Below are 62,885 nucleotides of genomic sequence, written 5' to 3'. Positions count from 1 at the left end.
TGATAGAAAAAGGAAAACTTAAGATGGATTAAAACTCAAAGATTATCAAGTTATGAGAGATTGAAAAAAGAGGTTTCAAATTGAAATCTTGGAAAAGAGTTAGTAATTGAAGTTGGAGGTTAAATTTGACTTGTCAAAGGGTTAATTAAGAAGTTAGAGGTGAATTGAATTAAGAACACATGGAAATTTGATGAAATTCTTTGATTCAAGAATTATAGTGAATTATGAGGGATAGTGAAGTGTTAATGTTATAAAGAAGGTTTATATGTATAAATAAGTTTTATGGTATAAGGAGAGGTTAATAAGTAGAATTTGAGGACAACGTAAGAATTTTTTGGGCTCAAATGTAATTTTTGGGTTGTGTGCATCGATGCATCTTCAATGTGTATCGATGCACTCTCAAATAAATGAACATCAAATGCAATTAGTGAATCGATGCATAAGGATGAATCGATGCACCCCCTTAAGATTAGAACATCGAAGGTGAATTGTGTACCGATGCATGGATAGTGCATCGATGCACATGTTAAAGAATGCATCGATACACTATAGAATGTACCGATGCACTTCAAGGGAAAATAGAATTATACCTTTCTTTTGGTCTAAGAAATGATAGATTATATATCATTGGATATTGATATGATCAATGTATGATTATATAGATATCGAGCATGAACAAGTTCTGAAACGATTATCAAGTTAAGATTCGATCGAAAGAGAGGAAATCATAAAAGGATTGGAACTTAGTGAGGCCAAGGTGAGTGCAATTTTAATTATACTTAATTATTGAACGAACATTGGCTTGCGATGAGCCAGTGACACAGTTACTATGGTAAGAAGTAACTTCTAAAATGTTATGTGATTATTATGTTGCATTAGTACATAAATGGATGTATGTTCTTATAGGCTACATAATATGACATGCGAGTTTACATGAACAAATGAGAATGATATAAGTCATATGAAACAATCTACATGAATACATACACTTGTGATATATGTGATATTAATAAGTAATTATAGGAATATGTAATATAAGTTTTATAGAAATGTGACTATGTGATATGAATATGATATGTGAACATAAGTGATTAATTGACATGACTATGTGACTATATGAAAACAAGACATGTGACATGAAATACATGATAAGAAGATATGATACTCTGTAAGGATATTACATGATATAAAATAAAAGTTATGAGCTATATGCATATGTGATATATGTTTACACATATATATGGTATGTGGACAGGAAAGAAAGAAATATGTGATCATATGAAATGTGATAGAGAGCTATGTGAAAGAACAAGTGATATGAAATGTATAAATGATAATGCCCATGTTATGTGATATGAGAGCTAGGGGTATAGTTTGGCATGCCAAGAGTCGAGGTTTACCTATGTTCTACGGAACATATGGACAGAATTACCTATGTCTTTCGAGACATATGGACATTATAATTATGTTCTATGAATATATGGACAGTTTACCTAGGTTCTTCGGACCTATGGACAGTTGCCGAGGTTCTTTATGACCTCTGGATAGGTCCTTCGGGACATTTATACGAGTTGTGGTGACAACATGTGCACAACCTCAATGAACTCACATACCTTAAGTTCTTAAAAGTATACATGGACTAATACATAGACTTTAAAGAGAGTAAATAAATCAATTAATATGATACGATGTTGTTCGGTTGTGAACTGATATATGTACCATGATGTGTATAGAAATGTTTAGTATATGTTTATACTATAAAAAGAATTAGTGACATGTGTACATGAGCTAATAAGAGATAACATTGAATACAATGTATGTGATATATATGTTTTGTGATATGAATTATATATGATATATGTGTGTTAGTGATTATTGTATATGTTATAAGATATATGATATGAACATAATGGATCATATAAACAAGAGAATAGAAATATGAATGATAATAATATGATAATGATAAGAAATAAGATAATTATATGCATGTGCGGATTTGATATATGAATGGATATATGTTTTGGGTATATGTGATAGCAATAATTGTTAATGTATGATTACAAGTTATAGTTTACATTATATGTTTATTGCCTCACTAAGTCATAGAGTTAGCGTGTGATTGTTTCACACGTAGGTTACAGAAACGAGAAGAAGAGTAAAGAGCAATATGGAGCAAGATAGGTCAGTTCTCCTTACTGAAGGTCAGATCAGAAGAGAGGTGAATAATATGTATTTTAATATATAAAGTTGTAGTTGGTATGTACTCAAAAGAATATAGTGTATAAGCTCTAAATAGTTTTGTAAACGTTTTGAATAAGTTATAGTTATACAAGTTTTAAATTACTCACTATTTATACAAGTAAATGTTTTAAAAAGTCAATGTGACACCTTAGACTCGGATCCGGGTCGGATACGGGTTGAGGGTGTTACAGGGTCAATCTTAATTGTCCGTCACGGACCCATTTGAGTCACGAAATGAAACGTTAGGCACCAAACTGGAACAAAATAAACTTTAGGCACTAAATTGGAAAAATAGGCATAGGTTGGGCACCTTTTGTATATTTAAGCCTTTTTATTTATTTCTAATTTATGTCTTGATTGTGCTATTTTATGTTTTTGTGTTTCATTAGTTACTAGGTTTATAAAAAGAGAAAATTATGTTTAGATCATCCAACCTTTATTTGTTTAGAAATTTGAAATCCTAGTTGTAATTTCTATTTTTTTGTTCTTCAAATTTACTAGGGTTAAAAAAGAAGAAATCGCCCTTTAGTACCCTTATTTAAGCATATTTGCACACTTAGTTCACAATTCCTTTGCTTTCTATGATGTTCGAACCTGTTATACCTATTTTTCAAATTTTCATCTTGTTTTTGTTCTTCTCACATTTTTTATTATTCGAATCTAATGTTCTTTGTTTATTTATCTTGTATTCGATCCAGATGCCTTGCTTGTCATTGTTTCGAATTTGGTCTAATATCTCTGATTATTTATAATCTAGTCATCATTTTTTATTATTTACTAATTTTGAAATATTTACATTTATATATTTAGTTCCTCTACTTTGTATATTGGTGCGTTATATTATATACCTATATGTATTTTCTATATAAAATGTTATTTATCAAAATGTAAGACAATGTTATTTTGTGTGAGAAATCTATGGAAAAGTTTCCCGACTACAAGGGAAGCGTATTTCCAGAGATTGTTCACACAAAAAGTACCTTTTTATTTGAATGTTTTTCTTAATATTTTAAATCTTATACTATCTTTAATATATATAATTTACGAAAATTAATTCAATGATCTTTTATATGGGGAATCTATGGAAATGAGCTTAAATAACAAGGAATGTGTTTATGAGGATTATTCATATAAAATAATACCCTTTTAAATCTTTCTAAAAGGATCATGGTTTAAATATACATTCAAATTTGAAAATTTCAACATTTAGATGACGTAAAATAGCTTAGGTACCAATTTTGGACGTTGTGGGGTGCTCGCCATTCCTCACGCATAACCGACTTCTGAACCCTTTCAAAATGAGTTTATGGTTAAATACATGCTAGTTTTATCTTTTAAAATGACTTTTTTCTTTAAAAATTATACTAAAAAGTCATTTTTAGGTATTCAACCTATCTAACCCAAAAGGTCGATGGCGGCTCAAATCAATTCGTTTTTCCAAACTCTAGTTTTAATTAAGTTGGTTCGATCCCCTCCTAGACTTAAAAAAATCTTAAGGATCGTTTTGACAACAATCAAAGATCAATTTAGAACTGTCCTTATATTGATGATAAATCTATTTGATCCAAAGATATTAGTTTATACATTAGTCCATATTTTAAAACCCCAAAATCCATGCATTTGAAGTTCACAAAAAATACCAAAATAACTCAAATACCACTTTTAGTTAAATTTCAAAATTAAAATCAATGCCTAAATGCATGAACCAAGTTACCTCAGTAGCTAAATGAATAATTATTATTCATATAAGGCTTAGGTTTAAGCACTAAAACTGTAGTGTATTTTAATGTTAATTTTCAAATGGTGAAAATCTTTAGAATAGACACCACCACTGAGAAACACCCAAGATTAATAAAAAAAATCAATGCCTAAATGTTTAATATTAATAGTCAATTTACAAGCTCAACAACAACAACAACAAAACCATATTCCCATATGCAATGGGGTAAGGGGGAGGTAGGTAGTAGGCTGCCCAACGCCAGGTTGAGAGTAGCTTCCGTGAAAGACCTTCGGCAGTCAGAAAATTTAAAATAAAGATAAATGCAATGCATGTATAAATAAATAAATACATAGTTGAACAATCTTCATATGTAGTCAATTTACAAGCTCATACATCTGAATCATCTTACAAGCGCGATTACCTCTAAACGACTAAACCCAATACCCTTTATATCTACCAACTAAACTTGAATGACCCTTTAACCAAATACTAAACCTAAACCCATTAGTTAACTAGTTTACCTAAGCCCACGAAGCCTATCAGTCCACTCACACCTATTTACAAGCAAACCCATATCGCTCTAATCGAGCCCATCAGATGAGTAACAACAAAATATTAGGGGGCATTTGGATCACGTTATGTGAGATTACCAGGAGAATGGAATGTGATTCCCCCGTTTGGATTGCAAAGATTCTCAACCCCAGTAATAAGTTATTCTCAACCCCGGCAATAAGTTATTCTCAACAGTGGTATTTTGGGAGCTTATTATCGGGAATGTGATTCCCCCATTCCCTTAGGTATTATTACATTTTTGACATTTTGGACTAAAATACCCTTAATTTTTTTCAAAAATATCCTTCTTCTGTCGTTGAATAAAAAAAATCTACGAAGGTTAAATTGCAAATTATCCTTAAACTATTTTAGATTTACAAAAAAGATTAGAATTTTATATGAAGTTCAGGGGTTAAAATAAAATTTTACCTTTTCATTAAACCTATTATCTTTTCAATTTTGTAAAAAAATTATATAAATTTTATGAATTTAAATTCTTTAAAGAAAATATATAAATTAATTATAATAATATATAGTAATTCAACTTGTTATAAAAAACAAATATATAATAAGGACAATTTGGTAAATATACATTCCAATAATCTTTTATTCCTTTAACCAAACGTTGTAATCTTACATTCCTGCTAAACGAACCAAACACAACAATGCAACATTCCCAGTAATGAGTTAGGTAATGTTATATTCCGACAATCATATTCCCGTCGGTAATCTTACATTCCGTGAACCAAACGCATCCTTAGGGATTCTAAGAGTGTGTCAACCATAGTTGCTAGTAGACTATTCATCTCCTAGTTCACTATGTCGACAATCAAGGAAACAAATCATCTAATTAATCAATGTCAAACAACTACCACATTATCACCAATAGTGTTTGTCCCAACAACTGATAGCACAAATAACCACATCAGTAGTGGTCCATTCGCCCCCACCATAGCCTACAATAGTGGTATGGTATTCATACAGACATGTTCATGCCTAGACACAACCATACGAACTTAACCCTTATTTAGTTGATCGAATTTGCAAACTTAACCCTAAAAATCAATGAATAGAATTTACAATCATTGAATCTAAAATAATTAAAACTTGTTATTTGATCGATTTGGTTGTATATTGTGGTAAGTCTGACAGTACGTCAGATTTATGGGACTCGCTATTGTTGGTTGAAAAAACCAGGTACATCAAGGGGATATTGGGAAGATGATGAAAAGCTTGTTGGTTATCATGCTCTTGGAGGTTTATCTTGATTGATTCTTTTCGGTTAGAAAGTATTATACGCTCACCACATCAATTGTTGATATAAGAAATGGGATTATGATAGCTTTAGGCTATTCACCCTTTTAGTCTAAATAAAGAGCCACGACCGATAATTTTGTGAAGGAGGTAGGGAATAAATGTGTAACCCCATAGACCTAGCCTAGAAGTTACAACCGAATTAGAGTGACTACGTAGATCCCAAAAAAGGTCAACGAATGAAATTTGTTTAATAAGTCATTTAAAAAAATATTTATCAATATATATCAGAAATAAACGCATGCCGCATTTAAATGAGATTGAAAATAGATATTAAACCTCATACAATAGACAATCAATACTATACATTCGATAACCAAACTAGTCCCAAAACTGAATAATGTAAAAAGGTAAGACGGAAACAGAGTGAGCTACAAAGCTCAGTGTGTCCACTAACGTAAAACAAATATGTCTTAATGATGCAATATAAAATCAGACAATAGTAAGCAAATTTACCATAACCAAAAAGATATAATAGAGAATCCACACAACTTTACCTTTCATCGCGGATAATATGATGGATCCGATGAGGATCCCAATCAGAAATAAAAGTTAAAATAGGGATTAAGCCTTTCAAAGAGATCCCAAACATAAACAGGACGAAAATATAATCCCATGCAGATCCAGAATAGAGATATAACCTCATGCAAAATCAGGACGGGATATAATCCCATATAGAATCAGGACGGGAATATAATCGCATGTAGAATCAGGATGGGGATATAATCTCATGCAGAATCAGGACAGGGATATAATTTCATTCAGAATCAAAACGATGATATAATCCCATGTAAAATCAGAATTGCATGCAACATTAATTAGAAATCATTCATAACCTAGATAAATGTAACCTAAACACTTACATGAGTATATATAACATCATACAACATAATAACATATAATATTGGAAGTATCAAACAGGTTAAAGGGACACACCTATAGTAGTTAATAGATGACGGCTAAGCTCTACGCTTCCCACAATCTGTAGTACTAGATTCTGTAACTTATAGACCTAATAATGACACACTACTATATAAGTATGGAAATCATTTATCCAAGCAGAAATAAACTATTAAACCACTAAATAACACTTATGTGTATCTCAAGATGAACGAGCAAGATCGAACTGAGCTAAGTAAGAAAGGTCAAAACCTATCGGCGAGCAGTGCGAAGATACGTGAGCACTTTCAGAAAATAACACCAAAAGGTGAGCTCAAAATCTCACAATTTAATTATCATAATTAAGACTTTAAATAAAAAATAGGCAAAATAGGGTTCCATGTCAGAATTTGGCAAAATGAGCTCAGAACGTTAAAAAATTAAAGATTGAGGTCTTTGAAAAAAAGTCAATGGTCAAAATCAACTATCAATGATATGGTTCGATCAAACTAATTTATGGGTCAAATCAGTTCAGGGGTCAAATCGGTTCAAGGTGGATTCAATTAAATCGGTTCACTGTTTGAACCACCAGGATAAAGCCCACTCACACACGGCAGTGCGTGGTGCACGTGAAGCCTCCTTTAGCGACCAAAAAATTATAGAAAATTCACAAAATTGTTTAAAGACCCAGAGAGCCACTTACAAATGTTGGTTTTTCGAGAGAAAAATCAACGAAGATGAGGTTTTAACGACGATGACAAACGACAATCCAAAAACACCAAACGAATGGGATCGACGAGACAAACACAATGATATTAGAGGTGTCGAACACCACCTCATGGTTAACAAAAAAATCAATGAAAAACAAAAACGGATAGTAAAGAAAGAGAAAATGTGCGAGAGAAAGTATGAGAGACAACTTTCTTTTCAAATAAGAAACTGGAAACTGACGTGAGGGGTATGGGTATCTTTACCCTAACTTTTGGGTTAATTAAAACCTAGGTCCCAAGCTTTAAAAAATTCGCAACAAGACTCACAAATTTATAAACACATCAATTTAACCTAATTTTGGAGTGTTACAAAATGAGATCAAGAAGATAATAAAATAGTACTAGATATAGAGAACGTGCCCCAATTCTCAGTCTTGCATAGTGACTTATATAATAACCCTTGGTGTTAGTGTCAGGTCTAGGGTCATGATTGTTATTTGCAAGTTGAGAGAGTAAATATATATGACTTTTAGATAATATATTAGACTAATAGATCGCGTGGGCATGTTAGTGGTCATGTTAAGGGAATGTTATTGATCAGAGGATATGAGATTCCAGAGGCTTATAGGAACTCCGAAAGCCTTGATAAGCGGAGAATTGACAACAATGGTGCGGCTCGTGAAGAAGGTCCATACGAGGTATGAAAATTTTAATTGAGTTTTTATAAACCTTTAAATGTGAAAATTGTTTTGATCATTTTGAATCTAAACTTAATTTAATTATAAAAACTCAATAATCTAAATTTATCCAATTCAATTTTAAAATTGATTCAAATAAAGAATTAACTTAAATTTGAAACAACTGAAATATGAAATGATCAAATTCAAAAATTTAATCCTCAAAGTTAGATGAATGAAATCTAGAATATCTGAATGTGAAATAACTAAAACTTAAAACAACCTAAATTAAAAATGGACTCAAATAAAAATTACTTGAATTGAACTAAAAATAATGTAGGTCACAAATTAAATCAAATATAAAATTAGTTCAAATTACAAATATAAACTCAAACCAAAATAATTAAAAATATTTTAAAATTGAAATTAATACGATCCAAATAAACCTGGTAACTTAACCTAAAAATAATATAATTAATAAGTCCAATTAAATATAGAGAAAATCGCCTCAGTGTCCAAAAATGCCTTATAATATACGATTTTAACCAACCTTTTTTTGGATTTGCCAAAATAACCAACAAAATCGTAATGCGAAATAAAAATCACAACGCGATCTCCATAATCGCAAATCAGTTCCCAGAATCGCAACGCGATTATGAAGAATCGCAATGCAATAGTACAAATTCGCATTGCGATTTTCCAGAATCGCAACGAGAATATGAAAATCGCAACGCGAACATATAAATCGCAACGCGATTCTGACTATCGCAACGAGTATCCGTAAAATCGCAACGCGTATCCGTAAATCGCAACGACAATACGTAAAATCGCAACGCGTATCAGTAAATCGCAACGAGAATACGTAAATCGCAACGCGTATCTGTAAATCATAACGAGAATACGTAAATCGCAATGCGTATCCGTAAATCGCAACGATTACGTAAATCGCAATGATTACCTAAATCGCAACTCATTCCATCTCTATCTATCACTCTCTCCGGCGACATCTGTTCCTATATCCAACGATATCCTTCCTCATCCGGCAACAGGTTTTAGTTTCGTAGCTCGTTTGTTTAGTAAATTAATTTACAATAATGAAATCATCTAATGTTGATCATGTTTGGATAGATTTGCGTTTTGGAGGGTCATGGGAGAATGTTCATGGTGTTTTACAATATATGCCTTTACCCATGAATCTTCAACTAAAATTGTCAATAAAAAAGTTAACTTATGAAACTCTAATGTTACGTGTTGCAAATAAATTGAATTTAGAGCCCCTAAGTGGATTTAGGTTATCTTATCAGAGAAATGGTAAAGTTTATTTGTTAACCGACAATGAAGATGTTGAACGATTCATTGCTTACATTAGTGTTTCAAGTGATGATGTTACATTGTATGTTGTTGAACCTAGAAGTAGTGAAGTTGGGTCAGTAGCGGGTAGTAATCAACTAAGTTTTTCAACCCCAGTTTATGGTGCTCAAAATTTAATGGTTCCACCACAATTTCATAACCAAGCAAATATTGTTTCACCACATTTCCAATACCAAACACAATCTCAAAACCCACAACCTTTCCCTAATCCAAATCCCAATCAAAATTGACTATCGAACGCGGAAATGACTATCGCAACAAGAGAATCGCAATGCGAAATAAAAATCGTAATGCGAAATGAAAATCGCAACAAGTGAATCGCAACGCGAAATTAGTTTCGCATTGCGATTTTCATTTTCGCATTGCGATTCACTCGTTGCGATTTTCATTTCGCATTGCGATTCTCTCGTTGCGATTTTCATTTCGCATTGCGATTCTCTCGTTGCGATAGTCATTTCGTATTGCGATTCTCTCGTTGCGATTTTCATTTCGCATTGCGATTTTCATTTCACATTGCGATTCTCTCGTTGCAATAGTCATTTCCACGTTGCGATAGTCAATTTTGCATTCAACATAATGCATATTGAAATCAACAAATCAACTATTACATTTCAATCAATTAAACAAGCACAAATATTATGTACACATCAATTAAACAAATCAACATTTACAAATCATCTTTTACAAATCAATTAAACAATCAAAAAATAATAATGAAATCAACTTTTGCACCCATACATCCATTTCACGCAGCTCACTTCAGGATTAACTTGCAGAAACCAAACATTGAATCAACAACACTTTCTACACATCTATAACCTACAAACAGCAAATTATTGAATTCTAGCTACTTAACCAAACATTTTCAAACCAAAAAGAGTAAATATGTTTAACAACACTTGCATTTGACTTACAGATTGTTTATGGACACTTTCATAACGCGGATGCAGGTAGGCAGCGTCTCGCATATATCGCTCTAGCCATAAAATGCCGAAACCACAAGCCTACTGCACCTCTATCTCTATCGGTGGGAGGTAGAAAATGTGTACTTCCTGTCATCAAACGCTCCAAGCACATGCATACGAGAGGACCACAATCCCCTCTGGCTTCCTTCGTTTGTTGTGGCGCGGTCTCGTCTCTGATAACTGTAACATTGAACTTCTTTGGCTTCTTGTTTCCAGACTTAGTCCAATAATCAATTGCATCCAAGAATTTAGCCAAATGAGAGCTCCATCCCTTAATCATATCTCTCAAATCAGACAATGATATGTAATTTATCATGCTGTCATATACTATTGTCTTTAGGGATGAGAGCTGAAGCTCAACGAGAAGCCAATGAGTACGGTCCAAAACAGGGATAAACACCTGCATCGAAATGTAATAATTCAAATTGCGCACTTATTTATGAACACCTTTAAAATATTTAAACAAATATACTAACCTTATCGACCTCCCACCATGCAGGATAAAGTTTAGCTTGTCCATTAGCCAACACATATGATTCCTGTCGTTGATTCTTCAAGTGAACTACGTGAAAAGACGTCGGCATAATTGTATATCATGTTTTTTTAATATTTTTCTTCAATTTCCTTACAATTAGAAGACGTGTCACCCATGCATCAATATGTTGTTTTACAAAAAAAGACATATATTAGTGAATTACATAAATTTTAAAATATTAATCAAACTGAAATATAAGAAATATAAGCCTTACCCCCTATCGAAATAGTCGTTGTCTTCAACCTCTAATAATACACCCCACCAAGACCGTTCAATCAACAAATGCATATCATCGTTGAGTTTGTATATGTCAGCGTAACACCCTTGGCTCCGTTCATGTAGATAAAAATCAACTACGGTCTTAGCCCAAAGGGTATTATCCAGAATTATTTCCGGTAGTTGTTTCCTCTCCACTTCATCTGCCGGAATGGTACTGGCCGGTAACTTATACGAAAGCCAACAGTCATCCATCATGTCCGGCACGTGAGGGGGCTTCTCAATAATTCGATATATTACGCCGTGTGAATTGGGCTCTAGAATGTTGGGAGGGACCTCTTCAACGATGACAGTGGCCTCTTGAACGGTGAGAGGGGACTCTTGAGGGATTATAGGGGCCTCTTGAATGATAGGGGAGGCCTCTTGAACGATGACAGGTGAGTCGGGCTTTTTCTTACGGATTCTTCGCAGTATTAGGGTGAACGGAGACGTAATGGCACGTGCACGTCGTCTGATGCGTGAACTCTGTCTTGCAAGAAAATCCGACTTAGAGCCTCCACCTTAGCGGGCCGCTAAAAATAAATTAATACATAAATCAGTAAATAAACAAACATGATATTAAACAGTGAGAACAAAGACAAATATATTTCAAACTTGCACGGTATTCACCCAAGTCATTATTATATCATTGTTCACAAAATGCATCAGATAATATTCCAGAAGTAAGCACTTATATAAACATTTAAAAGGACAACATATAGGTTTAGTGCAGGTTCAATGACAACACAGTTTAGCAGAATTGGCAGCAACCGAACAAATTTACTTTCAACCAAAAGACAAAACAAAGACAAATACTAACTTCACAGTGTTAAAGAATACACAGTTTAGCAGAATTGGCAGCAACCAAACAAATTTACTTTCAACCAAAAGACAAAACAAAGACAAATACTAACTTCACAGTGTTAAAGAATACACAGTTTAGCAGAATTGGCAGCAACCGAATAAATTTACTTCAACCAAAAGACAAAACAAAAGACAAATACTAACTTCACAGTGTTAAAGAATAAACAGTTTAGCAGTATTGGCAGCAACCGAATAAATTTACTAAGCAATCTAAGTGAAATGGTTAATCTAAGTGAAATTACGAGTAAATTTATCATCAAGTTAAATATGGAAAATCTTAAACTTACCTCGTTGCGTAGAGTATGAACCTCATTCTGCAACGATACTACCATCTCACGTAGAGCGGTAACCTCACCACGTAAAGTAGACACCTCCACACACCATGCACCATCGTTATCGCGTAGAGTACCGATCTCCTCAAGCAAGGCATTGACCTCATCACGTAACTCCCTTGACTCATCCCGTGGAGGTGGAGGTGGAGAACAGGGAGATAGAAGTCATGGCATCTTTGCCGGTCGCCTATCATGAGGTGATGGTGGAGAAGAGGCTCGATGATGTGACGGGATAGGTGATGGCTCTCGTTGTAGAGGTGTATAGTCGGGTCGATCAGGTGATGGCTCTGGGTGAGGTGATGGCTCTCGAAGTGGAGGAAGTGGAAGCTGCTCATCATTCGTGCCATCAAAAAAACGCTGACTAGCTTGCCACCAATCAATGGCAAGCTCAGCCTCCGTGGGTGTCAATCTCTGTAATGGAGTGTTGGCCTCCTAAAAATATAAAAACTCAAACAAAGTTAAACGTCTACTATTAATAACTTGTTATATATGATAGTATTTGTGTTAACTTACATTATTTATTGTCGCATATGGTATTAAGTCTTCCCAATCCAACAGACGTTTCCTCTTCCAGGAAATAGCCCTAGGAATATCATTTGAAGTTTTTAATGCATATGTCTGCATGCTGGGGAAAGCCTCGAATATCCAAATCTACAAACAATATAATAACAAACATTAGTAATTGTTAAATAATTAATTATAATTTTGAAAACATTATATATAAATTCTTACCTTGAAGACCCAAACAAAGCCTGGCAAAGTGTATTTCGACCCATCGCCATGCAAACTTTTGCGGTCATCAAAGGCAGACGACAACTTAGTCCAGGTAGCTTTCCATATATACACGAACCCCACGGAAACAGATTCCATGCATTTAGGTCCTCTACCAATAATATTAGCTCCTGAGGAATAGGTTGTCTGGCCTCTCTGCCTAAAAAGCCGGCATACAAAAGTACTAGAAGGAATACTCGGACAACATCGACGTCATTCATCCGAGTAAAACCATCTTTCTTATTAAACAATTTCTTCAGGTCGTCGACGTGTAAGTTCGACTTCTCTATTAACTCATCAGGAAAAACCCGGGATAACTATGATGGGCGGGTGATATGACGAGTGTATCGGCCTACATCATCGTGTCCGAATCGTAGACCAGTGATTAAGCAGAACTCCTTCCGCCCAAAACAAGTATACGCCGGTGGAAAATGAAACCATATCTCTTCCTCACCACGTTGTATACTGTCGGGTAGATCGCTAGTCATGGTCTGAAGCCACAAATGGGTCAAATTAGCATCTCCACCTGGATGCTGTACTCTCAGCCATGGCCCGAAGCAGGTTTCCTCAAACAATTTTCTTTGTGCAGGTGAAAGCTTCGAAGCAATTGTAGTGGCTAGGCTAACTTTATTCCTTAATGTCAATGAAGCCGAAAAAAATTTCTACAAAAACAATAAACATACCAAGTTAGATATACCAAAAACTACACTGTGAAGATATACCAAAAACAATAAACATAAAGAGTAGTAGTTTATTCTTGAAACTAAAATTTGCAACACTGTTTTGTCTTTTGGTTGAAATGAAAATCGCAACGAGAGAATGACTATCGCAACGCGAAATGAAAATCGCAACGAGAAATAAAAATCGCAATGCGATTTTGGTTTCGCGTTGCGATTTTCGTTTCGCGTTGCGATTCTCTCGTTGCGATTTTCATTTCTCTCGTTGCGATAGTCATTTTCGTGTTGCGATTTTCATTTTCATGTTGCGATTTTTTAAGTTTAGAAACTATTCTTCTTCTGCAAATTGAAACTTTAATGGATTGCATTACTTCAACCAAAAGACAAAACAAAGACAAATACTAACTTTACAGGGTTAAAGACTAAACAGTTTAGCAGTATTGGCAGCAATAGAATGAATTTAATAAGAAATCTAAGTGAAATGGTTAATCTATTATTGAAATTACCAGTAAACTTATCATCAATTTCAATATGAAAAACCTAAAATAATGCAAAATTTTCAAAATAAAAATAATTAAAAAAACTAACCCTCAGAGGTTGATTTTCCATTTCTGAATGATCGTGAGGGATTTCTGACCGTGAATGGTTGTGAGGGATTTCGCCGGAGATGGGGACGGAAATCTTCGGAGATGGGGACGGATTTCGCCGTAGAGAGTGAGAGATGGAGATGAGACTGAGTTGTGATTTTAGGTTTTAGGTTATGAGTTGCGATTACGGGATATACTGTGGACGGTTCAGTGTTCCGATAATTAATATTCGTGTTTGGAATTTGAAAATAAAATACGCGTAGCGACTCTAATGGCGCTTTAAAAATCGCGTTGCGATTTACGGATACGCGTTACGATTTTACGTATTGTCGTTGCGATTTACGGATACGCATTGCGATTTACGTATTCTCGTTGCGATTTACAGATACGCGTTGCGATTTACGTATTCTCGTTGCGATTTTACGGATACTCGTTGTGATAATCGGAATCGCGTTGCGATTTATATGTTCGCGTTGCGATTTTCATATTCCCGTTGCGATTCTGGAAAATCGCAATGCGAATTTGTACTATCGCATTGCGATTCTTCATAATCGTGTTGCGATTCTGGAGATCGCGTTGCGATTTTTATTTCACATTGCGATTTTTTTGGTCATTTTGGCAAATCCAAAAAAAGATTGATTAAAATCGTATATTATAAGACATTTTTTGTCACTGAGACGATTTTCTCTTAAATATAATAGGAGCCCAAATGAAGCCCACAGTTGGAACCCTAAACTCAATCCATTATTTCTTTCCAGAAAAAAAGAGAGGCAATATTTATACCTTTCTAACTCTGTTCTTACTACGTTTTAGATTCTCCTTTTTTTTTGGTCAATTATTCAGTGAAGCTATTAAGATTCTTTCTTCAAACTAGAAGCTCTAAAACCCCCAAACCCTAATCGTTAGAAACTCTAGCCAGTTACTGGAGCAACTTTGAGAAGAAAACCTTGAAAATGGACCTGGATGATTTAGGAGAGCTCGACGGTTCAAGTCAGGTCAATACTCGAACCACCAAATTCGCGCCCAAATCTTCCAAATTCGCACCCAAGCTCAAACCGACGTCTAAGACGAAGCGCGAACCGTCTTCCAAACAGGAGCCTCAAGACTCCGAACCGAAACCCCAACCACAACCGCCGCCACCTGCGGAATCGGTTTCGAAAAAGAAAGAAAACGAGGATGAGGATTTAAAACCACCGGTGGTTGCTGAACTGAAAGCCGAACAACCGATATCAAACGGCGCGATGAAGATGGAGGTCGATGGGAAAACTAAAGATGATGAGATCTTGAGCGAAGCCAACAAAGTTGAAGATCAAGAAAAAGAAGATGACGAAGATATGGTTGTTCGCGAAATCGACGTCTTATTCACTCCTTCTATTGGCGCCGACGCTCAGGTAATTTCATTTTTATTTCTTTTGTTTTCATATTGTTTTGTTTTCAGTTTTGCTTATTTTGCTTCTTCTTTTTTGGGGGTGGGGGGAAATAAAATTGCAGTTATATGTTCTGCAATATCCTTTAAGACCTTGCTGGCGACCATACGAATTAGAAGAACGATGCGAGGAGGTTCCTCTCTCTCTATCTCTTCTCCTTATTTTGGAACCAATCTTATTCTTTAGTTATTTTGTAGGTAAGGGTGAAACCAGCTAGTGGGGAAGTTGAAATTGACATGTCTGTCGATCTTGATTCGGCCAATTATGATAGTGAAAGTGATAAAAAAATGAAGATGACAAAGCAGGTTTGGCTGTGATTTTACATTTAATCGAACTTCAATTTACGTGCTTTGTGTTGATCAATATTTTACATCTTGCATTTGTTTACATAAGTTGCATCACCGCATTAGTTTTTGGCATAATTAAACAAAATTCTAGTAGCTATGTTCCTTTGATTTGTTATAACCTTGTCTAGTGCTTTGAAATGTGTTTTCCAAATCACTTTCGTTTGATAACCTAATTTTGTATTGTGACTACATTTTAGACTTTATCTCCTTCATGGCTACCATCACGCTCAGCTGGTTATGCTGTTGGAGTTTTAATGGGTGATAAGGTATGTGCATCTGGTATCTCTTGGATGAGCTTGATTGATACTAGTTATATAATATTTGACATGTAACCGTCCAATCATTTTATTCAAGCAGATACAGTATTGATCTTCAGCTGTTCTTCTTTGATTTTTTTAAAATTGCATACTCATTGCTCAGCTTTGAGATGGGAATTAAGTGGTCATGGTTTTATTATATTATTTAATCTTTATTTATAGATATTGTAGTTCTAAGGTTATTTTATGGTGCAGTTGCACCTAAATCCTATCCAAGCAGTTGTTCAGCTCCGACCATCGCTGGAACATCTCAACTCCGGAGTTTCTAAAAGAAAGAGCACAGTGGCTGCCAATGCAGAAGTTACTGTTAAGTAGAAGAACAAAATGATGGAAAAGCAGTTGGTCCATCAACCAAGCAGGTTATTCCTGATTACCGGGATATAATTTTATGAAAATTTTAAATTTTTAAGGTTAAAAATGTGTCTCAAACAAACCTTGTTTTTGGATCTGTTTGCAATTTCTCATAGGAAATCTTTTTTTATGCCTGTGCACATTAATTCTATACATGAGTTTTTTCTCTGATGCAGAACAAGAAAATACAGTCCCCAGCTGAGCAAAGAGCAGAAGATAAAGAGGTATTGTTTCTACTTCCTTTTTATACAGCATCAGTATTTTCAGGCTAAATTTACATTGATATGTGAGCAATTGAAATGGCTTGTAATTTTAGGATACTGTTACTGCTTGCTAAATTTTCTACCAACTTTGTTGTCACTTGTTACTACTGGAATTTTATTCTATTTTATGGAAAATCATGAATTATTTAGATTTACTCTTTCTTTTTCATTTTTGGTTCTTTTCCTTCTCTTTCCAGTGTTGGGTTCCTCTCAAGTATCATAGCTCCAAGAGTGATTTCTCTGCCCAGTATCTGCATAGAATGATGGCAGAACAAAGCTGTCTAATTGAGTTTACCATGAGCCCGTATGTGTTTTCCTATTACCTGTTTGTTTGGCAGCCTTTATGCTAAGAATTTGGAGAGAAGTTCAAAGATACCGTATGGATACATTAATAAGCTGATTGTATATTCTTTCAATTGTTTTTCATTATCTCTAGGCATGATTATGTTGACTCCTTGTGTCCTTTACCAAGCAGCAGCACTAAATCACAAGGTCCATCCAGAAGGTATGATTACTCTTCTAGCTTATTTCTAGCTTCCATAGGAATATGACTCGGAAGATGCAGTTTGGTATATGTATTTAACTTGTTCATGACTTCACATGTTTGATATGTTCATAGCTTTAGGTGGTGGAAAATACATCATCAGCCTCTTCTTTATGTTTAATTATTTAAAGACCATGAGATCGTTTCTTTCAGGTTTTTGCTTTCAATTCCACTGGAAGAACGTTTGAAGACATTATTGACTAAGGTCTGTTTAACTAGAGCTTCCACTTTGTCTTTTCAGCGTGTATGGCTTGTCTGCATGGTTTGGCTACTGTCAGATATATAGTGCATAAAAGGATGAAGTTCTAAACCCCCAAAATTTAATACGGAAGGCTGTTTCTACCTTTAAACTTTTTCCATATCCATTCCCTAAGAACCTAAGCTTTTAGCTGACATGCATCTTTACATTAATGCTTTTGTTGCCTGAAGTTAGGATCATGATCTTATGTTGTATTTTATTTGATTAAGAATGCTATAGAATCTTGCATTTCTTTTCTCTTATTTAAATGTCTTGGAAAAGAAAGATTAAGGTTTTGACCGTTAAATTTTACCTTTTTTTACCAGCCTTGGTAGGGATTAAGAAAGCCATAAGATAATATATTATACCATGTAATTTTTCCAACTTTTCTTCTCTAAATAGGGACCATCTTTGCACCGATTCAGCGCTCTCAGATCCTATGCTGAAGATGTCCCAATTGAAGAATTCTTTGAAGTCCTTCAGAAGCATGCTCTATTAGTGCAGGGACTCTGGGTTCTGAAGAGTTCGTTATTGTTTCCAGAGGATCCGTCTAAATCTTTAGCCCGAGACTACATTCTTCTCTTATTTAGTAAGAACCCATTAATAAGTTCTTCAGAAATAGATGTCCTTTCCACAAGTCGCAAAGAAGAAGTGAAAGGCATTCTGAAAATTTTAGCCGTTGAAAGGAAGGCCTTCAAAGATTGGAAGTTAAAGTGGGATGTCGATGACAAATTCAGAAAACAATATCCAGATATTGTTAAGAAACAAGAAAATATTTGGAAATCTGGAGAACACAATGTAATTAGTCATATTTGTCGAGGTGCAAGAGGTGGCCCTAGTAGAACAAAGCCTGGCACAGTCATAAAGCAAGAAAAAGCAGTGAACTCTGATAAAGTTGCAAGAAAGGGTGCAGCTGGAGCACAAGCTGGGAGGACAATGTCTGATGAAACACGAGAAGCTATTCCAAAGGCGCTGAAAAAAGTGTTTCAAACTTACAAAGTTTGCAGGTAGATTGTTAGAGGCTTTAATCGTAGACATTTCAACCTGACAGTTTGCTTCATTCATTTCATCCTATGCTGAATATGTAAACCTTGATTTATTTATGCTGATGAAAGTTTATATAAATTGTGTTTCACTACCTGTTTGTTTTTAGCTTGCAACTGATTCGCAAGGGTCTACGGGATTTGGCACTTTCTGAGTCCACCCTTCCCAAGGCAGATGCTAGACTGGTAGTTAAGGCAGCATTTGGTGCTGACGCACCTGAGCATGAGCTCCAGGAAGTCGTAAGTCAAGTTGCAGTAGAACTTCCTCGTGGTCTTTTTGTTATGAATTCATCCCAAGAGAATCGAGAATATGATCCATTGAGGTTGTATATAGATCTGTTCAACTACAAAGCTTATGCTTAAATAAACAATCTCTACGTTCTTTCTACAAATTTCCCTCTTTTTCATCAGATTATTCTTTTCAATGCAGGGAAGTTGTGATTAATCTTCTTCGTGTGAAAGAAAAGCTCAAGAAGGCTGATGTTGAAGCTGCAGCCCTTCTTAGTCTCAAGAGGAAAATTACTAATAATGAATATAATAAGGTATCTTGTGTACTTAGATAATATCTTTTGCTTTCCTAAATCTTTTTTGATCTGCTTTAGGTTTGAGGCGTGGTTAATTGTTTGCATGAGGCATGCGTACATTTAAGAAGGTATATGTAAATTCGTAAAATGCCTCTCACATTCTTATACCAAATACATAAATGAGGCAACCTAGAGAAGAATTTGGAACACCGTGTCTTGTTTTGACCGGCATTACGTTACGGACTGTGCCGACCAAATCCTATCAGTCATGTCATGAGCTGATTTGTACAACCGAACCAGGATAATCATCCTTTTAAACGGTAGGCATGCTTTAATGAACTGGGTACTAGGATCAGCATTGAGTTGTAATCAGATATATCAAATGGCATTTGGATCGAACATTCCATCATACCAATTGAATGATTCCCTTTCCAATATTGCTTGATCTAAGAGATGGTATTGTCTTCTTTGGCAGGTAATGAGTGATTTTGCGAGTACAAGGGTAACTCGTGGGTATTGAAAAGTGGTGATGGGAAGCCTAACTAATTTTCAACACTTGTTCATGGGGATTGCTGAAGAAAATCAGGGCAAAAGGGACGGTAATTAATCTTGAAATATATATATATAAATAGTTTTATGATGGCATGTATAGCTTTATCTTTATTTAAATTAGTTTTAGCGATGAATTGATAGGTAGGCCAATTTTCATGGGATGGAAATATACGTATTTGTTCTCAATGATATTTTGGTGTTATTCGCAGCCTTTTTCCTCTTTGGTAAATGTAGATGCAATAAAGATCGATAATGTAGTAGTGGGTCATTAGTTAGCAATAATTTGAATTAAACAAAACTTCAAATTTAAGATTGTTCAATATTTTTGGCATTTTAATGAATAGTTAAAGTAATTCAATTTTCCTTGTTAAGTATCTTAAGTAGTATTTTCTAATATTTTAATACTGTCTTAATAAAGTGTTTAAATTATAATTTTTTCTTCGTTTAAGTGTCTAAACCTTTTTTTTTGCTAATATGGTTGCTTAATGTTTCATAGGTGATCATTTTAAGTCTTGGTCTATCATGATTATTAAAAAATTCGTTAAAATTTAGTCAATCAATATGTATTTGACACATGATCTGATTTTTTATTTCCCTTAAAATTTAAGGGTAAAATACTAAATTGGTCCTTTTCAGATTTGTACTCTTTTACTTATCAAATTCAAAAAAAAAACGGTTATGTTTTGGTCACTTACGGTATTGTTTTATTAAGTTCTGATCATTGAGATGTTAAATGTCATTAGTATGGTGACATGATATGTTAATAAAATGAAATATTTTTTTTGTAAATTAATGTTATTTAACATCTTGATGATCAAAATATGGACACACCATGTTTAATTATATATTTAGTTCAATTTAGTTTGATTATTGCCAATCATGTTTGAATTATCGAATTTAATTCGAGCATATTACTATGACATGAGTAGGTTACAAGTTGAATGAAATTTGAAAATTCATTTCCAATATCCAACAAAAAGAGTACAAATCCCTAACAATGTTGTGAAAACAATTGGTTTGCTAAAAAAAGAAAAGGGTAGACATAAAGTAATCCACTAAAAATAGACGTCCAGGTTTAAGGCATGCGCATCGATTGTGGGACTTGAACCACATAAAAGCGTTACAGATGCCGCTATCGCCTGCTTTACTTTCTTTCTACTCATTGCTCAACTTCGTTGAGCTTTTTCTTCTACCTTTATTCTCCTTGTATCTTTTTTACCTCAAATGTACTCAATCATCCGTTTGACCTCATTTCAATTATGGCCCTCCATCATCATCTCTTATGTGGTCAAATTTAATATCCAGCAATTTTTTCATATAAAATATGAATATATAAATTCAATAATTTATTTGGAGGAAGCTCTCTGTCTACTGGTCAATAACCCACCCTAGCGAATACCTCATGTCCAATGTAGCTGTACATTCTCTAGCTACTTGGGTGTTTACTCCTCGTCTATTTATTTCGATGATGAATATCCAGATTTCATGCGCTCTATTGTATTGTTTGATGTTATTTATGGTTAATGTTAATCCCGTCTTGTTTAATAAAAAATTCAATAATTTAAAAATAAAATAAATACGAACAAAATCAAATGAATATAAATATATTAAGAGATACTTTTACTTTTTTTTCTCTTCTTTTCCTTGCTATGATATAATATTATTTTATTTTTCACATTTTAAAAACAAAAGGACTGTGAAGGGTGGGAACACATTTTAAAGGAATAGCTAAGACCTATCCTTGTCTTTATTTTAGTGCCGACTTATTTAGTGTAATCACTTGTATTTGATTTATTAATTAATTAAGATTAAATATGATAAAAATTCATATAAAATGAGTTTTTCAATTAAATTTAATTTATTCATAAACGTTAAATCTAAATACTTAACCTTATTCTAGAAATCTAATACTTCATCTCATTAGATTAACTGATTATTTGTATTTTGGTGTTAATTTTACAAGGGGAAAAATGCATAATCATCCAAGGCTAGGTATACTTGTTTTGTATGTTAATGGTCGGTGAATTTTGTGTTAGGGACAAATTTCTAAAATTTTAGGAGGGAGCAAAGTTATAGAATTTTAGAGGCGGAAATATTATATCAATTAAAATTACAAAAAATATCTAAAAATATATTTATAATTTTCAGAGGACGGTTACTTCTACCCACCTCTTCAATCTACCCCTGTTAATGGCATTTAAAATATTGTATGTTTATGTAAATATTTAACGTGTCCATGTATTTATCATGAGAGATGCTTAGCATTTGGAAGATTTATACGAATTGAGAAATGACCACATTATGTAATGTTAGAACATAAAACTAATAAAAGTGGGCATAATTAGTCCTAGACTATTGACAAATAAATCAAGGCATTTAATATTTTGAGCGATGCATGGAGATGGTGACGAAAATAAAGAAGAAACATGCAGGAACAAAATTAATGGGAAGCTGAATAATGAATTTAATATGATCACAACATTGTGGGTGGGAAACAATACGTTGAATTTAGTATTATTTGAAAGTAGGATTCAACTAGTTTAGAAACATAAAAAAAACTTCATTGATTGGGGGACCAAACAAATCAAAGGAAGAATAAGAAAACAGAGAGGGGTTTCTCTAAATTAAATTTGATATTTAACTATGGCCCACAAGTATCGGGGTGTTTACAAATAGGACCGGATCTAAAAATATTTTTAAGAGTAGACACATATTAATAATATATATTTTTATAAGGGGTGTATCTGCATCAACCACACACATAATTACTTTAAAAGAAGAAGATTTACAACTTCACCATCTGAGGATTTGCAATCAGCTTGGGGTCACTCTCAATCCAAGTGAATGGCGCTGCAACATCTTTATCAGTGTATGCTAATACATCAAACACGCCTGTAACACCACCACAAGTGAGAGAGACGACTATTAAACCTATTGTTGAGGAAGAAGATGACTCTATCCATGTCCGACACTAGTTTCAAACACATATCCGAACCAGTGGCCGATCCATGTTATGGATAGGATGGACAAGTTCAGACCATGAAATCCAAATTTTCTTATGTTATTTGGATCCACCACTAAATTCCGGACATGAAACTTCATAAAAATCAAACATACGTATCCAACACTTACAACTGAATCTGGGGAAAACAGGGTTTAGCTTTGGTGTTATTGGCTTACGTGGTTCATCAAGAAATGGCAAGTAAGTAATACTTGAAGCAATCTGTCTCATGATTGCTTGTATTTCTCTCATGACTTCTTTGTCACTCTTTTCCCTCGACACACTGCAAACAAATTCTCAGGTTTCAAACAAATACCATACACTGATTAAATAAATATGTCGAGCAAAAAAGAGAAAACAAAATTTACACTTTTTCCACGTTTAGCCCTCTTGAAGAAGAAGAAGAAGAAGAAGAAGAAGAAGAAGAAGAGTCAAAGGATGTGTCAAACATGCTGAGTCAGTTGGAACCAACTGAATCAGATCCGTTGGGTTCGGATAAAAAGCCTATCCCTATGAGGTTGCATGAAGTGTTGGGGTTGCCTTGGTTTTTTCCAGCACCAATCCAATGCATGCTCCAGTAGCTTAACTCCCTTTTCCCGTCACCAAATATAGCTCTCCTATTTGTTTCCCTAATGTATTACTATTCCTTCTGTGCTATTATTTGGCTTTGTTTAATTTCATTGACGGCTTCAACAACTAGCTGTTAAATCAATTATTCACTAGAAAGAAAAGGATATAAATGTACCTTACAAGCACCGAGTCAAACATATAAAAGCATTTATTTTAAATCGTAAAACGAATACCCGTAAGGAGTAAATAAAACGAGACAGATCGTAAATTATTCGAGATCTATTTAGTCAAAGTTCGATAAATATTCGATTCGAATGGATTCGATTCGAATTTTTAATGAGCCGAAACGAACTATTTGATACTCGACTCAAAAAACTCGTGAGTAGCTCGAAAATATAATATATTAAGATTTTATTTTTTAAAAATAAATAAATTATTAATAACATTAACATTTATGTGTTGATTTAAAAAAAAATGCAATGTAAGAGTTTCATGTATTTAAGGTTGATGTTTGAGTTTAAGTTCGAGGCTTCAATAGAGTTAAGTTTAAGATTTTTTTTCCATTTTGAGCTTTTACGAGCTCCAGTTCATGATTTCGAATTCGATTCGAGCTTGAAAATTTTAGGCTCACAAGTTTTCGAGTCGAGTCGAGTTTCATTTCAGGATTTTCGAGTTGAGTCGAACTCAATAATACTCGAACTCGACTTAACTCGTTTACAACCCTAACACCCACCTTTCAAAATATTTTATTTTTATAAAAATCCACACAAATTTCTTTTTCATTTTATGATATTCTATCGTTGCTTCACCATATTTATTTAAAATGTAGAAGAAAAATAATAAATTTATATTTTAATAATTTGGAGTTTTTGAGTCTCTTTATAGTACCATAAAAAATTATTAGAGAATTATAAAGTAAGTGCAACCATGCAAACTTTATAGTTAATGTTGCTATTTGAATAATAATTATTTTTCCTTGATAGGTATGGTATAATTATATTCCATAGATTTATAATACTGTATTCAATATACAAAATATCTAAATGACAGAGAAACTAAATTATTTTAATATTTGACGATTTATTTCTTTTAGTTAATTGTAATTGATAATTCAATATAGAAATAATAAAATAAATGGATTGAAGGTGACAATAATAATTTTTATGAGGGAGAGAACCCGGAGGAGATTATGAATCTCTTTTCTCAATTATACATGATGGTTTATATATTGATTTTTAGTATGAGCAGTATACCTAGAGCGATAATGATTATATGTAACTTGGTAGGTTAATTATATCTATTTATCAAATAACAGATTTGTTTTTGATAAATTACATGAATTTATCAAAGATCATGTTAAGAGTCTATTAATTATTCAGAGAAGGTAGAATTTCGAACATTTTAAGCATTTAAAAAAACCCTTTAAAAAGCATGAAATTTTGAAAGTCTTGATGTTCAACATGTACAAAATGACCGTACATTTTTTTTCGAGATTTTAAAATATTTTAGACATCTCAACGTTTGATTAGACGAAGGACGGATAACGGAAAGTCTCACGTATGATAATTTTAATATACGGTTAAAAAAAGTTATATCAATTTTGTTATTATTTTTTAATATTTTCAATAAAAAATTATAAAAAATATTATTATTTCTATCGATTATTATTATTAGACACTTTTCTGATTTTATTAATACATTTGATAAAATATTACCTAAAATATTATTTTTTATTAATTTTATTATTATTAGAAACTTTACTAAAAATATTAAAAATATTACGAATAACGATCTTTCAACAAATGAGTATGATAACCGTTAAGAAAATCATGACAGGAGTAGAAGGGATAAACAAGTAGTTGAACGCGTGGCTTTAACGTGCCGACCAATCACTACAAATTGGGAAATGTCAACTCTTCCTTCCCCCCCAAATATAAAATGGGAAATTCAAGTAACCAAACGCCCAAAGAAAACCACCGAATTTCGTTACTGCATGTCAAAACCCTACCAAATCAATTACCAACCGCCCTTTGATTACGCCACGTGTTAAATCTTCCCTGTCACGGCCCCACTCGAAATTAATAATAGTTTTTGTTTAATATTTAATCTACTAATTTTTAATTATATATAATATTATATATTAATTATTTATTGTTAAAAAATTAATGATAATATTTATATATTATCATAAGTAATATTACACCAATACTAAAAAATAATTACATCAGTATCAATGGAAATCTTTTAACTACGAATGATTTGAATAGAATCAAAACACAACATTAATTATAATTCGAAAAAGATTAAAAGTTGAATGATTAAAAAATAAATTAAATAATAAGTGAGCGGTGGAATAAGTAATTTACTCTTTTTTTAGTAATAAGTAATGTATTTAGTATTTAAAAAAAGGTAAAGTAAACTCATCGTCTTTTCCTTTTTTATCATCATCCGTAGATCCCCTACCTATCCATTGAATACTTCCAAACTGCAGCGACAAAATAATTCTTCAGATTTCTATAGACTATTAGGGAAGATTTATTTAATGTATTTATTTATTTAGTGTTTTTTTCAGATTCAAATGATTTAAGGAGAGATTTAAAGTTCTTCATTGTTTTTGGGGGAAAAAGAGAGAGAGGCATACTCTGCGATGGGTCTTTGCACTTCCAAACCTTCCTCAAACCCATCGTTTTCTCGTAATTCCAATTCAAGGAATACCCCAATCCATCCCCGGAATAACGACATCCACACTAAGTCCAACTCTATTCCACCTTCTCCGTTACCTGATGTACTGAACGCTAACCAAAACCACAACCACAAGGATGATCAAGCTAAACAAGACAAGGAGACTTCAAATTCCAGCAATGAATTCAAGAAATCACCCCTTTTCCCGTTTTATAGTCCTAGTCCAGCTCACTACTTGTTCTCCAAGAAGTCTCCGGCGAGATCGTCCGTCAATTCCACCCCAAAACGGTTTTTCCGGAAGCCGTTCCCTCCTCCTTCACCGGCCAAGCATATCAGGGCAGTTCTTGCTCGGCGGCACGGCTCTGTCAAGCCGAATGAGTCGTGATACCGGAAGGAAGTGAGCCGACGGGGATTGTCCGGTGCGAGCCACCGGTACTGGTCTGGATAAGAGCTTCGGCTTTTCAAAGCACTTTGAGAGCAAGTATGAGCTCGGAGAAGAGTTAGGGAGAGGCCATTTCGGTTACACTTGTGCGGCGAAAGTTAAGAAAGGAGAGCTTAAAGGACAACAGGTTGCCGTTAAAGTGATACCTAAAGCGAAGGTTTCTTTTATTTTTTTGTTATTATTGTTATGTTCTTGAACTTTGCCTTTTTTGTTTAATGATGTTGAAGAAATGCGATCCGTGGGAATTATATCAGAGTGTAATGAAGATCATTTCCAAATGCGTTGACTTCTATAATTGTTAGTACTTAATTATTCCTTAAAACGTGTTTAGCATTGTTCTCAAAGCATGCTTTATGGAAGCAGAGTAATTTTATCTCTGGGTAGTTGCCATTTTGTGCCCTTAAACTGTTGTGTTATAATTGCCTTCTTGTTTTTCTCGTTGTTGATCTTGTTGTTTATTGATAGATGACTACAGCAATTGCCATAGAGGATGTTAGAAGGGAGGTTAAAATACTGAGAGCTCTGTCTGGACATAACAATTTAGTTCATTTCTATGATGCACATGAGGACCACGATAATGTCTACATAGTAATGGAGTAAGTACTTTATGAAAAACATGAATTGATTCAACAGTTGTGTGTTTTCCCTTTTGTGATGGGGTCTATTGCTGCTGGTTCTAATAAGTTACCACACATTGTTCAGATTATGTGAAGGAGGGGAACTCTTGGACAGAATTCTGTCAAGGTATTTCTTCTAATAATAGATGCTTCGAAGTTCTGTTTCATTGACTGACCAAATGTAGGAGATTGTGGATGAATGAAACTTAGGATTTGAGTTTATGCTTCTATTTATGCAGGGGTGGAAAATACACTGAGGATGATGCAAGAAATGTGATGATTCAGATTCTTAATGTTGTTTCCTTCTTTCACCTGCAGGGTGTTGTGCACCGCGATCTTAAACCCGAGGTGAAATGTATTTCCAGGTTTTCTGATATTAGTTTTTGAGTTGTATTTAATGGTTTTGGGGTCTAATGTAAGATTTCGAAGGTGTATTTAAGGGTTTTCCATGAGGATACTTGGGTTAAATATACTGTTAAGCAATAACATTCACAAACAAGTACCTAAGGCTATTTTCTGGATCATGTTGTTCTCAATTCTATCATGTTGTATTTTTCACTTGTCAGCCACAGAATGCTTTAATAGTTAGATTATCAAACATCTGCCCGCATGATTGTTCTAACTTTAGCTATTTTCTGAATCAGAATTTCTTGTTTACATCAAAGGATGAAAATTCGCAATTGAAGGCCATAGACTTTGGCTTGTCTGATTTTGTGAAACCAGGTTTGCACTCTATTTTCTTTTACTTAAGTTGTATGCTTTATTCATTTGATTGGTTTGTTAATATGTTCTTTCTTTTTCCATTCGTAGATGAAAGGCTTAATGACATTGTTGGTAGTGCATACTATGTTGCACCAGAAGTTCTACATAGGTCATATAGTACGGAGGCAGATGTCTGGAGTGTAGGTGTGATTGCATATATTCTGTTGTGTGGTAGTCGTCCATTTTGGGCCCGGACAGAATCTGGGATATTCCGAGCTGTTTTAAAAGCTGATCCAAGTTTTGATGAAGCACCTTGGCCATCTCTATCTTCTGAGGCTAGGGATTTTGTGAAACGCTTACTGAACAAAGACCCAAGGAAAAGATTGACTGCAGCCCAAGCCTTGAGTGAGTGCCTCATCTACTGTCACTAGCTCACCATTCTTATGATCTTGAAATTTCACTCACAATTGTCTACTACAGGTCATCCCTGGATAGAAAATTATAATGACGTGAAAGTACCTGTGGATATACTTGTATTCAAACTCATGAAGGCTTACCTACGTTCCTCATCTCTTAGGAAAGCTGCATTAAGGGTGTGTATATGGTGATATGTATCAGCACTATTCTATATTTCTAATTCTTGGTGTGTTTGTCAATGTGTAGGAAACACCTGCATGTTGGTGTGTAGAAAATACTGCTTAGGTATCGTGTTGGAAAGTTTTGGCCAGTGCAACTTAAGTGATCTTATCCAACTTTTGAAAGTTGCTTTAGGTGGCTAACATAGGTTGGTTTATGCCACTACCAATCTGAGCCTTGTTGTGAACCCTCTAGTGGGTTCTGTAATGGGGCAAAATAATCATCAAAGGTCACAAATAGTGTGTGGCTTATAAGTTGTCTTTGGAATAGTTTATGCTTGTTTCAATTGTGAAGTGAGGTTTTTGGGAAAAAAAATCCATTAGGCTTGAGTGAAAATTTGTTTAGAATAGTCCTATTACCGTCTTAATTTTTATCTTACTAGCATTTAAAGGTTTTTTTTCTTCTTATTATTTCTTGAAGCCTCCTTTTGTTTGAGCCTACACCTAATAGGTTCCATAATTCCATATCCTTTCAGTACATGGAATTTCTAGGTAGCTCCGGCATTTTTCAGTTTGCTTATTTCCATTTTCATTGGTATTTTTCCAGGCTTTGTCTAAAACTTTGACTGTGGATGAGCTATTTTACTTGAAGGAGCAGTTCGCACTATTGGAACCAAACAAAAACGGCACTATAAGCTTGCAAAATATTGAAGTGGTTGGTATTTGTCCCATTGTCCTGATTTTTTCCGTTTTCGTATGATTAATCATCTAATGCTCGCCCTGGTCAGGCCCTGATGAAAAACGCAACAGATGCTATGGAGTCTCGCATTCCTGAATTTCTAGCATCAGTAAGTTCTTCCTCCTTTGTTAATTGTTGTGGCAATAAATAGGAACGTTTCTGAATCTCTAATGTTGTAAACTTTTTTCCTTGTGTGGTAGCTAAATGCACTTCAATACAGAAGGATGGACTTTGATGAATTCTGTGCAGCTGCATCAAGTGTTCATCAGCTCGAGACTCTTGATAGATGGGAACAACATGCTCGTTGTGCTTATGAACTTTTCGAGAAGGATGGAAATAGAGCTATTGTCATTGATGAACTAGCTTCGGTATGCTGATCTGCTCTTGCTTCACCTGGGAAACTCTTTACTTTTTTCCACTTTGTTCTGCCATTTTCGAAGCAACAAAAACCCTGACTAATCCCTAACATTTTGATGACGACTTGTCAGGAACTCGGACTGAGCCCATCCGTGCCGATTCACTCTGTCCTCCATGATTGGATTCGTCAAACCGATGGAAAGCTAAGTTTTCTCGGATTTGTTAAGTTATTGCATGGTGTATCTAGCCGAACCTTTGCAAAAGTTCAATAGGAGTTAGCAACTTCAGTAAGAGCTCAACTACCCTGACTACATATATAATACTGGTAGAGGAAATGTTGCGGGCACAAGCTTATAAAAAAAACACACGATTGATACCCGGTGCATCTGCAATTTAACATAGGACAAAGGTGTAAGAATTTGATGTTTTCAACTGTAAAATTGTAGCTAAAAAAATGTGTTAAATTGCAGAAGTTGAGAATATTTCTCAACTGGTTACAAGAGACATAATCTGACATATTTCGGCCAGCCTCATCAGACCATGATTGTATCATCTTCTTGTCCCCTCTGTTCTATAATTAGTAATGAAAAGTTCTTGCTCTTAAATTCTTCTTCCTTTGCTTCAATTAATTTATGATTGAATAAGTTGGTAAATTTAAATGCTAAAAAAAAAAGAAAATGAAAATTAGCCTTCTGGGATAAATTTCATTATACAAGAATCTACAAAATCATTAAATGCATTTTAAAATTTTCTATAACCGTCAGACTAATAAAGTTATTGTATCCATCAAGAAATAGTTTTCAATATTCAAGTTGTATTTTTATATGTTTCAAAATATTTGGACTGCTTGTTCAAAAATTTCACATTTTAAAAGTTGATTTAATTGCATTTGAATAACATCTTTCTATTTCGGCTAATTACTTTATATCTATAATCCCTGATAAATTTATATTCAAGATTCTCATTTTGTTTCTTTACTATATACAAGGATAAGAAATATATATTTTATAGAACACTAATCCTAATTAATTTTAAAGTTCTAATAATAAAATGCATCATAGTTTAATCATAATATATATTCATATAAATAAATATTAAAAAATGTATAAATTTTTAACCTTAAATATTTTCCAATAAAATTTGCAAATATTATGGGCATTTTTTTTAAAAAAAAATACAACTATTGAAAAATTATTTTAAAATTTCAGTAATTTGTTTCAGTGTACGTGAAACTCATCATGAAGTGATGACGAATTCCATTAAATATTATAGAACTCGTCATTTATCATATTTTATGGAACTCGTTTTTATCACGATCAGACTTAGGATTGAGGAATGATTTTAGGAAAAAGGGAATTAGAATAGAGAAAATGAATTATGAAACCTTCATTCATGAGGAAAAAAATCCATATTGCTTGTTACAAAGCATTTATAGTTTCAGTATTTCCTTGAACTAACTTGAACATTTTATTTTAACAGCTAGTGGCATCCTAACAGAATCTGTTAATGGTATTAGATCACCTAGACTTCAGGTTGGCTGATGTAGTCCCCCCGACTATTGGGCCTTAAACATCCAATGACCCAATATCCCCCATTTGTTCTTTGACCGACTCAAGATCCTTCTTTTCACGCACGTAACCCCGAATTGTCTTAACTCTTCCCCCTTTCATTACAATTCCTAAATCTCCAGCCAAAATCTCTAGCCCTTCTCCCGGATTGCCCAAATCTTTCTCCACCAACCCTAATTCTTCATCTTGTGCCATGACAATACCCCAGCTACAGTCGATTCTTATCCCCAAGGATCAAAGTCAGAAAATTGCACTTCCAGCACACTGAAATCTTCTCGGGTAGCATCCTCAGACCCCAAATTATACTTCATCAATAGTTAAGTGACACCATATTATCCCACTTATTAAAATGTTTATCCAATATGATTGCAGGATAAACAAAAAATTAACCATCTGGGTTCACCTTCGACGAGTCGCTTGAAGTAACCACCTTATCCCTAAGTTTCCTCTTCGAAAGACTAACATGGAATACTGGTGCACTCGCGAACCAGAAGACAGAGCCAATTAATACCCAAAATTTTGACAAGTGACCAAAATGTAATTTTTAAAGTTTGGTAGCAAAAGTAGAAATTTAAGGATCAAAGTGGTAATTTTTCAAAAAAAAGAATTTTTATTACATAAATGAATAGTTCACCCTCAAGAATGATGTTTTCATGGTTTTAAATTTTTGATCTAGGATTTATAGAAAATGCTATTAAGAGGTAAAGTTTAGTAAAATATCTAGACAATCAGATCAAATCCGAAGCTTAGAAAAATTTAAAGGATGGTGGTATGGTTTTAATATTATTATTCCAATATTTTTTATTAGAAGAATTTGATGTGAATCAGTGAAATTAAGTATTTTTTCATGTTAAAGTGGAATAGTAGAATTTAAGTGACTATATTGAGATTTTGGAAAATTGAAAGAGCAAACATGGAAATCAATAAATATTTTTTTATTTTTATTTAATGTTATGAAAAAGGCGATGAAAGGATGCCATGAAGGTAAATATCAAGATTCATTAAGGGTAGATTGGACTTTTGGGACTAAAATGAATTTTAAATTCATTAATTAGAATTTCTACAAATGTACATAGATATTTTGGGAGACTTATCTAGAAATTTTCTTCTTCTTCTTTCTATATATGCCGTGAACCATGGAAGAAGAAAAGGTAAGGTAAGTTTTCTTCATTTTCTTCAATTTTAATCATTTTCCTTTGATTTTAATATTAAATCATGAAATAGAAAAATGATCTATATTAAATCCTCTATCATTTGATATGAATATGACATGGTTTTCATTCTTGGATCAATGATTTGATTGTTAGAGTGGATAATGAACAAGTTAGAATTTTGATGATCTAAGGATAGACTTTTGTGTTGTTGATATTATAAAGTTGTTTCTAAGCTTGAATGATGATCAAAACCACCTAGAATTGCTTATATAATACTCGACCATGGTTGAATTTCATGAGAAATTGTTAAATTAGTTTTTTTGTTGATGTGAGAATGATTGAAATTACATGGAAATGTTGTTAAGGGTTAGAATACATGCTTGAATCAAAATGAAAAGATTGCTAAAATTCTTTAATAATATTCGGCCTAAAGGAAATAGATAAAGAAAAATTATAAAAAAAATTACACAAGGGTTAGAAATGATGTATGAGTGATTCTACAAGCTCTGAATGTGATTTGGAGCAATTTGGAAAATTGTGAAAGAATAGGGACCTATTTGTATAATTTGAGATATATAGGGATTAATGTGCAATTTTTTAATAGTTGATGTGTTATACTGAAATTGAATGTTGGAATGATGAATTTGATATTGAAATGTTGATTTGGATCAAATTGGAAATTTGTAAAAGTATAAAGATTTATTCAAAATTTGTGAAAAATATTGAGATTGAAGTGTAATTATTCAATAGAAGATGTACTATGATTGAATTTATTGTTAAAATGTTAAATTTGATGTTAGGATGTGAAATTGAACTAAATTGGAAAGATGGTAAAGTTTGAATATCATATCGAAAATATGAAAGAGATAAGGACTTAAGTGAAAAAGGTGTAATTCTTGAGGTATTATGTTTGAATTAAATGCTAAAATTTTGGGTCATGATAATTGAAGCTTAAGTTTGTTAAAGTTTGGGAACCAAATGTAAATTGCATAAATTGTGAGTTTGAAAGGTTAAATTGGAATTTGATTAAGTTGTTAATGACCTTTTTGCATTACATGAGAAGTTGAAGGATTAACATGCAAATGTTAGAAAGTTAGTGTACTATGTTAAAATTTATAGTTGAATGATGAAATAGTGAATTTGGATTAATGTGGAAAGTTGATTAAGGTAGAGGTCTAATTTGCAAGTTTTAAGAAATTTAAAGGTGAAATGTTAATTATGTAAAAATAATGCATTAGATTGGAAATAATGTGAAAGTGATTGAATATGATGAATTGATATGGATTTGATTTGAATATTTTGGATATTTTCAAAATGTTAGGTTATATTTAAAAGAAAAGTTTATTGGTAGCTCAATGTGAATTGTTAAAAAGTTAAATGAATTGGTATGAGAAATAATTATTTAAGGGACTTGGATGGTTAATTTGATAGAGCTAAAGTTAGTTATTGATTTGTTGGAAGAAACTTAATATTGAATATACATTAATGGTATATTAAATATGAGTTTATTATGTTAGTTCAATGTATTAATATTCTATTGACACATTATATGAATGTGATAATTTTTTATGAATATTTTATATTTGAAAAAGGATATCACAAGAGTTGTACTAAAATGTGAAATAGTATAGTATAAGAAAAATATAATAAAGAGGGGTGAAAATGTGATAAGTTGCTAAGTAGTTATGTATGAATGTAGTAATAAATTATGTTGCGAAGATTAAATGATTGAGTTTTGAATTAGACAATTATAATTTTGATATGAAATAGTATTAAAATGCCTAGTTGTTCCGTGAAATTGGATGAGAATTGAAACAAATTTAAATATTACATCATGATTTTAAGCGATTAAATAGTTTTGTAGTAAATGTTAAATTTGGAATTTTAATAAGAAATAAAATTTTACCGATTTTCGAACAGGAAATATTATACAGAAATAATGTGATATCCTTAACTTGTATTTCGATACGAATGTAGGTTAAGGGTTTTACAGCCAATTTGTAAGCAACCGACCTAATGCGCTGAAGGATCTTGTAGGGACTGAAATATCGGGTAGAAAGTTTTAAATTCTTGCGAAGAGCCCCCGACTTTTGACGATGGGGCTGAAACTTTAGGTAAACTTGACCTCTTTCAACAAATACCATGTCACTTTTCTTAGCATCAACAAATTGTTTCATTCTGTTCTGTGCGTTAGTGAGTTGATTCTGTAAAATATTATTGATGTGAACTCTTTCATACATAAACTGTTGCACATATGTAACTCGTGACTCTGTGTCACATGTAATTGTTGGGGGGCGTGTAACCATATAAGGCACTAAATGGAATAGTGCCCAGGGATGTGTGGAAACTAGTGTTGTACCATCACTCAACCTAGGACAACCATTTCAATCAAGAACTAGGCTGTAAGAAACAGAGACCCCTCAAATATTGTTCAATTAACTCTGTTTAACCGTAAGTTTCAGGGTGATAGGTAGTAGTGAACAAAGTTGTAGTACCCAACTAAAACAATTCTTTCCAAAATAAGCTAGTGAAAATCTTATCCCTATCAGTGAAAGCAACTTTAGGCTAACCATGTAGTTTATAAACATGATAAAATTACGCTTTCGCAACATCAGTAGTACTAAAGGGGTGAATTAAAAGAACAACATGACTATATTTAGTAAATCGATCAATGAAAATCAAGATACAATTGTACCGCTTAAAAGTAGATAATCCCTCCACAAAATTCATAGTGACGAATTCCCAAGTCTATTGAGGAAGAGGTAAAGGTTGTAACAACGTCAGGCATTTAACACGCTCATCTTTAATCCTTTGACACATTTTACAATGTTGCACATGTTGTTTCACCATACACTTCACCCAGCCAAAATATAGTTTCACCATGTCAGTAGCGGATGCAAAGCATATCTAGGGTGGGCATGTACTCATCTGGAATCCGAATTTTTTTATTAGTTGTTCATTTTACTATGAGTGCCACCCTAGAATTTTATTTGTACCCACTCCATACGAAAAATTTCAATAATTAATATATTTGTGCCCACCCTAAAGGATATTTTTGGATCCTCCATTACACCCTGTGATAGGTAGCCTGAATGCACGAGTGGCCTACTTGAGGCATATCGTAATGGGTGTGAATAAGTTGCCGTGAAGGGTACTTTGCCCCCAATATACACTTTCCCCTTAAACCGCAAGAAACCCTTAACATAAGTCCAATCTAGAACCGTAGTAGCATAAAGAACCAACTAAGCAATAACATCCTTAGCGATATAATCGTCGACATAGCTTTGTTCGACCTCTTGGACCTAAGCCGGATTCACGACCGTAGTAATAATCTGGTTATGCTCAACAGTGTCTTCATGTTGCCTAGATAAAGCATTTACATCCAAGTTGTGTTTACCCGGTGAATAACAAAATCCAACCCGAGGAGTTTAGTGAGTCCCTGTCTTTTTATAGTCGTAGTTAACTTCTGTCCGATTAGAGGCTTCAAAGACCCATAATCCATTTTAATAACAAACAATCTACCTTCGAGGTAATGTCGCCACTTTGTAACTACATGCATATCGCCAAATACTCTTTCTCATAGTTAGACAAACCTAAATGAGTTCTCCCCAAAGGTTTACTCAAGTAGGCAATCGATCTACCCTCTTGAGTCAGAATAGCCTTGATGCCCGTAGAACTAGCATCAGTTTCTAGGAAAATGAGATTGCTGAAATCCGGTAAAGCCAACACGAGAGCCCTACACATTACTTTCTTCAATTGATTAAAAGCCGACTTAGCCTCCTTCGAACGGACAAACTAATCCTTCTTCAATGTACTAGTTAAGGGATTATTGATTTCACCATAGCCTGAATAATTTCCTATAATATCTAGTCAAGCCTAAAAACACCCCACAAAGACTTCAAAATCTTCGGAAATGGCCATTTTCGTATTTCTTAAATATTAACAGAATTCGTAGACACTCTCGCACTAGAAATAATATAAACCAAGTACTCCACCCATCGTTTGCCAAAAAACATTTACTTCGCTTATCAAATAACTGATTGTTCTTAAGAACCTCCAAAACTGTCCGAAGGTTCCCTACACGGCACTGTAAATCTGAGCTATAAATCAAAATGTCATAAAAAAACCAAGACATACTTCCGCTTCAAGTAGCTAATTCATTAAATCTTGTAAGTTCGTCAGTACATTTGTGAAACCAAACGATATCACTTTGAACTTAAAGTGTCATGGTGTGTATGAAAGGCTATTTTTGGAATGTCTTCGGGGTTAACTCTTATCTTCCAATACTCGGACCTCAAGTCCAACTTAAAAAAAATAGTCGCAGTCAGCTCATCCAAAAGATCTTCCATGACAGGAATAGGAAATTTATTCTTCACTGTCAAGGCATTCAATTGTCTATGGTCGACACACATCCGCCAACTCCCATCATTCATTTTAACCAACAAGCAAATAGGATTTTATTGGCCTGAATAATTGAAGGAGACAACATGTAGGCCACTTCTCAAATTCAGTCTTCTGATGAAAGGGCATATGATAAGGTCGAATGTTTACAGCTCCCATTCCAGCCTATAAAACTATTGAATGATCATGTGTCCTTTCCGGGGCGGACCAGTTGGTTCCATAAAGACCTCTTGAAATTATGTCAAGACTTGTTGAATCCCAATAAGTATATCCTTTTCTCCCCCTTCCTCGATCAACATATAAAGTTGCCCCAAAAGTTCATGATATTTTCCTACTAACTTGTTTAACTTGCTGCCCAAAATCATCCAAAAGTTAAGCGAAGTATGTCCCCCTTTTAAAATAACCTCCTACCCTACACTCATGGAAATAAGTGTCATATCATTGAAGTCAATAATCAAAGGACTATACATCTTCATCCAACCCAAGTAATCGTGCTCAAAGTGAAACCCCCACATACCCCCACTATAACTGCTTACATTTCGTAGTGTTATACAACCTTTTCCCATTTATTACAGTAATGACCAAATGAGTGGTTTTATCTAATCAATCCCGTCCTTAGACCACCTAGTTGTAATAAAACTATGAGTATTGCCACCATCGATCAAAATATTCAGTGGTTTCCCTTTAATGTAACCCTTAATTCACAACGTACTATGCCCAGTCTGACCCTGCAGCGCATTAATATAAAATTTCCAAATCTGCCTCAGGCTTAACAACTCACTCTTGTGTATTCTAGTTAACCACCAAATCTCCATATTTTTTTTTCGTTCAAATCCTCCATGGAATTAAATTGCTTCAACCGAAAATGGTGACCCAGATTGAACTTTTAACCACACTTCTAAGATAGTTCATTCATCCTCATATATTCCAGTAGCGTGTGTTTATTCTGGCTCAAGCCAAGCTGACCAACATTTTGGAGTAAACTCGGGTAGCAGTAGGACTATGATAAACTGAACAAGATCCCCCTGCAGATACCTTATTAGGATACCTAAACCTTCTGTTGTCCACCTCCCACGTAAACTCATACAACTTGGCCAGTTTGAAAGCAACAGCCAGGGACTGAGGTTCATGAGCCTTAACTCTATGCTTAATTTACTCCTTTAACCTACTCAAAAAACTGGAGACATAAAAAAAAGACTATACTACAACATGAAAGACATGAGTTCCTAAAACTTCTCATGATAATCTTCAACCGAACTTTTTTGACTTAACTTATTGAACTCATTGACAACATCTGTGCAACTACTGTAAGAGAATATATGACAAATATCTACAACAAATTCATGCCATTGAACCTTATTCTTGTGCATGATATAACAATCATACCAGGTCTGGTCCCTACGAACAAGATACATTACAACTATCTCCAATTTCTGATCATCAGGAACGCAAAAAAAAAAAATATTGCATATGTGTACCTAGTCTCTAGGATTCTCTCCACTAAATATCGAAAATTCAATCTTAGGTCCAAGGTAAAAATTCCAGAGGTCGATTTTGATTTTCCTTGTCTTTCTGCATATTTTCACACTACAAATCACTCTGACTTGAACTCTCAACAACATTACTCCCTTTAATATGTTGATTATCGTGATGCAAAGATAGAGATAACTGTGGTTTAGATGCCAACAATCTCAGTTCATTAGGATTAAAAGAGTACTTCTCGTGATATTTAATCATAGTGACCTACAAAGATCTTTTACAATCACTCTTACCAACAGCTCGCTCATCCAGCTTCTTGCCACTTCCAAGAGTTATCTACTTCACCTCCTCTGCACTTTTGGCCATCAATTCCAGAATTCATTAAAAATAGTCTCGCGTCTCTGTTGAATTGGTCTCCAAATTAGTGAACCTTTCCTCCCAGCTGGCTTGCCGCGTCTCCCACCATGTAGATATCTCCCCCTAAGGCGTTTCCATAACTGGTTCAGGAGAATCGCCTGGATTAGATCCCACCATCTTCTGAATCTTCTTATTTTTCCCCCGTTTGAAAAAAAAAATTCCTCATGTGAATCAAAATAACCTGCTCTGATTACCAATTGTCATGATCAGACTTAGGATTAAGAAAGGATTTTAGGAAAAAGATAATTAGAATATAGATTTTTTTTTAAATCTTTATTCATGAGGAAAAAAACTCATATTGTTTGTTACAAAGCATTTATAGCTCCAGTTTTTCCTTCAACTAACTTGAACATTTTATTTTAACAACTGGTGACATCCTAACAGAATCTGTTACTGGTATTGGATCACCTAAACTTCACATTGGTTGATGTATTTCGCCGACTATTAGGCCTTAAACATCTAATGACTCAATATCCCTTATTTGTTCAATGACTGACCCATCACCCTTCTTTTCATACGACCCTCAATCATCTTAACTCTCTCCCTCTCATTATAATTCCCAAATCTCCAACCAAAATACCTAGCCCTTCTCCCGAATTGCCCAAATCCTTCTCCATCAATGCTAATTCTCCTCTTTGTGCCATGGCATCATTCTCTCATGAAGAATTTCATGTGCATCGTAACAAATAACCTAGTCCCAAAATAATTTTCAAACACTTTATTTTCCAAATTCTTGTTTTCATACAAATTTTTTGGCAAACAAAGTCAAATTTTTCCTCGCATTTTCTTAACAAAATAAATAAAATAAAATATATTTTCTTCAAAATTATATGTTTTTTTTGCCTTTTTCCCGAAAAATCACCGGTGACTGGTATATTTACCGATCTAATATCAGTAAGACTACATTTTTCGATCTAACACCCTTAGCAGTAAAGCGCGCCCCTGAATCGTGTTATATGCTGATTTGGCGTCACGTGGGCTAAGGTGCGCCCCCTGCATCGCGCTATATACTGACATGGGATACACGTGGGTATAGCGCGGATCAGGGGCCGCGCCTTACCTGTGTATCTGCCACGCGTCAGAAAGGCGCGCCCCCTGCCCCGTGCTATATGTTTAATTACCCCCATACCCCGACGCTTCACACCCCAATCCTCCCTATAAATACAATCCATTCTAAATCACTTTCATCACACCAAATCCTCTCAATTTCTCTCAAATACTCTTATATTCTCTGTTTAAGGTATATTTTATTATATTTTTAATATTTTGTATTTAATTTATTTAAGTATTTTAATTTATTTAATATTTTACTTATATAATTTTTTTTACAGATATATAATGGAAGGCGATCTACTTCGCTTGGATGGAAATCATATATCTCGACACTTTGCTGATACGGTAACATTTTAATGTTTTAATTTAATTTAAATTATTAGTAATAATTTGTTGATTTATTTAATGCATGATTATTAGATTAAGAATTAATTTTTGTAATTATTTATTTTTACGAGAAGGACCGTGTATTAGATCATTTTATTAGGAACCTTAAGTTAGTGATATCTAGCTGTGTCTTGCCGTATTTAGTAGAGGTTGGATTTGGTTACATAGGTAGATATCAGGGTCACTGTAAGATAGAACCAGACCTTATCTCTGCCTTAGTAGAGCGGTGGAGGCCGGAGACCCACACACATTCCATCTTCCGTGCGGAGAGTGCTCGATTACATTTGAGGATGTTGCTATGCACCTGGGGCTTCCGGTGGATGGGGATGTTATATCAGGGATCGCGCAGGGTTCCTGGACTACTTTGTGCAGGGAAAATCTAGGACGTGTCCCTGAAAGTTTTAACGGTGGTCGGATATCGTTAAATTGGTTAGATGTCAATTTTCGGGAGTTGAGCGAGGACGCGTCTGAGGATGAAGTTAAAATGTATACACGGGCATGAATACTATAGCTGATAGGAGGGTTGCTGATGCCAGATAAATCGCGCAACCAAGTTCACTACATGTGGTTGCGACATCTGAGCGACTTTCATCTGGCCGGATCATTCAGTTGGGGCTCGGCAGTTTTGGCTTTGTTGTACAGGGAGATGTGTCGAGCCATTGACTACAGGCGTAATGCTATCGGCGGATGTCTCCTGCTGTTGCAGTCTTGGGCATGGTATTGATTGTCCTTTTTATGTCCCGTTGTGAAGAACCCATTCGTATTTCCACTACTCCTGAGGTAATTATAAAACTGATTTCATATATTAATAATTTTATAAAGCGTATAATACATTTTTTTCCTTGAATAGGTGGTCTACTGATAGGAAAAATCATCAAGAGCTACCTGATGATTTAGAAAAAATTAGGGTGCTAATCGATCAGAAGGCTGGCACACAAGTATGAATTTTAATGTTTAAAAATCGATTTTAGATTATAGTTATATAATTAGATTATTCTTTTGATAAAAATTATATATATTTGTTTTAGTTTGAATGGGTGCCAGATTCTACTGATGATGTGAGGGCGGTGATCCCACCTGAGTTGAGGGGTCTATCAGATGTTTGGATGGTGATGATCCTCTTCATCTGTTATGCGACCGTCGAGTGGAACTCAACTGATCGCGTGCTCCGGCAATTTGGTTGTTTTCAACCAATTCCGGAAGCACCTCGCAATATGGACGAGTTATATAGCACAGATAGACGCGGCAAGACAGATACAGATTGACTGGTGAGGCATCATGAGTGGGTTGTGTTGTGGGAGGATCGACATCGGCGCCTTCCCCGTAGAGAGCCCATTTTTTATGACCTCTTGATGGTTGCTGACGGTTATTATGAGTGGTTCAACAGTAACGAGAAACCGTTTCTACTTCCCGACGATGCACGAGGGCATACGTTTCTGTGACGTCGACAAAGACGTTCACCGACACAACACCATCGTCTCCCGACTCGTGGACGGAGATCAGGTGCTTCCGGTTCATCCTCAACTGTACCAGCAGGACCTTCACAGCAGCCACCGTATCCAGCGACTTACATACCGCAGTCATATATGATGCCGCCACCGCCTTTCCATTACCAGATTATGCCGCCGTCGGCTTCACCTGGTTTTATGACCCCGCCGCCGCCACCGTCACAGATGACCCCTCCTGAAGGCTATTATGGGTCTATGTTTGCAGATCCGACTTGGGGTTCATATACTGGATATTTAGTGGGTTCAGCCTCATCACCCATGGCCGCAGCACAGACACCTCCTGTACAGTTTTCACACTCAGCGATGTCTGGGTTTTATGAGTTTTCCCAGTTTTCGTAGGTCGGTGGGATAGTCAGTTATACACCTCCAGGGTTCTTATTCTATGGAGGTGCTTTATCATCATCAGCTTCTTATCAACCTAATGTACCTACTCAGGAGGAGGAGGACGACGACGACGATGATGATGATGGTGATGATGATGACAGCGAAGAGTCACAACCAGTGATACGAAGAAATCCCCCTCGAGACCGACAGCCACCGCCCTGCAGTACACATTCGCGTCGCAGGCATCGATAGATTTTGTTTTTTATTATATTTGTATTTAGTTTATTGGACTTTTTAATTGTAATTTTTTATTATTTCTCATTTAATACTTACTTTATTTTGTTAAATTTGTTGGACTTTTTTTAATGTATTTCAGTTAATTTTGTTTATTACCATTTAATATCAGTTATTGTAATTTGGTTATCATTTACCATTTAATACTTATTGTAAGTTTGTTGTATTTAAAATTATTTTGAAATACCAAATTGTTATTAGTTTGATAAAATTTAATGATTGTGTTCGATAACTTTCTTAAGTTTGTCACTTATTATATCTTTTATTATAATCACACATAACGCAAACGTCCAATCTCGTATTATTGTATCATTTTTTAATCTTCATCAGCGATTATCGAATGACATTAACTTGAAGTAAATGCAAATTAAAGTACAAGAATTATTATTTGATAAACAAATACATCATTTCCTCATCAATTGTTACTTGATGGCAACAGAAGTGGACATGTTTTTCTAGTGTGTTCTGGGTTTCTACAATGCCCACATCTTCTGTCTTGTCTAGTCTTTCTCGAATATCCATATCGCAATGAATTCGATTGGATTTTGGATGACCACGCTCCCTCAATAAACTCGGATTTGGTACAATCGGAAGCCAATCTTGAACCTCATCAGGGTCTTTTTCATTACCTATGAGGGAAACTCAAATTCGTATACCTTAAAAACTTCAGATAGTAGGTATACGGGATCAACAAAATGGTTATAGTCTTGACGTGTATTCGAGCAAGCTGCTATCACATGAGATCATGGATACTTCAGAGCTTGAAAAAACCGCAGTCGCACGTTCTGTCCCTTAGATTTACTCTTAACGACACAGCTTCAATCCCTTGAAGAGAACAACTCTGTGACACGAAACATTTCATGCCTTCTAGAGAAGCTTGTTACAGACATTCCATTTGATGCAGAAATTTTTTTTCTGATCTGCAACTAATCTAGGGTGATAGACATGACCGTCTTGCATCCAGGTTTGAGCTTGTCCCCCGAGCTTCGCAAAAAGCGCCCCTAAACAAAAATATGTAGTCTTTACCAAAGCACTGGTAAGTGACGTGCACCCTTTAAGGTTGAATTGATTGCCTCTGCCAAGTTAGTCGTCATGTGTCCATATCGATATCCACCATCATATGCGTTCGTCCACATTTCTTTATCGATGAGGCTGATGTAATCATATCATTCCTAATTCTTTGCCCGTAAATCTTGAAGCATTGATTCAAACGTTCGAGGAAGTAGTTCGTAACCTGATCAAAAAATGTATAACTTACTAACTTGCTTTCTTTGCAAAATTAAAACGATCGAAAGAAAACAAACTATATCAGTTTCACTTACCCATGCGCACAATTAATTGACGCTCGTCATTCTTCTTGTACCTTCCATGGTAGTTCGCAGCAATGTGTCGGAGACAATACCTATGTTGAACAAATGGTGGTTGCCACATTGGACCCAAAGACTCCATTGCTGCTTTGATCCCAACTTCGCGATCTGAAATGACACAAATGTTTTCCCTCGTGATAACATGTGCACGTAAATTTCGGAGGAAAAAAGCCCAAGAATCTGTATCTTCTCTTTCGACAAGAGCAAAAGCAAAAGCAACTGGAAGAATATTGCGATTGCCATCTTGGACAACTGCCAATAATAAAACATGCTTGTATTTTTCATACAAGAAAGTCTCGTCGATCTGGACCACAGGCTTGCAGTATTTGACAGTATTAACGCACTGTGGGTAACTCCAAAAATCCCGGTAGAATTGGCATCGATCGCGAAGAACTTGATCATTATGGTATGCATAGAAGGTTTCGAAGTCCACAATTGTCCCAAGATTCAATGTCCGCACCAGCCTAAACCAACCTGGAAGTTCGTTGTAAGATGCATCCCATTCGCCATGAAGTTTGACAATGACATTTTGTTTTGCCAACCAAGATTTTTTATAGGAGACAGTGTACTCATACTGCAATTGTATAGCTGAAATCAACACTGTAACAACTATATGAGAGCTTGTTTTTACCATGGGCATGATGGTTTGACATATCATTTCAGAGTCCAAGTTGGGATGATCTTGGTTGACCCCTCTAGCACAACATGTGTTAGGACCGTTGTATACTGTTAGTTCCCATATGTTGTTTTTCCTCTTCATTTTTTATACGTGAACCATCCAATTACATCCGTTTTCACGTTGGACACAGTAGCATACATATTTTTCGGTCATGGATCGGTTGACTCTGGACTTAACATAATTATGGATATTGTAATTTTTTTTATAGCATCACTGCTTCTTCTTTGCTTGAAAACTCCATGCCTAAAGATAACTCACCATTATTTATTGATGAGTAATATCCATAGTCACCGAGATGAGGCATATCCGCAAATTCTGACCCGTACATTGTACCATAATCAACTTCATACATGTGTGCATGAGGGTCAGTTTGTGCCACATTTCCTGGAACTTCATAATCATCGGAGTTGAATTGCGGTGATTCTGGGTAAATGAATAGTCCAGTCTCAGCACCATCCGCACCAGGCTCACGAAGCGGTTCTTCTGGTGGAGATGATGGTTCCTCCATGCGCTCCACATTTAGGTCGAAGAACCTACTACTTTCACGCCTTCCCCTTGAACTAGAAGGCATATCGACATTGAGATCGAAAAAGCTCGCAGTCGAATGCCTCCCCCTAGAGCTTGAAGCCATCTTGTCAAATGGAAACTACACATATGGTTGCGTCGATGGCATCTCCATATTAAGGTCAAACGGATTTGCAGATGAATGCCTTCCCCTTGAACTGGACACGATGTTGCCATACGGATTGTTCGTCGACCCACATCGGTACATATCGTAAGGAGTTGCGGATGAATGTCTCCCCATTATGGCATTAAAATCATTACACATTACTGTCGTCGGGCTGCCAACTTGATCAACTTGTTCAGCCAGCCCATATTGAGAGCTTAATGATTGACCCCGAACGACACGCACTTAAATAAAATTTGCATACATCTTAATATCGGCGTCTGAATAATTACTTTGAGCTTCAACCATCATTTCAACATCTTAATACAACTTAATGAATGACGACATTCTTCTACTACTTCCAACATGAATCTTCCTCGAAATCTTCGTTATCAGCTCCTTAAGAGTTATGTTTCTCTTCAATGATATTTTAACACGCTTCTTTGATACGAAAACAACGCCGGTTTTATCTTCTCGAATTTCACCATCATAATAAACAATAGCTGAAAGTCGCGCTATTATTTGAGAATTAAAGGTAAGGCGTGACCCTTGACCCGCGCTATACCCTACGTGGCGTAAGGCGCGCTCCAGGGGCCACCCTATACCCACGTGTAACATATAGTGCGGTTCAGAGGGCGCGCTTTATCCCACATGACGCCAAATCAGCATATAGCGCGGTGTAGGGGCGTGTTTTACTGCAAAGGATGTTAGATCGTGAAATATAGTCTGATCAGTATTAGATAGATAAATATATCGATCACCGGTGATTTTTTGAGAAAAATACTATTTTTTTACTAAATATACCAATAAATTTTTTTTAGAAAATAATTTTCTATTTTTTATTCTTTAAACTTTTATTTTCTTCGAATCTCGATATTTCGCAAAGTTAGCTTCAAAATCTAAAAGTGTAACGGATGACCCAACTTCTTTTTCTCCATTTATTTATTGCTCTTCGTTTTCCGCCCTTGACTAGGATACATAAAATCTTCTACGCCACCACCTGACTCACTGAGTACGCCAAAACTGATGCCAAGTAATAACGGGCCCCATTCTGTAACCGAAATGGTGTTGGACTCGGAGCTAATCGCCCGCCTCTGGGAGTTCCTAGACGAATCCGACCTGAACACCACCACCACCGCAATCGTGCGGCGGAGATTGGAGCAGGATTTCGGTATCGATTTGACGGAAAGAAAGAAGTTTATTAGAGAGCAAGTCGATTTATATCTTCAAAACCAGTTCGAAAATGCCGAAGAACAAGAAGAACAAGATTATCAGACGGACAAAATTAAATCAGAGGAAACCGACGGCTCTGATTCGGACGAAGCAGAGGAGGAAACTGAAAGAGTGAGGAACAAAAGGGCCTCTTCAATAAAACGGTCAGTTCTTTATTAATTAATTAGTTTATACACAATTTTAGGCTATAGTAGTTGAAGAAAATGCACGGTATTACTTTTCTTAGTTTATTTCTTTTTGAAAAGGTTTAGATGATGCTTTGTTAGAAGTTAAATGTGAGATTACGTTGCTTATGCTTATGAGTATGCTTTAGCTTTAGAGGTGTGCATTTTTTATAGCCTTTTAAAAATGCACGTTTAAGTAAAGTTTTGGATGAAGATATTTGACAGAACCTATTTGTATTAATCTGAACAGGTGTTTAATTTAAATCCGATTCACTGAGTCACCGCCGTGGAAGTTATCCCTACAAGGTTGATTAGTCATAGTTCTGGAAACTAAACGTAAATGAATATAATAATAATAATAATAATAATAATAATAATAATAATAATAAAAAAAAAATGATTTTCCTTTTTCATTTGTCTCAAAAAACGTGAAGGATTCATTAATCTGGGATTGTATTTTTACTTTATTATAGAAAATATTTCTTATAATTTTCACCTATGTTGATTTGGAAAATCTTGAACTTTCTTTTGGAGCTTTGAAAAACTTTAGTCATCTGCTTAACAGTGAAAACGTTTTTAATTTATATGATCTCAGTAGGCAATTTGATTTCCAAATTCATTTGTTCTTATTTGTCTTCTGAATAGTTGGATTTTATGGAAACATTTGTTTCTCTTCTCCCATTTGTCTAATAAGTTGTGTTGAGATTTTTGCTCGTTGTCTGTAAATGATCCTTTTCAATATGTGATGCTGCCAGTACATAAATTGTAAAGATTGTGTTCTGCTGGCTGCAATGCTTTAAAACAAGTGCAAGCTACCATATGTTCTCTCTTTGTGATTTAAATTTGGCCTCTGGAACACGAAAATGGGTCCTGTTCTCCCCCTTAGTTGTGTGTGCCTTTAAGCTCTGGTTATTTTATAAATTTTCAACCCATATGTTGCAGTATTTTTTTTCTCATCGACCTAATCTTTATAATTACTCTTGAAGATTCTTGACAATCGAAATGTTCTTCCCATTCTTTGATATTTTGGGGGCTGGGAGAAGGAAATGGGTTGATCTTGAACTTGCAATCAATAGACTCCATATTCTCATTTCTAACAAGATAGATTAGTTTTTGTTTGAAGATGCCTTCCAGGTTACTTTACAATGACTTCTTATCTAAGTTGCATCAAGCTTACACATTCTACAGACTTATCGCTGCACCTCTGAACCAATAATATGTTTTGTAATATTTGTTAACGACAATTGCTGCTGTACAACCAGAGCGGCAGGACCCGATGTGTCATTTGGTAAAGCTTAAAAACTGCTATTTCATGTGGATCAGTGAGTGTATTTTAAAGTGAGTTATGTGTTAATTGTTGATATTATATCAGCAACTTAGAGTCTCCCTCGAATCCACTAATTTTCTAGAATATATCTATACTAAGAGTTTCGTTTTACGTTGTCATGGAAGCTCTGAAGTTTAATAGTACACATAATCAGTGGTTGCAATTGCTATCAAACTTATAGTTGCTAGTTTGTGACTCCTGGATGTTTCATTTATAATAAAGGTCAAAAAGAGTCAATAGTGAAGGTAAGAAAAGAGAAGGTGGTTTTAACAAAGCAAGCAGACTTTCCCCACAACTTCAGGAACTTTTAGGAGTCCCCGAATTGGCAAGGACTGAGGTAACTTTGAAACATCTCGATAAATTTTCAGTTTTTCTTTGTTAGTTTCATAATTCAGGAAGCTATTTTGTTCTAAATTTTCTGTTTTATAATGGTGCTAGGTAGTCAAGCAAATATGGGTTTATATTAGAGAGAAAAATTTGCAAGACCCAATTAACAAGAAAAATATAATTTGTGATGAGCCATTGCATGCAATTTTTGGTGTTGATTCCATTGACATGTTTCAAATGAACAAAGCCTTGTCAAAGCACATCTTGCCCTTGGATCCAGATGATGGTAATAAATATGTCCCTTCAACCATTTTGCTTTTGTTAAAATATTTTAGATAATTTTATTCCGTATGTTTGATTTTTGGCTCAAATTTCTCTACTTTTCCGAAACGTGCAAGTAGAAACTGCCGATTCTACATAATTGCTTAGTAACTGGTCAATGTGTTGGAAATGAGAAAAGCACTTCTTTATCGTAAATTCTTAATGTCGCTTTTTCTCAGGAAATCGGGGCATTATTTATTAGATCAAGGAAGAATACTTTTTTTCCTTCAGCAGTATGCTCCAAATGTCTTCTAAGTTCAACCAATGTATTGTCTAATATGATATGCTGCCTTTGTTTCAGTCAAGTCATTGGAGAAGGAAAAACCACGGAAGCATGAAAGAGAAGGTATGGATAGTACATTAGTAAATTAAGGTCTTCTCATGAACTTGTTTTGCATTGATAATTTTGATATGAGGAGTTAGTAAATGACTAAATTAGGCTCACAACTTGTCTTATGGCTGTACAATTAAACTAAGGAAGAATACTTTTGTATCTTTAGCACTATGCTGCAAAGGTCTTGTAAGGTGAACTTATCTATTATTAAATATGATGTGTAAATTTAATGTCATGGTCGGAGGAGAAGAGGAAGAACGAAGGAACGAGGAGGATTTGGGAATAGAGGAACGAGGGTTAGGGATTGAGGAGAGTAATTTGGGAATTGAAATCAGAAAAGGGTCTGAAGCACGAGGGAGTCATGTGTCTCACCTATCTGATGGGTTGGAGCAGACTAAGGAGTACCAGACGAGATGGAGTGGCCCTATCAAGATGGCCCAATACCTGCAGCACCAAAAGAAGGATAAGAAGCAGTTGGTTAAGCATTCTGTTAGTACAGAATGCCAGCTGGAATTGTTAGATTTCCCGTACTAGCTAGTAACTAAATAAATACCTGCTGTGTAATCAACATTTCCCTTATGAAATGAATGATGAACTTTCCTTTTCTCTAAATTCTCTCTTCTTCTATCATCTCTATTCTCGTAATCTTCTCTATTTCTCTTCAATCCATAACAATTGGTATCTAAGCCTCAATTCCTGGCAATTTTTCAGTGGGTGTGACAAAGACAAACCAGAATATGGCTGAAACTGATTTTTCTGTACTTCAAAAACAAATTGAAGACTTGGCTGCGTTGGTGAAGCAAGGCCAAGATGATTCTAATCCACCTAAATGGTGGAAAAAGCAGGAAAGCCGATTGAATACGTTGGAATCTAAACTGGAAACAAATCAGAGATATGTGGAGCAGATCTTACAGATTTTGAAGGATAAAAAGTGTGAGCAAAAGCAAATGAATGGGGACTGCTTTACTCAACTACAAGAACAAATCAGTTCAGAGAATAAACAGGTAAATATTCCTATCCTTCCTAAGACTGATGGGAAGAAACCTATGTTAGTGACAGGGATGAATGAATCTTGATTTTCATATAAGATCAGTGAATCTGAAATCCTAAAATCTAAACCAACACATGGTGACTCCACTAATGAGTTCACAGCCAAGGATATTAGGATACTTCACAATAGAGGGCATAAACTGTTTGAAAAAATGTCTAAGCTAACGTTTCAGCATTGGATAGATCATGGCAGTAATGACAAAATGTTAAGACAAGTTTTCACAGGTGGTGTTGATAAATTCATCAAATGTGAGTTCAATGTCGAGGGGATAAACCTCTACATGAACAGAACAAAAAAATGGATTAGGTTGGAATTTGCACAGCAACTTCAAAATCAAATGGAGATTCCAGATGCACTAAGAAAGAGAATCGCCCCTTATTATGATACGGGATGGAGGATGGACCACTATAAAACTCAAATTCTACAGTGCCAAAAATCTGCTATAGAACATTCCTTTAAGGCAGTGTTGACAAGTCTTTCCAAACCAGGTGGTGGCGAGTTTGGAAGGTTCTACAGCTTGCCTGCCCTGAATGATCCAAGGATTGATAAACTGCCATACTCTATTAGAATCTTGCTTGAATCTGCGGTTCGTAACTGCGAAAACTTCCACGATTTCACTGGAGTGCTTGCTGAGGTTGACCTTGCTTGTATGCGTAATGCAATGCACAAACTTGACAGTGATACAATTAATCTTATGGTTACTGTAGATATTGTCATTGACCATTCAGTTCAAGTTGATGTAACCAGATCAAAAATGCAGTGCAAGCAAACATGGAACTTGAGTTTCAGAATAACAAGGAAAGATTTTTTTTCCTTAAGTTGGGATCTACTGGCTTTCATAAAATGCTTGTTGTTCCTCCTGGTTCTAGTATTGTGCATCAAGTTAATCTTGAATATATCGGGCGGGTTGTTTTCAACACCAACGGAATGTTGTACCCCGATAATGTGGTTGGAACTGATTCCCATACAACTTTGATAGATGGTCTTGGAGTAGCTGGTTGGGGAGTTGGTGGTATTAAAGCTGAGGCAGCCATGCTTGGTCAGCCTATGAGCATGGTTTTACTTGGTGTTGTTGGATTAAAGTTATTTGGAAATTAAGAATGGTGTGACATCTACTAACTTGATTATAACCGTGACACAAATACTGAGGAAGCATGGTGTTGTTGGCAAATTCGTTGAGTTTTATGGGGACAAGTTAGAGTATTTAAATGTTACTGATTTTCAGCTTTTAAAGGAAGCTGTTGATCTTGACATCCGTGTCCAAATTGATAAAGACAGTGGGATAATAACAATTATTGATTCAGGCTTGGGTATGACAAAACAAGAACTTGTTGATTGTCTTGGAACAATTAAACAGGGTGGAACTGCTAAATTCTTGAAGGTTGTGAAGGAAAGCAAAGATGCTGGTACAAACAACAATTTGATCAGTCAGTTTGGAGTTGATTTCTATTCAGCATATTTGGTTTCTGACAAGGTAGTTGTTTCAACAAAGAGTCCGAAATCATACGTACGGGAAGGAGAAGTAAATGAAATCTCCTATTCTATTTGGGAGGAGACAACTCCAGAATGGCCTCAAAAGCTTGTGAAGAATTATTCACAAAGTGTTTCTTTCCAAATTTATACATGGCAGGAAAAGGGAATCAATAAAGAGGTCAAAGTTGATGGGGACCCAGTTGAAGCTAAAAAGTCTGGTCAAGATGAAAACATTGAGAAAAAGAAGAAAACAAAGAAGGGTGTGGAGAACTACGGGGATTGGGAGCTTACAAATGAAACTCAACCTATTGGGAATATGCTTACTCATCTATTGGACTATGTGGGTGTATTACGTCGGAATATTATGGATTTAAGGATATACTCTAGGGTGGAAGAATATTTTAGTGGCTATGAAGGATCAACTCTCCTTAGTTGGTATAGAGAAATTATTGACAGAAAAATTATTCTTGTCAATGTGGTTAATGCTAAAACTTATGAGGTTACTGTTGCAGATTATAACAGTCGTTTTTTATTTGGGTACACATCAGTTCGATCAGATTTGGTTGTTGGAGAACTTAGAATGTTTGAACCAATTGGAAATTTTTTCCTTAAACTTCAACTGGTGGAGATAATTGCTCTTATCGGAAGGGAAATAGAAGGTGCTGAACTAACTGTTGTGGCAGTGATTCTAACAGTTGAAACCCAACAATGGGTTTGGGGCAAATATAAGAAGTATGTGGGGTCTAAGTTTGGGTCTATTAAGCTGCCAATCCAAGGACCATGCCTAGCTATTGGGTTTCTACCCCTCCATTTTGATGATATTCGAGTTGGGCAACTTGTTACCTTGAAACGAAGAAATGAGAGGCTAAAAGATATACGGAAGAGCATAGTTTCACAAAACAATGATGCGGTGTTGTATGAAGTGAGTGTGAATCCAGATAAACCACCTACTCTGCTATGGTGTTTAGAATTAACAGTGTATAAGGTCCCAGATATGTTGCAAAACAGAATTAAACAACATGCTGATAGAAATCGAAGTGAAAGACAGTTTCAATTCGAAGAAGAAGTATACCTAAATTTGCAGCTCTACAGGCAGACATCCATTGCCCTGCGAAGGAAATTGAAGTTAGCAGTGAAATTTTATGGACCTTATGGAATTCTGGAAAAAATAGGAACAATAGCCTATCGGTTGGACTTACCAGATTCCTCTCGCTTGCATCCAGTATTCCATGTGAGCCTCTTGAAGAAGTTCATAGGCGATTCATCCACTGCTGTCACCAAGCCTCCAACAGTTGATGAAAAAGGGCTGTTACAAATCAAACCCTTAAAGATTATGGACAGAAGGATTGTAAACAGAAATGGCAAAACTGTGACTCAACTTTTGGGTCGCTGGGAGAATCTCGATGAAGAGTATGACACTGGGGAGGATTATTCGACTCTAAAGGGACAGTTTACTGCGTTTGATCCTTGGGGACAAGGCTCGTCTCGAGGGGTGGGTATTGTCATGGTCGGAGGAGAAGAGGAAGAACGAAGGAACGAGGAGGATTTGGGAATAGAGGAACGAGGGTTAGGGACTGAGGAGAGTAATTTGGGAATTGAAATCAGAAAAGGGTCTGAAGCACGAGGGAGTCATGTGTCTCACCTATCTGATGGGTTGGAGCAGACTAAGGAGTACCAGACGAGATGGAGTGGCCCTATCAAGATGGCCCAATACCTGCAGCACCAAAAGAAGGATAAGAAGCAGTTGGTTAAGCATTCTGTTAGTACAGAATGCCAGCTGGAATTGTTAGATTTCCCGTACTAGCTAGTAACTAAATAAATACCTGCTGTGTAATCAACATTTCCCTTATGAAATGAATGATGAACTTTCCTTTTCTCTAAATTCTCTCTTCTTCTATCATCTCTATTCTCGTAATCTTCTCTATTTCTCTTCAATCCATAACATTTAACTATATTGCTTCCATGTTATAATTGTTCCAGTCAAATCAATGGAGAAGGAAAAACCAAGAAAGCACGAGAGAGACGAAGGTATGGATAGTATATTACTAAATTAATGTCTTCTGTGTAGAACTTGTTTTGCTTCGATAGAGGAGTTAGGACGTTTAGTGCTCACATCTTTTCTACCATTGTCCATTAGCACTACCTTCAATTCAGATTTTGCTTCCCACACATGATTCTAAAAAGGTCTTTTTACTTTTGTTTCTTGAAAGAACACACTATTAGAGTTCTTTTGCTAGATGTATGTTTTGCCGCCGCCAATTCTCTATATGATTTTGGTTTTATTTCTTCATATGTTTTGTCCTAAACATATTTTGAATCAGGTTTGCACCGGTTATCATCCCTTATTTTGTTCAATCCTTAACCCTGCAATGCGATGGTACCAGTTACCTCCTTTCTTCTGCATGCACATGTCTCAGCATTTGTGTGGTTGATTCCGTTTCAGATCCAGATGAAGCAAAAGCGAAGGAAAAGCGACAGAAGGGATTTCTTGCTCCTCTTCAACTTTCAGATGCTCTGGTAAAATTTCTTGGTACCGGAGAAAATGAGCTTACGCGGGCTTCCGTAATAAAGAGAATGTGGGATTACATAAAAGAAAATAATCTCCAGGTATCTGATGATCCACCTTGCAGACTAATAGCAATATTTATGTACCACAGTCGTGAATAGCCTACTTATTAGTTTAGTCATCATTCATAAACTGCATTATAGTTGTATACCATTCTTTATTCAACATTGTTATATCTTTCTATCGATCAGCCGAATCCGCAAATCTTTTAGCTGGATATGGATATATAATATTTCACTGGTTTTCATTTTGAAGGATCCATCTGACAAGAGGAAAGTAATATGCGACGAGAAGCTGAAAGAGCTCTTCGATGTCGAAACCTTCCATGGGTTCACTGTTACAAAACTCTTGGCTGCTCATTTTCTCAAGGGCTGATCTGCTTGAATTGCAGGTATTGTTCTCGTTAAGAAACAAGGAATCCATTCATTGTTTTGCTTAGGAGAGGGGATATGTCAATTGAGGCACTGTATTTTATTAATTTAAGGTACAGGGTCCATGTTTAGTTGACGAACATACAATCAACCGATCAAGTAGGCTACAACCGAAGTTCTATAAGTTTATTTCAAAGTTCAAGGACAACCTTGAAAACTAAGAAAAAACGACCATTTTCTTATATAGGGTATCCATTTCACTTCAAACATCAAATTCATGCTAAAAACTCAAATAAACATAACCAGATAATTAAATTACATCTATAGAAGCACCATAAATTTCTAGCTTGATTGGATTTTGAAAACACGTTGAATTATAAAACCATCTTTCGGAACTGATTAGTAAAACACAGTTTATGTTTTATTATTGATTTAAAAATATTAAATTTCCAGTTTATTTATAACTGTTGGAATCTCATATTCTTTTTGATTAAAGCAACAACTTATTTAAGTGTTAATGGTTAAAGATCAACAACTTTGGAGGAGTAAAGGAGAAATTTAAAACATTTTCTCATGTTTTTAGATACGAGGGATCAACCTTTTCCATTTCAATAAACTCTCAAAATTACATAAAGTAATTTGAACATGCCATTTTGAGTTGGTAATCGTATGCCTAATCAATCCTATATTTGATTAACTAATACGGACAGAATTGAGTCATGACAAACATGCCAAAACACCTCGTAATCATACTTGATACCTTCAAATTAGCATTTGAACATGTCATAGTGAAGAGCAATCACAATGTATGAAAGAATACATGTAGACTGAGCATTGCTATAAAAGAAAATGTTTGCTCATAATAACTAATTTTCTTTTACATGTAACAATTAGCTACGAGTCTATGCTTTTTTTTTCTCAACTTTCAAATTACTATAACCATATTAACTGAACCTTGGACGTAATTTTCATTTGGTGTTAACCATCCCATCAATTTGAAGGTAAAATAGAGCATAATAGGGACAATCAATTCCCTTAGCATCCCGAAATCACGCGACTCCACTTTGTAAATTATCAACAACGGGATTTTTAATACAAGTCGACAACTTGTGATTGTTTTTTTTTTTGGAAAAAGGTAAAATGAAGCCAAATCAAAATGGAAGTGGAACTATCAATCCAACTGGTTAACGAAGGCAACCCAGCTCCAAACGACGCCGCGTGGCTCTTCTTGCCGGCATTATCATTTCCCCTTCACAAATTAAAAGTCGTCTTCTCCTTCCTTCACTGTTGCGGAACCACTCTATTGAGCTGATCAACTAAGAAACACCGTCTTATCCCACTCTTCAACTCAGTAACTCGCTTAACAAAACCGCGTCCCTGTTAAAGCTCTGTTCGGTGATGTGGCGGTGAGTTCTTTTTTTCCTTTCAAAGCGGTAGATTCGGAATCTGAAAACATAAATTAATGAATCGGGCAGACTTAACAGTCGGACTGGCTATGGATATGCCGATCATCCACGACAGTGACCTTTACGATTTCGTAAGAGATACAGGGTCGGGTAATTTTGGAGTAGCCCGTCTTATGAGAGATAAGGTTACCAAGGAGCACGTTGCTGTCAAGTATATCGAGAGGCGAGAAGGTTAGTTTATGTAAATTCATACACAACGGTGACCTTTCTTTGTACTTGTTTTAGTCTATTGATGGAAACATATTATTTATAGAGAGATAAAGTTTCCTGTTTTCGTATTATCGTTTTTATTCTGTGCGAATTTTTTTTTAATTTTAGAAATGTTTCATTAACTATCCTGCTTTTTGAAATCTCAACTCGTTAACTATCCTTTTAATTTCCAATATTCTGATTAAAATTTGTGCTTCTTTGTTTCTGTACGGATAGATGAACATGTTCGAAGAGAAATTAATAATCATCGGTCATTGAGGCATCCCAATATTGTTATATTTAAAGAGGTATGGTTCATACTTCATATTTTTCCAGTTTCACTTTGTCTCTGTATAAAAATTAAGGCAATGTTTTGATTAACCAGCTGCGGAGATTGTTACTTTAGGTTATCTTAGAACCTACTCATCTTGCCATTGCAATGGAATATGCATCCGGAGGAGAGCTTTTTGAGCGAATTTGTGCCGCTGGTCGGTTCAGTGAGGATGAAGTTCATTTTCCTCCTTTTTTTTTTACACTCACTTAAGTACCCATTTATTTATTTGCTGGCATTGATGTTATTATTTTTTCATTATCTGGTGCAGGCTCGTTCTTCTTTCAACAACTTAATCTGGTGTTAGTTATTGCCATGCAATGGTTGTTACCATGTGTCCATTTATTTGTCAACTTGTCTTATGTGTAATCTGATAAAATTATTTTGCTCATAAATTTGATTTGATGAAGCAAGTATGCCACCGTGATTTGAAGCTGGAAAATACTTTGTTGGATGGAAGTCCTGCTCCTCGGCTTAAGATATGCGATTTTAGGTACTCCAAGGTATAAATTGCCGGAACCCGTGTTGGAATTTACTCTCATTCTATGTGTCGAGGGTTCTACTTTCTACATGTGGAACTTTTGAAATTATATTCTTTGGTATGGATGTACTTATTTTGTTGCTTAAGAAATCTTGTTTTCGTTTGCCCTTGCCTTATAATAGTTATCATTAATTTTGGTATATTTGGGTGAAATTGCATGCGGCTTTATAGTTTTTTGGTCAAAAAATTGTACTTTGTTGTTTTCCAATAATCTTAATATCTAAGCTCATTATTGTGTTTATTGTTTGATTGTCTCAGTCTACAGTTCTCCATTCGCAACCGAAATCTACTGTTGGAACTCCTGCATACATTGCTTCTGAGGTACTCTTAAAGCCAGAGTCTCAATATGATGGCAAGGTATATTTACAAGAAAGTTCAAATTAGTTTAGAATGTCAGTTTCCTATTCATTTGATGTAATTCCCGGTTAAGATTTGAGAGGTTGATCTATGGGTTGGTTCCTGCTGTTTTTGTGTTTCAGTGAACTGAATCAATTGATAGTTTATTTAATCTTCAGTTTCCTATTCATAGCCTTTGAGATAACATTGCATAATATGCTAGCTTGAAATGTCCTCTGCCCTGGCAGTCCATTAACTAGGAAGTAAAATCATTAGTCTGCTTATGCGAACACCAAGGATATGATCAGCTGCAACTGGAGAGTGAAGTGTTGACTATGAACAGGCGTTATGGCTGCACTTTTCTTGGTTATTTAATATGGGCCATGTAAATACAAGGTTAATATTTGCAAATTTCATGAACAATAACTATTGAGAATCAAATTTTCAGATTGAAGCAACAATTAATACAACTCAAGAATTAATTCTGGTTGATCGAACACAATGATTTTATTTCGCTAAGAGTCTGCAGGTTCAAAATAAATTTGTCGGAGCCTCTACTCATGGTAGTAGTAGTACAAAAACATGCCCGATGAGGGGCCCCAAACGACCGACGAAGGCCTTCCTAGTGAGCCTCTGGCCAGTTAGCCTACCCTACGCAACCTTGAACCATGCTATGGCCACGGACGACCGCAACACTACGACTGACGGTGAAGGAAGTCTCAGTTTCCCCTTTTATGGCTTGAACGTGTCCCACAAGAAACAAAGACAGCATGGTAAAGGGTCAAGTTCCAACGTTCATCGATGGCTCACCTTTGTGAGAATCGACGATGAGTGACGGGGAGCAAGATACAACGGTGATGACAAGGGTTAAGCACAAAGAAGAAGAAAGAATGAGGCACTGGAAAAAGGCACCATACATCATTAAATAATAGGGTTTTGATATTAAATAAAATTGGGTTATTTACAGCTTAAGCCACCAAACTTCCTAGGGTTTTAGAAAAATTGTTCTGAGCTTTCCAAATTTACAATTTGGTCACCATTTTGAAATTAGTAATTTAGGTTTAAATTTCCCAATTTCTAGGGGTTTAGATTTGGGGGGAAATTAGGGTGTTACAATTCTACCCTCTTTAACAAAAATTTCGTCTTCGAAATTTACCAATATAAAAATAGAATGACTTAAGAAAATACATTTAATATCGTCTAACTTATCTTGGTCCTCATACCTTCGAGTAACATATACCAACCCAGAATGTCTCATTGCAGACCTATCAAAACCCCTACTCTGAGTTGATGTAACTATACTAGCTGAACCAGAACCAGAGCTAGTCAGTCTACTTTGATCCCTAAGTTGGGTCGATGCCTGAACTGAAGCCTAAGACTGACTAGGACCATAGGAACCTTAACCCAGAAGAGGAAAATTAATGAAACGATGCTCCCTAGACCCACATCGAAAACACCCTCCAGTCTTCCTCTAACACTCTCCAGGATGCCTCTTGTTACAATAAAAGCACAATGATATCTCATAACCACCAGTAGAACCACCAACACTAACAATCAGAACAACATATGTCACTGGTCTCGCTCTAGAATAACCCTGATAACCACCCATTTCATCCTTCGATCTTTTTTTCGAATTGATTCACATAACTCATCTGTGTAGGTGGTCCAAATTGCCTCCGATTCCTGTCATCGTTCTGGGCTTTAGGACCTACCGATAACAACTAATGATTCTCAGCAGTTCTAGCCTGAGCAAATAAATCATTAAATATTGTGTCATGGTGTAAGGCAACAGCTGAATGAATCGAGGGGAGAAGACATTTTAGGAACCATTCACACTTTTCTTTCTTGCTCGAAATCAACACCCAATTTCTAGGGTTTTAGATTTGGGCAAAAAAATTGGGATGTTACAATCTCCTACTAAAAGATTACCTGGACCAACATAATTAGTTGGGGTAGAGATATTGTTGACATTTGGTGTCACATGGTGTGTGGCATCTGAATCCGCGACCCAGTGCTCATGAGTAGAGGACACATCATGAGCTTGTGGTTGATTGTTACTACGAGCATTGTTAGAACACTAGGTGCAACTAGTGATTTCAACAGCAGTGTAGTGAACATCATGAGCGACCAATGTTGGCAGTAACACCAAAGAACTCTTTATCAAACCAATATCAACATCGGTTAACTAAGTGACCATTCTTACCACAAATCTGGAACTACATATGAATTCGACCACGTCCTCTACCTCCTACTCTGACATCAGTTGACTGGCGATAACCTTTGTGATCATGCTTGGTACATGAAACATAGGAATTGTTCACCTTAGTGTGAACCAAATTCGCACTCGTAGGTAGGCTCTCCTCATGGCTGTCAAACCCAACCAATTACGTCTCAGCATCAAAGAGCATATTACAAACCGCATCGATCGTGAGAGACTACCTTATGGTAGTTATGACAGTCATGAATGGCTGATACTTCATAGGCAATCCTTTCAGAATGCTTGCAATGTGCTTGACATGAGGGTGTCTGTCATATGAGGAAAGTGCATCACACACTTCCTTCACCTTCGTGAAATAGACCCTCATGCTATCGCCATCATTTTTCAAAGATCGCAGTTTATAATGCAAGCTCATAATTGTTGTAGTGGATTGATTTGCAAAGAATTGTAAACCTTGCTCTAAATGGTAGCAATCGTTTCTGTCCCAACAAACTAAGGAAGCAATGGGGACTCACCGTCGACACAACTAGGACGCAAGGGCGCTATCCCGAGAAACGAAATCTTCGAACGTATCATTGATAAGCATTCTCCCATTTATTGAAGAGATCGTAGGTTGGACGAAGTCAAAATCCTGAATCAACGGCATTTTCATTGATAAGCAGCAGAAGAATCTCCAAGAACAGAAGCAAATGATACCATCTTGACTTTCAAAGAACAAACAAAAAGAAGATATCAAGAAGAATGATGAAATTGCACAGCTGACTATATTCAACAATATGTGTCTGGTTTAATTTTACTCTACTTTTGGTTGAGTCTTATGTGTTATGGTTCCTCTTATTCGGATGATATACCCATCCTCTAATTAGTTGTGTTGTAGTTAGGTAGCTAAAGCTCATAAGTTGCATTCTGCATCATGTATAGATCAGAATAATTTAATCGATTTTTTTATGTTGATATACTTTGTTCATGTACATAAATTCTCTAACTTGCATGAGTAGATTATTTTGCAAATTTATATTTTTGCTTGACGTTTACATTATTGGCACTCCACACCATGCTCTTTAGTCCACGCCTTTTCCTGTCTCTATCTTTTTAAATTCTTTTGGTTGATAGAATTAGGTCAAGATTCGAAGGTTTTGTCTCAATACTTTAAACAAAAAATGATTAAGCATTGATTTTGCGAGTTATTTACGATCATGGAATGAGTTTATTTATGAAGGAATCTAAACGTTTTCACTAGTGTGTTTTGTGTTCAAAAGTTATTTCAATAACCAGATGACACTTCGATTTGATTGTAATATCCAGATGGGTCTAAAGGGTACAAGCACTGTTGTCAAGCATTCAGTGTGTAATCCCCTAAACTCGGTCAAATTACGGCTGAACCCCAAGGTTACAGTGATCACAAAGTGATCAGGAAATCAATTAAGAAAGTTAAACAAATATAAAATCAGATTCTCAAATAATTTATATACTTTGTATCATTTTATCATAAAATAATTTAATAAAAAGTAATTTAAATCCGAGACTTCGATCTTCGAGGTGTCATTCTAATCCTAACATCCTAAAATATCTTAAAGGGAGAAAAAGAGAGGCAAGTTATAGAGCACAGTGAGGTCAAAGTGTGCAGTTAAACAAAGTATTCAAAAAAATCAAATAAGCATACACATATAATTCAGAAATACATACAAACTAGAATGCAAACACGAGCTAATAAGCTCCTAACTACCCAACCATCCACTAAGCTTCAAAGGATGAATTCTCCAGAACCCGTAATCAACCGAACACAAAACAAAATGTGATGAATGACATAAACAAAAGTGGTGACCGCTAACATTCAGAAAAACTAGTTTGTGGAACAATATAATGGATACACCACCAAGAGCAATAAACTGCTAAAACAAGAGCAATGAACAAATAAACTTCCTCCTTCGTATCCCAACCCATGAAACAATATTTACAAGACAATACAATGTATGTAATAACAAAATAAACAGTCAGTGCTCAAGAAACATATCGTTTAGATAGTCACAGTTCAATAAACATATTTTTCAAACAATCACAATTTAAGAAATATATTGTTAAAACATCTAACAATTATTTCATAAATATGTTGTTCGAACATCACACAGACAGGGTCGTCTCGGCCATTATCAAAGCTCGGAGCGAAAATTAAAAAGGGCCCCTAAGCAATGGAAGCATAAGTAATTAATTTTAAAACTAAACAATAGAAAAAAATGCTCACAACTTTTACATAATAAGTTCACCAAAATTAAAAATTACATAATAGTCACTTGAACAATCTCGTTCTCGAAGCATTCCTTGAAACAAATTCATCGATCACACTTTCACAAGCAATTTTATCTAGCACCTCATTCTCAATTGTCACCATAGCTAGTCTATTAAACCTATCTTGAGACATAGAATTACGCAAGTAAGTCTTGTCCTATGAAGATTTGAAAAAAAATAAGAGTTAATTTGAGGAGAAGAAATTGAGAACTAAATGAAGTGAGAGAAAAATGTTGAAGATGATATAGAGTTGTGGAGTTTAAATTGATTGGTATTTATGTTTTTTTAATTTTAATTTTTGATTTTTTAAAAGTTGGGCCCTTAATGAGGGGACCCAGAGCCATCACTCCGACTGCTTCTATTAGGAGCAGGGCTTGCTCACAAATAATTTAAAAATACATAGTTCGGACATCTCATATGTAATTCAAGAATAGGTTTGATAATCATTCAATAAATTATACAATCTATAATATAGATCACAGTAACACAGAAACAGGTACATAGAAATTTAGATACATCTACGACATCAATCATAATTTAATTAATTTATATTTAATAAAAATATTATTAAATAAAAATCAAAATAATTGTAGTACGGTGAAATACGCACAGTATAATAACCAATCAAATCATTAGAATTCTACTTGATCGTTGCTTTATTTTATCGTCAATCGGTACTTGTATTGGTATTATCCGAAATATAAATGCATAGCAACTGTAAAATACTTATTCGACCCTAGATTTTCACCTTATGGAACCACCAAGTTTGAATGGGGTGACGGTCCAGGGTAGTTCTGTTATGCGGCGTCTAAAAAATGGTTAATATACGGTGTGACTGGTTAAACAAGTGATCGGTTAAACTTTAGACTGATTACGTTATATTATTTAACCGGAAATATTATCAAGTACAATAACATATTAGGTAACGCTTATATAATGTAATAGACAACGCTTATATAATAAAATATGTATTTAACCGGAAATATTATCAAGTACAATAACATATTAGGTAGCGCTTATATAATGTAATAGGTAGCACTTATATTGACCTATTTTATAAGTAAAACAGTATATTTATACCGGTAACATTGCAAATTTACCTATTACATTATATTTATCGGTTTCGATATTTTTTAGATCGATATTTTTTATAAATGTATCGACACTATATGCGTTCACCTTTTGTCATTTATAGACCGGTTTTGTCATATTTTTACATGTTATATTGTTATGGATCGATACATTTTTATAAAGTATCGACACTTTATTGGCGCTATAACTTCTTCTCTTTTAAATTCCAAAAGTGTCGATA

At 35.1% G+C, this 62,885-nt stretch overlaps 3 protein-coding genes, 1 long non-coding RNA gene and 1 pseudogene across 6 annotated transcripts; all 5 read left to right on the top strand.

The window, feature by feature from the left end:
* The first annotated feature begins 15,273 nt into the window (after positions 1 to 15,273).
* On the top strand, positions 15,274 to 20,285 carry LOC120172813 (DNA-directed RNA polymerase III subunit RPC5-like). Its single transcript, XM_039180199.1, is given in 14 exon segments — positions 15,274 to 15,841; positions 15,942 to 16,010; positions 16,075 to 16,182; positions 16,422 to 16,490; positions 16,737 to 16,851; positions 16,854 to 16,900; positions 17,069 to 17,116; positions 17,353 to 17,459; positions 17,592 to 17,660; positions 17,853 to 17,904; positions 18,340 to 18,944; positions 19,091 to 19,303; positions 19,411 to 19,522; positions 19,980 to 20,285. Coding segments are annotated over 14 exon segments (2,097 nt in total). The 5' UTR covers positions 15,274 to 15,403; the 3' UTR covers positions 20,025 to 20,285.
* Positions 20,286 to 26,030: 5,745 nt separating this feature from the next.
* Positions 26,031 to 30,341, top strand: LOC120172653 (CDPK-related kinase 5-like). The gene is given in 14 exon segments (XM_039180089.1): positions 26,031 to 26,125; positions 26,200 to 26,689; positions 26,692 to 26,709; positions 26,712 to 26,908; positions 27,217 to 27,347; positions 27,454 to 27,495; positions 27,608 to 27,716; positions 28,013 to 28,091; positions 28,179 to 28,475; positions 28,551 to 28,663; positions 29,253 to 29,360; positions 29,434 to 29,493; positions 29,585 to 29,752; positions 29,873 to 30,341. Coding segments are annotated over 13 exon segments (1,878 nt in total). The 5' UTR covers positions 26,031 to 26,125; positions 26,200 to 26,274; the 3' UTR covers positions 30,014 to 30,341.
* Positions 30,342 to 32,395: 2,054 nt separating this feature from the next.
* Positions 32,396 to 40,133, top strand: LOC120172747. Its single transcript, XR_005520995.1, has 3 exons — positions 32,396 to 32,465; positions 34,441 to 34,577; positions 40,092 to 40,133. It is a non-coding gene; the product is annotated as an uncharacterized LOC120172747 (long non-coding RNA).
* A 5,839-nt stretch (positions 40,134 to 45,972) lies between these two features.
* LOC120172421 (upstream activation factor subunit UAF30-like) lies at positions 45,973 to 54,367 on the top strand. 3 transcript variants are annotated; one of them, XM_039179905.1, is made up of 7 exons: positions 45,974 to 46,415; positions 47,986 to 48,100; positions 48,202 to 48,376; positions 48,713 to 48,757; positions 53,250 to 53,297; positions 53,713 to 53,876; positions 54,091 to 54,359. In XM_039179905.1, the coding sequence occupies exons 1-7, from the start codon at positions 46,066 to 46,068 to the stop codon at positions 54,208 to 54,210; spliced, it is 1,017 nt and encodes a 338-aa protein (XP_039035836.1). In that variant the 5' UTR covers positions 45,974 to 46,065; the 3' UTR covers positions 54,211 to 54,359. The 3 variants fall into 3 exon arrangements, with proteins under 3 accessions (XP_039035946.1, XP_039035836.1, XP_039035893.1); XM_039179962.1 differs by lacking the exon at positions 48,713 to 48,757 and having other exon boundaries at positions 45,975 to 46,415; positions 54,091 to 54,354; XM_039180015.1 differs by lacking the exons at positions 48,713 to 48,757; positions 53,250 to 53,297 and having other exon boundaries at positions 45,973 to 46,415; positions 54,091 to 54,367.
* A 990-nt stretch (positions 54,368 to 55,357) lies between these two features.
* On the top strand, positions 55,358 to 57,196 carry LOC120166298 (annotated as a pseudogene).
* The last annotated feature ends 5,689 nt before the right edge of the window (positions 57,197 to 62,885 follow it).

The sequence above is a fragment of the Hibiscus syriacus genome, unplaced genomic scaffold, assembly GCF_006381635.1.
Source record: "Hibiscus syriacus cultivar Baekdansim isolate YM2019G1 unplaced genomic scaffold, ASM638163v2 tig00000329_pilon, whole genome shotgun sequence".
NCBI classification, from domain to species: Eukaryota; Viridiplantae; Streptophyta; class Magnoliopsida; order Malvales; family Malvaceae; genus Hibiscus; species Hibiscus syriacus.
The sequence above is the reverse complement of the archived record's forward strand: the minus strand, read 5'-3'. Positions and strand labels throughout refer to the sequence as shown.

Coding starts and splice junctions, on each gene's coding strand:
- LOC120172421 (XM_039179905.1), top strand. CDS start 46,066: ATGCCAAGTAATAACGGGCCCCATTCTGTAACCGAAATGGTGTTGGAC. Junction 48,101..48,201: donor CCGAATTGGCAAGGACTGAG/GTAACTTTGAAA, acceptor TAATGGTGCTAG/GTAGTCAAGCAAATATGGGT. Junction 48,758..53,249: donor ACGGAAGCATGAAAGAGAAG/GTATGGATAGTA, acceptor TAATTGTTCCAG/TCAAATCAATGGAGAAGGAA.